This window comes from Betta splendens, chromosome 17, assembly GCF_900634795.4.
Source record: "Betta splendens chromosome 17, fBetSpl5.4, whole genome shotgun sequence".
Taxonomy (NCBI): domain Eukaryota; kingdom Metazoa; phylum Chordata; class Actinopteri; order Anabantiformes; family Osphronemidae; genus Betta; species Betta splendens.
In genome coordinates this window covers 718,753-789,773 of record NC_040897.2, presented here as the reverse complement: position 1 = coordinate 789,773, position 71,021 = coordinate 718,753, and the positions used below count along the sequence as shown (strand labels likewise).

The following is a 71,021-nucleotide window of genomic DNA, read 5'->3' as shown; positions in this document are numbered from 1 at the left end:
ACACAAAATGTTGATACATCTAGTAAAAAAATACAAATCAATTTAATGAGTTCAGTCTTTTCTTACAATACAACTTACTATTATTTTACATTTCCTCTCAGTTCTGTTTGTGGCTTTGTTACACGTGAAGCAAATGAAGATTCACATGTTTGTACATTGTAACAAAAATGTCACGACAAATAATAAATAAAGGCTTTCTTCTTCTTCTACTCAAATTCAAAAATTCAAATTCATTTGAACTCATCTTGACAGCTCCTGAAGCAGATGAATGCATGGTGACAAGCCCAGGTTTTCCTCTCTCCAGGGCCATAGTTGTCTTGAGCCTTGTGTCCTTTCAGGCTATGTAACACAGGCTGTAGAGAAACCTCTACTGGACAGACGTAAAGCAACAAATAATATTATGCAATAAACCCAGAAGTTGATAGGAGACAACCAGACGAACCAGGAAATAGAAAAATATTACCTGTTCGACCTGCTCAAACACATTATATAACAGTAGATGCAAGTTGTTTCCTTGTTGGGTGTTGATGCTGTAGTTTTACATGTGGAATGCTGTGAAACTGTAAACTAATTCTTGCTGTCAATCAATGGTAAGTTCATCTCACATAGTTCCTATGAACTTATTATCCATCCATCCATTTTCATCCGCTTATCCGAGGCCGGGTCGCGGGGGCAGCAGTCTAAGCAGAGAGTTCCAGACTTCCCTCTCCCCGGACACTTCCTCTAGCTCTTCCGGTGGGACCCCAAGACGTTCCCAGGCCAGCCGAGAGACGTAGTCTCTCCAGCGAGTCCTAGGTCTTCCTCGGGGCCTCCTACCGGTGGGACATGCCCGGAACACCTCCCCAGGGAGGCGTCCAGGAGGCATCCGAACTAGATGCCCGAGCCACCTCAGCTGGCTCCTCTCGATGTGGAGGAGCAGCGACTCTACTCCGAGCTCCTCCCGGGTGACAGAGCTCCTCACCTTATCTCTAAGGGAGCGCCCAGCCACCCTGCGGAGGAAGCTCATTTCAGCCGCTTGTATCCGTGACCTTGCCCTTTCGGTCATGACCCAAAGCTCATGACCATAGGTGAGGGTAGGAACGTAGATTGACCGGTAAATTGAGAGCTTTGTCTTTCGGCTCAGCTCCCTCTTCACCACGACGGACCGATACACCGACCGCATTACTGCAGCTGCCGCACCGATCCGTCTGTCAAACTCACGCTCCTTCCTTCCCTCACTCGTGAACAAGACCCCAAGATACTTAAACTCCTCCACTTGAGGCAGGAACTCTCCTCCAACCTGGAGAGAGCAAACCACCTTTTTCCGATCGAGAACCATGGCCTCAGATTTGGAGGAACTGATTCTCATCCCAGCCGCTTCACACTCAGCTGCAAACTGCACCAGCGCACGCTGGAGGTCCTGGCCTGACGAAGCCAACAGGACAACATCATCTGCAAAAAGCAGAGATGCTATCCTGTGGTCCCCAAACCAGACCCCCTCCGGCCCCTGGCTGCACCTAGAAATTCTGTCCATAAAAATAATGAACAGAACCGGTGACAAAGGGCAGCCCTGCCGAAGTCCAACATGCACCGGGAACAGGTCTGACTTATTGCTGGCAATGCGAACCAAGCTCCTGCTCCGGTTGTACAGAGACCGAACAGCCCTTAGCAAAGGGCCCTGGACTCCATACTCCCGGAGCACCCCCCACAGGATGTCACGAGGGATGCGGTCGAATGCCTTCTCCAGATCCACAAAGCACATGTAGACTGGTTGGGCAAACTCCCACAAACCCTCAAGCACCCTGCTGAGGGTATAAAGCTGGTCCAGCGTTCCACGACCAGGCCGAAAACCACATTGTTCCTCCTGTATCCGAGGTTCGACTATCAGCCGAATTCTCCTCTCCAGTACCCTGGCATAGACTTTCCCAGGGAGGCTGAGAAGTGTGATCCCCCTATAGTTGGAACACACTCTCCTGTCCCCCTTTTTGTAAAGACGGACAACCACTCCGGTTGTCAAGTCCAGAGGAACTGTCCCCCTCCTCCACGCGATGTTGCAGAGGCGTGTCACCCAACACAGCCCCACAACATCCAGAGACTTGAGGTACTCAGGACGGATCTCATCCACCCCCGCTGCTCTGCCACCGAGCAGCTTACTAACTACCTCGGTGACCTCAGCCTGGGTGATGGGCGAGTCCGCCTCTGAGTCCCCTGCCTCTGCTTCCTCAGCAGAAGGCATGTCGGAGGGGTTGAGGAGATCCTCAAAGTACTCCTTCCACCGTCCGATAACATCCCCAGTTGAGGTCAACAGCTCCCCACCTCCACTGAAGACAGAGTTGGTAAAGAACTGCTTCCCCCTCCTGAGGCGCCGGACGGTTTGCCAGAATCTCTTTGAGGCCGAGCGATAGTCCTCCTCCATGGCCTCCCCGAACTCCTCCCAAGCCCGAGTTTTTGCCTCCGCAACAGCACGGGCTGCAGCACGCTTGGCCTGCCGGTACCCATCAGCTGCCTCAGGAGTCCCGCAGGTCAACCATACCTGGTAGGACTCCTTCTTCAGCTTGATGGCGTCCCTTACCTCCGGCGTCCACCACCGGGTTCGGGGATTACCACCACGACAGGCACCGGAGACCCTGCGTCCACAGCTCCGAACGGCTGCGTTGACAATGGAGACGGAGAACATGGTCCACTCGGACTCTATGTCTCCCACCTCCCTCGGAATCAGGTCGAAGCTCTCCCGGAGGTGTGAGTTAAAGGTCCGTCTGACAGAGGGTTCAGCCAGGCGTTCCCAACAGACCCTCACAATACGTTTGGGCCTGCCAAGTCGTTCCAGCCTCCTTCTCTGCCAGCGGATCCTACTCACCACCAGGTGGTGATCAGTTGAGCTCAGCCCCTCTCTTCACCCGAGTGTCCAAAACATATGGCCGAAGGTCAGGTGAAACGACTACAAAGTCTATCATCGACCTCCGGCCTAGGGTGTCCTGGTGCCATGTGCACCGATGGACACCCTTATGTTCGAACATGGTGTTTGTTATGGCCAAACTGTGCCTAGCACAGAAGTCCAATAACATAACACCGTTCGGGTTCAGATCAGGGAGGCCGTTCCTCCCAATCACGCCTCTCCAGGTATCACTGTCGTTACCTACGTGGGCATTGAAATCTCCCAGAAGAACGATGGGGTCCCCAGTTGGAGCGCTTTCCAACACTCCCTCCAGGGACCCCAAGAAGGCCGGGTACTCCACACTGCCATTCGGCCCGTAAGCACAAATGACGGTGAGTGACCTATCCCCCACCCGAAGGCGCAGGGAAGCGACCCTCTCGTCCACCGGGGAAAACTCCAACACATGGCGACTAAGCTGGGGAGCTATGAGCAAGCCCACACCAGCCCGCCGCCTCTCACCGCAGGCAACTCCAGAGTAGAAAAGGGTCCAGCCCCTCTCAAGGAGTTGGGTTCCAGAGCCCTGGCTGTGTGTGGAGGTGAGCCCGACTATTTCTAGCCGGTACCGCTCGACCTCCTGCACAAGCTCAGGCTCCTTTCCCCCCAGTGACGTGACATTCCATGTCCCAATAACCAGATTGGTTATCCAGGGATTGGGGCGCCCAGGCTCCCGCCTTCGACTGCCGCCCAATCCACTCTGCACCAGCCCCCTACGGTTCCTCCCGCGGATGGTGGCTCCACTTGAGGACGGCCCCACGTCGCTCTTTCGGGCTGTGCCCGGCCGGGCCCCGTGGGAATAGGCCCGGCCACCAGGCGCTCGCGTACGAGCCCCAACCCCGGGCCTGGCTCCAGGGTGGGGCCCCGGCTGCGCCATACCGGGCGACGTCTCTGGCCTTGGTGGTTTGTCTTTCATAGGGGGGTTGTGAACCGCTCTTAGTCTGGCCCGTCGCCCAGGACCTGTTTGCCTTGGGAGACCCTACCAGGGGCATTTAGCCCCCGACAACATAGCTCCCGGGGTCATTCGGGCACACAAACTCCTCCACCACGGTAAGGCGGCGGTTCAGGGAGGAACCTATTACCAAAAGCAGATTACAGATGCAAGTTGTCTCAGAGCTTAAAGGAAAACTTATTGAACTAGGCTGTGTTAAATAGGTTTTTATCCATTTTAGTTGAAGACCTCCAACCAATTATTTAAACTCAGCTGCTTTCAGGCCTCCATTTTTATAGTCTTTTATCATTTGAGATTTTTTTAACATAATGGGTTTTGTTTTTCCATACAACATATTTGAGGAAAAACATAAAGGGAGCAACATGGGTATATTAGTTTAGATAGTCCTTCTGCTTTAATGAAAAGTATTCTGCCCACGATAGACAGGTCTCTCATAAACCAGTGATTAAAATACTTTCTTATACTGTCTCTCTTTAACATTTACTAGTTCTATCTTACTTAGATCATTAGTTATTGTTACACCCAGGTATTTCACTTCAGATTTAACAGGAATATATTCTATAATCTAAAATCTAAAATTGTCACTACATGAAAACAGGGAAAAGTTCACACGTTGGCAATTTGCTGTGTCATCAGCAAATTGACTGATTTTATACTCAAAATCACAAATAGTTATCCCTTAACTATTGGGGTACCTTAATTGATTGGGGATGGTTGACAACTAAATGAGCTAACATTGAGGTACATAGTATAAACAGTTTGGGAAAGATTGGACAACCTTGTCTAATGCAACACAGAATATCCATTCTAGCTATATTAAGTGATATATGACTAAAAATGTTATAAAACATTTTAATGACCTCAATAAATTCTTCCCCAAAGCCAAACAAAATGTAAACATAAATTTGTGCAATATCAAAGGCTTCAAAAAAGATATGTTGAGTTTTTCAATATCCTCAATGAGTTCTAGTACCTTGAACTTGTCAGGCTTGGGCAGGTGTCGGACCCACATGCACGGCGCAGAAACACAGATGTGATTAAGTGCAGGTTTATTCGGTGAATCAGAGTCAGGCAGTCCAGGTCAAACACAGTACGTTCCAGTAGGCAATATACAAAGGAGCAGGCAATCTCAGAATCAAGGTCCAGGCAGGGTTCGGTACACGAGCAGACTTGGCGACAGTACAGACAAGGATCAGGCAAAAACTCACGGTCAGATTATCAGGCACAGGTCTTTCACAGGTTGCGGGATCAACAGGGTTCAGGCAAGAATCAAAGGTCGAGGCGGTCACGGTCAAAACACGAATGGCTACAATAGAATGCTGGAAAGAGTACATGAACTAACAATCTGGCGACTGGTGTGGGTGAGAGGTGGAGGTTAAGTACAGGTGCTGATTACTAATTAGCAACAGGTGTGGATGATGAGAACCGGAGCGTGACAGGAGGTTAACAAAATAAAACAGGATGTGACACGTAACATGAATCATGACAGTACCCCCCCCCCCCCTATGGCGTCTTCCACGGCGCCAACGAGCCCCTCCCCCCTCCGCCCAGGGCGGGTGGAGGGAGGAACCAGGAGGAGGGCTCGAATCTCCCCCCCTCGCCCGGGCGACGAAGCAGGGTGGGAGGAGGGAGGACATCAGGAGGAGGGTCCAGCGCCGGAATCCTCCTCGTCTGCAGAACCGTGGCTGTGGTGCCCCATCCCGTCCGGGGATGGGGCCTCAGGATGTGCTGCATGAAAGTCTCTGATAAGGGACTTGTCCAGTATGTCCCGGGCCGGCACCCAAGAGCGTTCGTCCGGCCCGTAGCCCTCCCAGTCGACCAGATACTGGAAGCCCCGCCCCCGACGTCTGCAGTCGCGGAGGTCCCGAACCGTGTAGACAGGCCCTCCGTCCACGATCCGAGGAGGAGGAGGCGGTTGATGTGGAGGGACCATGGGGCACGATCGATAGGGTTTGAGGCGGCTGATGTGGAATGTGGGGTGGATCTTCATTGTCCTGGGCAATGAGAGCCTCACTGAAACAGGATTAATAATTTGCGATATCGTATATGGACCAATGAATTTCGGAGTCAACTTACGGGTCTGGGCCTGCAACCTGAGGTCTCTGGTGGACAACCAGACCTGATCGCCCACCTTGTATTCTGGACCCGGTATCCGCTTACGATCGGCCGCCCGCTTGTACTGGTCCCGTGCCCGCAACATGGTGCGCCGTGCCTGCAACCATGTGCGACGGCAACGCTGGACCAGGGCGTGCGCCGACGGGACGCGGACCTCTTCCTCCGAAGCCGGAAATAATGGCGGCTGGAACCCATAGGCGCACTGAAACGGGGTCAGTCCGGTGGAGGCGCAGGGCAGCGTGTTGTGGGCGAACTCCACCCACACGAGTTTGCTGGCCCATGACCCCGGGTTTCTGGAGGCGAGGAGCCGCAATCCTACCTCCAACTGCTGATTGGCCCGTTCGGCCTGTCCATTGGACTCGGGGTGGTACCCTGACGATAAGCTAACTTCCGCCCCTAGGAGAGAACAGAACTCTCGCCAAAATCGCGAGACGAACTGGGGCCCTCGGTCCGACACAATGTCTGAGGGGAAGCCGTGGAGTTTAAAAACATGCTCGAGCATGGCTTGGGCCGTAGCCTTGGCTGACGGCAACTTGGGTAGGGATATAAAGTGGGCTAACCTGGAGAAGCGGTCTACCACCGTCATGACGACTGTCTTCCCCTGGGAGGGTGGTAGGCCGGTGACGAAATCCAGGGCTAGGTGTGACCAGGGACGGTGCGGTACCGGCAGAGGACGCAGCAGACCGGCCGGTCGCTGATGCGACGCCTTGCCCATGGCACACGTGGGGCATGCGGCGACGTATTCCCGGACGTCCTTCTTCACCGTCGGCCACCAGAACCTCTCCCCCAGCCTAAACAGAGTGCCAGCCACCCCGGGGTGTCCACTTACTAGTGAGGCGTGAGCCCACTGGATGACCTCTCCCCTGAGGTCGGGTGGCACGAACAGCCGGTTGGGCGGGCCGCCGCGTGGGACTGGACGGTCGCGGTTGGCCTCCCGTACCCGACGCTCCACCGACCAGGTGACTGCCCCCACCAGACATCCCGGCGGAAGGATGGACTCAGGTTCTGCTGGTTCCTGCTGCGCGTCATGCAGACGAGACAGAACGTCAGGTTTCACATTCTTGGATCCAGGACGGTACGACAAGTGAAAATTGAAGCGACTGAAGAACAGTGCCCATCGGGCCTGGCGTGAGTTCAGCCGCTTCGCCGTTCTCAGGTACTCAAGGTTCTTATGATCTGTATATACTAGGAAAGGCTGGTCTGCCCCCTCCAGCCAGTGTCTCCACTCCTCTAGGGATACCTTTACCGCGAGCAGTTCTCGGTCCCCGATGTCGTAATTCCGCTCCGCGGGAGATAGCTTGCGGGACATGAAGGCACATGGGTGGATCCTACCGTCCGTGGGATCCCTCTGGGACAGCACGGCCCCGACTCCGGAGTTGGACGCGTCGACCTCCACCACGAACTGCCGCTGTGGGTCGGGCATCCGCAGCACGGGTGCCGTGACGAAACTGCGTTTCAAACGTTGAAACGCCTCCTCTGCCTCGCCTGTCCACTGAAAAGCAGTCTTACATGAGGTTAGCGCGTGCAATGGAGCGGCAATGCTGCTGAACCTCCTGATGAACTTTCTGTAAAAGTTGGCAAATCCTAGGAAGCGCTGCACCTCCTTCCTGCTCTGTGGGACCGGCCACTCCTGAACTGCCTGGGTCTTGGCTGGGTCCATTTCGATCTTGTCCCTGCTGACGATAAATCCTAAAAACGAGACCTGGTCTGCATGGAACTCACACTTTTCTGCCTTAACATATAATCGGTGTTCCAGTAATTTCCTGAGGACCTGGCGGACATGAGCAATGTGCTCCTCCTCGGAGCGGGAAAAGACCAGGATATCATCAAGGTATACAAAGACAAAGTCATTTATCATGGGGCCGAGTACCTCATTTACAAACGCCTGGAAGACCGCTGGCGCGTTGGTCAGACCAAAGGGCATGACGAGGTACTCATAGTGTCCATTCGGGGTATTGAAGGCCGTCTTCCATTCGTCCCCCTCTTGGATCCGAACCAGGTGGTAGGCGTTACGGAGGTCCAACTTGGTAAAGTGAGTAGCTCCTGCTAGCAACTCGAACGCGGAGGATAATAAGGGAAGAGGGTAGGAGTCTCTTACAGTGATGTCATTGAGGCCCCGGTAATCAATGCAGGGCCGCAGGGAACCGTCCTTCTTCCCCACAAAGAAGAAACCTGCGCCTGCAGGAGAGGATGAGGGACGAATGATACCCGAGACCAGCGCGGAGTCCAGATATTCCTTCATGGCCCGGGTTTCCTTGGGAGAAAGCTGATACAACCTCCCCTTGGGAGGCGTGGTCCCTGGGCGCAGGTTGATCGCGCAGTCATGCTTTCGGTGGGGCGGAAGGGAGGTCGCACGGACCTTGCTAAACACAGCGCGAAGGTCGTGGTAGCAATCGGGGACTCCCGTCAGATCGGCCTGCTCGATCTCCTCACCGATTGTCGCCGTCGCCCCTGCAGGTGCCTGTTGGGAGACTGCGGGCTGAAAGCAAGTGTTCATACAGTCTGAATCCCATCGGCTCACCTCCCCCTTGCGCCAATCCAGTGTGGGGTTGTGTAGCCTCAACCACGTGTGGCCCAGTACCACCGGGTGGTAGCACGACTCCACGACCAAAAACGTGATTTTCTCGGTGTGCGTGTCAGAAAAAGTCATTATTACCGGTTCAGTTCGATGCGTGACTCTCCAGAGCCGTCGTCCGTCCAGCGCGGCCGTTTCCACGGGAGACGCCAAGGGAATGGCCGCGATGCCCAGTCGCTCCACCAGTCCGGCGTCCATCAGACTGGCATCAGCTCCGGAGTCAATGAGGACCGCCTGCTGGACGGATCGGGTACTGGAGACTAGTGTTACCGTAGGCAATGACCGAGCGGAGGCGCTACCTAAAATTGTTCGGCTCACCGCTACCCTCCGTGCTAGCGATGAGCCATGTCTTTTAGTGGACAGCGCAGGGCAAGATGCCCGGCCTGACCGCAATAAAAACACAGTCCATGGGAGCGTCGGCGTCGCTTCTCCTCTTCTGACAGCCGTGCGCGGCCGATCTGCATCGGTTCCTCTGGGTGCGGTCCCACTTCCGGGTTCCGAGGAACGGACTGACCGCCAGGCTCACGCTGCCCCCTCCTGGGGCTCGTGGTGCGAAGTCGACGGTTCTCCCGCAGGCTTTCCTCTCGGTGGTGCTCCCGTTCGTTGCTCCCCAGCCTGCGGTCAATTTGTATCGCCAGGGCGATCAGAGCGTCCAAACTGCTGGGCAAATCCCTCGCTGCCAAGCAGTCCTTGACCCGCCGAGAGAGTCCGCGGATAAATACATCACCCAGTGCGGTGGCGTCCCAGCCTGCTTCTGCGGCTAGCGTGCGGAACTCGATTGCGTACTTCGCCGTCGGTCTGCCGCCCTGTCGAATATTAACCAGCCGCTGAGCCGCTTCGCGTCCCGGGGTGACTTCCTGGAAGATCTGTTTCAATGCGGTGGCGAAGGCGGCGAAGGTGCACACGCAGGAAGAGCCGTTTTGCCACTCCGCTGTCGCCCATGCTTCCGCGTCCCCCGTCAGGTGCGAAATAGCGTATGCCACCCGAGCGCGCTCCGAGGGAAACGCGGGTGAATGCAGTTCAAAATGAATCTCACACTGTGTGAGAAATGCTCGACAGTCTCCTGACTCACCAGAGAACCGTAGCGGGGCGCCTAGCCTGGCGTCTGGAGCGACGGCCATGGGAACCGCTGCTGCCAGGGGCGCTGCCGCGGCAGTGGCGCTCGGGGTCGGTCTCGTCTCTCCCGTCGAGCTCTGGGTCAGGCGATTCATTGCCTCAGTTAATCCTGCCATCGCCGTCTCCTGTCGCAACACACACTCGGCCAATCTCTGGAGAGCGGCGTTGGTTTTCTCCTCCTGCTCTGCTGCGCGCTGCTCCTGAGCCATGAGCTGAGCACGGAGGTTCTCTGCACCGGCGGAGTCCATTTCTGGCCAGATTGTTCTGTCAGGCTTGGGCAGGTGTCGGACCCACATGCACGGCGCAGAAACACAGATGTGATTAAGTGCAGGTTTATTCGGTGAATCAGAGTCAGGCAGTCCAGGTCAAACACAGTACGTTCCAGTAGGCAATATACAAAGGAGCAGGCAATCTCAGAATCAAGGTCCAGGCAGGGTTCGGTACACGAGCAGACTTGGCGACAGTACAGACAAGGATCAGGCAAAAACTCACGGTCAGATTATCAGGCACAGGTCTTTCACAGGTTGCGGGATCAACAGGGTTCAGGCAAGAATCAAAGGTCGAGGCGGTCACGGTCAAAACACGAATGGCTACAATAGAATGCTGGAAAGAGTACATGAACTAACAATCTGGCGACTGGTGTGGGTGAGAGGTGGAGGTTAAGTACAGGTGCTGATTACTAATTAGCAACAGGTGTGGATGATGAGAACCGGAGCGTGACAGGAGGTTAACAAAATAAAACAGGATGTGACACGTAACATGAATCATGACAGAACTACTAGGTACTTCAACTACTACCTCTAGTAGTTGAAGAAAACTGTCATTTTTTAATAGATCATTGTTTCATATATTGTGAGAGATTTGATCATTCTTAATAACTGATAAGATCAGAGTGACTATAAAATGATCTGCCAGAGGTGCAGCTGAGATAGTAATGTAATGTAGCATTGTCCATTACCTGATGAGTTAAACCATGTATGCTTGGGTTTAAAGCCTTACGGTAATCAATTATATTCACTTTTTTGCAACATTTCAATAAGGTCTCATTATAGAGAGGATTGGAAACTCTTGGAGTCTTCTGTCTAGCCATAAGTCAGGTACTATGTTAAAGTCACCTCCTATTATCACCTCATTTATTTCACATCTGATTTTCCAATCATTCACCAAATCACCCAGTTTTCCCAACATTTCTCTGTTAGCTACTATGTTATTATAACCATAAATACAAAGTAATATACTGTATAACATTTGTCATGTACTTCTATTACTATGAATAGCCAGTGGCCTTCAGTGCTCATTTTATAAGCAGTTATAGACCCTTCAAATTTGTTTAATAATACCATCACACCTGTGGAATATGAAGATCCATGTGCAAAGAAGGCTAGATCACCCCATCGGTTTTTCCAGAATCTCTTATTATTCAAACCGGAATTAAAACAAAGTTAGCTTTTTGATCCTTGAAAAATAAAAAAAATAGCTTTACATTTTAAGTAGTTTTTTAACCCCCTAACATTCACACTTTACTAGTGTATGTGTGTCAATACATAGCAGTGGAGAGAGAAAATGCAATAGGTGATGAGAAGATAACTTAAACAATGAATTAGATGTTTAGTTATGACAGAATTCTTTTCATTAGTTACACAGACGTCAAATCCTAAGTTAAGTCTGATGATCTAACCATCAGTGCTGCTGAACAGCTGATGGATACATTTATAACAGATAAATTTAAAATGTGTTGGAATGGGGTGTGTTTAAGTATTTGCAGTATGAGTGAAAGGGATTAGGGTTAAGCAGTTAGGGTTAAAAATGACACCTCACTCAGCCACATTCCTTAGTTATTAGTCAAATTTGTTATGATAAATGTTGTTCATCTTCATTCAAGGCCCAAAGAAATTAAAAAATAAAGAACAGAAGGGGAAGCTGTGCAATAACCCTAGCAGCAGATTGGGAAAGTTAAGAAAGGAAAATTAATGAATTAATTAACTTAATATTTTCTGTCTGTGAAACAACATGGTTCTCTTCTATTGTGGAAATTAGGAAACACCCACATACCCCGGTATGTTGTTCCTACTACACTACAGCCAGTCCCTGCCTTCCCCAGACTCACGCCACCTGGGGTGGATTGGTCCACAATACCTTTAAGGGTTTCAGAGGCGCAGAGTACAAAGAAAAGCACAGACACTCTATAGCAGGGGTGCCCAACCTTTTTTGAACAAAGATCTACTTTTAAATTTGTCAGTGTGCCTAGATCCACTAGACCAAACATAAAGCCAATCACTACTCATAACATGAAAGAAAACAGAAAAGTAGTCTTTAATATTCCATATATATTAAAACATATCTATGTAGAATCAAAAGTCACTAAATAGTGCATCTGCAGCCTCAAAAAAGGCTTCTTTCCCAACTTCAGCATCCTTGAAAGACTACTTGCATTTTGCAACAATGCGACTGACGCGATAATACGCTCTAGTTGCAGCCTTGCCCTTGGTGTTTGGCCTGGTAAAAATAAGAAAACCTGCAGTACAGATGAGCGAGAATACAGGTACAGAACAGTATGTGTTGGCACAGTACAAAGCAGTACAGTACAGTACAGTACAAAGCAGTACAGTACAGTTGGAGTGAGTATGAGGTCATTGCAGGGTTACTGCACAGTAATGGGTATAAGACTTGTACCGGTAACAATATACATGATTGTTCACAGATTTACACAAATACTGTGCAGAGCAGGTTGCTATATAAACCACTGATGCAGTGGGTGAGTAACTGTAGTGGGACGTGGTCAACAGTTTTGATTATACAGTCTGACAGCAGCAGGTAGGAAGGATCTACGATATCTCTCCTTCACACAGCGAGGGTGGATCAGTCTGCTACTGAAGCTGCTCTGCAGAGCAGACAGTGAGTCCTCCAGTGGGTGAGAGTCCTGGTCCATGATGGATGTCAGTTTAGCCAGGACCCTTCTCTCACCCACCTCCTGCACCGTGTCCAGAGTGCAGTCCAGGACAGAGCTGGACCTCTTGATGATCCTGTCCAGTCTCTTCCTGTCCCTCACTGTGATGCTGCTGCCGCCCCAGCAGACCACACCGTACAGGATGGCTGATGCCACCACAGAGTCATAGAAGGTCTTCAGGAGTGGCCCCCTCACTCCAAAATACCGCAGTCTCCTCAGCAGGTAGTCTGTCTGATCCTTCCTGTACAGTGCACCCGTGTTGTCTTCACTCCAGTTTATTGTTCAGATGCACACCCAAAATGGACTGCTGTGCTGCTAACTGCCCCTTCAATTCCCAGACTTTTCGGGTGTGTAGGGCTGATTTACCCAGGAAATCTGTGCCAAAGCTTTTGTGCAGTCTTTAAATGCCGCTCCAAATTGCCCTTCTTCTGTAAGGCCACGCTGACATTGCAAATAAGACAGATGGACCTCGATTTTGAATGAACAAAAAAATAATCCTTTTCCCTTTCTGAATGAAAATTATATGTTTTTGTTTTTTTGGCTTGTGCCATAGTTGAGTTTTACTCTGCTGAAGTTGCAGCTGTCTCCACACTTAAACAGCAAGTCCCTGCTAATAACGTGAGGTGTATCTGTCAGTAAATACCGCAAATATTTAACAACCAATAAAAACCTTTAAAAGTTAAATCTCAATACTCCCTTAGACTGTCAATCGCGATCGACTGGTTGGGCACCCCTGCTCTACAGTATCACCCACTCTCCAGTTCCTCTTTTCACTGCAGTCAAGTCAAGTCAAGTGCTGAACGTTTGCCAGTTTTATTTCCTACAGTTTGCCAACAGCTTCTTGTACAACTTGTTTTGCCAAAACTGCCATCACCTGATTCTGCAGTTTTGTTCCAGTCTTGTCTGGTTCTGTGGCATTATCACAGCCTTGTCCTGCTTCTGTAGTGATGCCATCAGGTCCTGCTTTCTCTGCCTCTGCTCTAGCACCATGTCCAGTTTCATAGCCTGTTCCACATCCAATTAGCATGCAGCATGGGCTCAATGTATAGCCCCTTCTGCAATGTCTCAGCCATGCGTGCATGTCGTCACATTTCTCCTTGCTGGCCTTTGCAATGCCACATCTTGTCCAACCACATACTGCTGCTGACTTACAGCCATATCCAGACTCTGCTATGACATATCTGTCTGATCTGTGGCTTCACAGTTATTACCCGTCCTAGTGGTATCATTAGGGTCATCAGGTGTTGTCATAGTTTTGGTGTCTGCTCTTCCCCTCAAAACGGCTCTAAAGTCTGCTTCTGAGTTTCATGCTCCAGTACCAGGGTCAATATGTGCTGTGCCTGCATCTGGTCCCACCCACATCTGTCTCCAAGGGAGACTGCCTCTGGCCACCCCAAGGATAGCGCTTCAGACAGCGACCACCCATTCTCCGCCTTCATCAATGGCTACCTCAATGGCTGGCCATGGGTCTCTGCTTCAGACAACTGCTGCCATGATTGTCATGCCTTTTTACAGTGAGAGCCCAAAACATAGCAAAAGCATTTGAGTCAAAAAGGGCACATCACATACAAAGTGTACATCACAACCAGATGAAGCAGGGAACAATGGAAGATTATCCGTTTAACCTGCTCAACCAGATTATGGTGTAAGTTATTTTCTTTGTTGTGTGTTGATTGATTTACATGTAAAATGCAGTGAAACTGGAAAATCATCCTTGCTGTCAATCAATTGATAAATTAATCTCACACAGTTCTCTCCAATTTCTTGTATTTCCAAAACCAGATCACAGATGCAAATTTCCTCATTTCTTAATGTATAGAGAACCTCATTCTCAAAGTAGTGATTTGGGCCTGAAGTGGTCAGCATCATTAATACTCATGGTTAACTCACTTTGAACTGTGCTAAGGGCTCATGTAGCAGTGGGTGGTGGACTGATGGCCCATAGTACCAGGACACCATGGTGCTGCAGTGGAATGATACACAAATATGTACAGTTAATTAACACTTTTTATTTATGTAGTGCGTTGATCAAAGTGACCTGTTATCACTAACACACCTTCAGAGTCACAGTATTACAGTAAAGACCCACACAAGAGCCCAAAGACTTTTTTTATTCAGAAACTAGATTGCAAATTCAGAAAAGATCATTACAAAGAATGAAAACCAGCAAATCTACGTTTGTGACTACCTGTACTTTCAAAGTACTGTTAGAATGGTCGAACTGGTCGGTTGCAGAAGGCCTGGTGCTGCTGGTACAGCATTTGTTGCTGTGCAGACACCTGTTCCTGTTGCTGGGCCACCAGTTGCTGCTGTACGGCCAACAGCTGCTGCTGCTCGACCAGGAGTTGTTGCTGTATAAACAACTCTTGCTGTTGCTGGAACAGGCCATTTTGTTGTTCGTAGCACTGCAGCTGTTGCTGGAACGGCAGGTCACGCTGTGCAAATAACTGTTGTTGTAGTTGCTCAACCAGGAGTTGTAGCTGTCCAAACAACTGTTGCTCTAGTTGGATCAGCACTTGTTCCTGTTGGGAGAGCAACTGCTGCTGTCGGGTCAGCAGTTGTTGCTCTGCAAACAACTGCTCCTGTTGCTGGACAAGCAAACGATTTTTTGGGTTGAAGCATGGAGTCCGTTTATAAAAAGCAGCTGGATTGCCAACATTTGTTGGTGTTGTTTGAGGAGGATTAACTGGTGGCTGAGTGGTAGTAGAAAAGGTGGTCAAGGTTGAAGCAACGGTTGTGGTTGTTCCTGTGGTTCCATCAGCAGTTGTGGTTGTGTTTGGAGCAGCGGTTGCAGTTGTTTGAGCTGCTGCTGGAGTTGGAGTGGTCGTTCTTGTGGTTTGAGCTGCTGCTGGAGTTGGAGTGGTCGTTCTTGTGGTTTGAGCTGCTGCTGGAGTTGCAGTGGTCGTTCTTGTGGTTTGAGCTGCTGCTGGAGTTGCAGTGGTCGTTCTTGTGGTTTGAGCAGTGGTTACGGTTTGAGTTGCTGCTGGACCTGTTGGTCATTGTTGGTAACGTACGTGTGTCATTAGCAGTCAGGATACTCAATAAATGATGATGATACAATTCTCAAACGCTGTTTAAGATGTTTAATTAAAACTGTATTCTTTAGTAGCTACAAAGATTTTAAATCTTAAGTACAATCATAACTTTCTGTGGTTCCAGAGACCAGTTTGGGTCTCAGCTTGGGTCCATTTTTTGCTGTTCTAGCATACGGATCTAGGATCCACCTTTCATCCAAAAAGAATGGATGTTACCTGTACTGCAGAGAGCCCAGACCAGAGTCACAAAGAGGATCTGCTTCTTCATGGTGCTCAGCTGGTGATTGGAGACCAGTCCTCCTGGAAGCTGATGCTGGCTGATGATCTGATGATCAGTGCTGCTGCTGAAATCACCACAGACACATTTATAGACGTCTGTGGGAAATGGTGTGTTTTACTTTTGACAGCATGAGCATTTCTCAAAAGCAAAATGACACCTCACTCAGCAACATTCCTTAGGTATTAGTCAAACTGTGCTGATGAGGGTTGTTTATGCTTTAAAAGCCATTCCTGTCCATTGTTGTTTTGAGCAAATTTATAGACATCTGTGGGAATGGGTGTGTTTCATATTTTCAGTAGGAGCATTTCTCAAAAGCAAAATGACACCTCACTCTGGAACATTCCTTAGTTATTAGTGAAGGCTGTATATCTTTTTAATGTCAAGGCTCAAAGACCTGGATTACAGAAGGTCACTGTTATAGGAAAAATTGTTTCTTCCTTATTCTATGCAGTTATTATATGATTTATGACTTATGTTCTGCAATTAATAGCTTATGTTTTGTCTTACTGTATGTATGTGACATTTCACCTAGATTGTTCAATGGTTGTCTCTGCCTGATAGACTCTCAACTCTAGCTCCCAAACCCAAGGTCGGGGAGTTGTGTCTCTGTCTGTTGAGACTCGGTGCTCCTTTCTCACAGATAGTTGGACGTCAGCGATGCAGGTGTGAGAATGTAAACATCTTCACACACACTGTGACAGGCAAGACAGGGTGCATGTAATTTGATTGGGTTAGAAAGACATTCCACCCTAGTCGGACAGAGAAGCTAAAAGGCAGAAGCAACTTGAGGATCGTGGGCTCTTTGCATCACACCTTTGTGGTGTGTGCACTGATCTCCCCAGTGGGTTTTTGGTTTGTTGATGTGCACGATCAACATCCATGTTTTTGATTTGCTTTCCCCATTATTTTTATTTTCCTTTATTTTTATAATAAATTGCACAAAAGGACAACTCTCTCATCTGCCTCTTTATGGGAAATTTCCACCACAGTCACATGTCAGCATGAACCATTCAACTTTTTAAAGCCATTTCTATCAAACGTTTTAAAGAAATATTTACTCATCCTGTATTCAGTCACATGAGTCATGAAGTTAAAAAGTTTATTCTTGTTGTACATATCCTGTGATTTGGCTCAGGTTGTGGTTTGGTTACGCGTGAAACAATAACAGACACAGAGTCACGTGTTTTGTTCCACGTGTGTCAATTATCAAACTTTTTTTCCTTTTAATCCAAGTGACTGCTTTGCCATAAACTTGTTTTCCACAGTCTCTGCAGGTGATGCTGGAATAAAAGGAAATGATATCTGCATTGCTACAACTAAAATCTGTGATTTGAACTCGACTTAAATGTATAAGTTGTGGTTCGCAGGGTGTGGTTCTCATTGTTTTGTTGGTGGCCACAGTTTCTGCTGTTTCTCGAAGGAGTAAGAATGTGGTTCTCTTCTATATCAGTTTGTCTATAGTAATGTTTATAGGTTCAGTGAATGTTCAGGGGTTTTACTGTTCATGCACATGTGAAGGTTTTACTTTAAATGTTCCAAAAATGTTCCCGTATGAGAGTAGCTGTAATGTCGTTACTGTCACGGTGGCGTTGGTGTCTGAAGATGATGGACCCACATGCACAGCTCAGGAGGCAAACAGGTAAGTAAACAGGGTCCTCCTACAGGAGGAGCAGGCAATAACAGGGTCTCAAAAGCAGGCGGTCAGGCAACAGAACAAGCAGGTAAGGCTACAGTACAGGCACAGGATATCCAACTTGCTCTGGGTTAACAGGTAATCAAAAACAAGGTAACACTAGAACGAGGTACAAAAGCACACGATCTGGCACAGGACTAGTGTGAACACTGGTGGTTAAATACAGAGAGAATAGATTACTGATTGACAACAGCTGGGACTAATGAGCGGAAATAATTTGAACACAGAGCCTGGTGCAGGGTAAAACTGAAAACTACCAAAGTAAAACAGGAAATACATGAAAACAAAACCCTGGATTGTGACAGTTACTGTGCGTGAGAGTGAGTCCAACATCTCTCAGTAGCTGCAACATATATCAATCATCACTTAAACTATAGCAACAGTTGCTGGTTATTGTTCAGTCATCCAGACTGTTGCTGATGTTATTTGAAAGCTGATTCATGACTACTGGACTTCTAGATAAAGTTGAGTGAAAGGTCCAACTCTAGAAGAAAGAAGCCACGTTGCCATGATCGGCTGTCTGTTTATTGTAGTGACAGCTGGTTTGGCCACAGAGCGATGAAAGGGGTCTCAAATCACCAAATTCATACATACGTGTAGGCAAAAATTAGGCAAGCAAAACTGTGAAGTCCTGATATTCAATCCAAGAGTCAAAAACAGCTCAACCGGTTCATGCATTTTTACATAGGAAGAAGCAACACCAATCTTCTGTAATACTCTGATTTACAACGCTGCTTCCCGTGACTGTGCAAAAGAATGAATTTCGTGACCACACAAAGTTTTCACGTGCTGAAGAAATACTTTTGGATGCACCAGAAATAAAGAAAAAATATTCCCTTTAGGAGTGCCGTAGTATCTTTCCCTGGTTGTTGTTTAACTGCATTTTAACTGCATGTAAAAAAAAACTAAAACTTTATGACATTACTGTTTGGCAGCAGTGACACTTTTGCTTCTGTTACTGATTCTACATCAAAGATCATAGATGACTACAGCACAGAGGTAACAGACTAACCTTGCTTAACAGCAATGCTCGGCATCTGCAAGAAGCATTACCAAATTTGTCCATGCTTCAAAAGTCAGAGCAAGAAATCGAGAGAACAGACTGATCCAAGTTGGGGAATCAGTTCAAAGTTTCGTCCACTAGATGGAGTCGAATGCTAACATTCTGGAAATGTTTTTTCCTTTTTTTTTTGTTTTGTCCATCAGTTTAACAAGCAGCATATATTACGCTGACTCATCACTCCTGTGTTTTTAACCACCACCAGTTACCATAGCCAGTCGCCAGATCATTGTGTATCTATGTCTTCACATTCCAGCAGTTTCTCGTCCAGCTTATCCCGTCTCCGACCCAGTTCTGTCCTGACTATCGATTCTCGGCTGATCCCGACTGGTATTGTAAACTCCTTGTTTCTGTTGCTGAACTCTACCTGTGACAGGTGTCGTGCCAAAAAGTGACTGTCCGCCAGAAAATGATTTCCGCACGCGGGAGCGCGCACCGCCTCGTTAAGGCGTTTAGCTCGGTTTGTGTAGGACTACAGCTGCTTATTTCGGCTTTAAACGGCCATAACTTGTAAATATGATCCGCTACACGTTTTCTAGCGAACGCAGTGACGCCAGGTCTTTTAAATTTTGTGTAAACGACGGAAATAATCATCGTAATAACGTAATTCTCTTTACAGTGATCGTCGATTGTGACTGTTTAACTCTATGACATGACGCTAGGACTCAGATATACGACCCAATGTTGCTGCAACATGTTTGTTCTTCACATTTTGTGTCTGATTAAAATTGCACGAGTGACCACAGAGTTGTTTCACCACTTTTAACTTCCTGTATGGGACCAGTTAAACCAGTAAGATGCTTTCATGTTGCCAAAACGTGATTATTAGAGCCAAAGCTTTTGGTCAGAAGCTTAATTATGTCTTTTTTTAAATACACTGAGCTCTGCTTTGTTATATTTACAGATGTAATACACCAAGACCAGTAGAACCAGTAGCATGCTGCTTTTATGTTGCCACAAAGTGATTAAAGCCAGTATCTGTTAACTGAAAGCTTCTTTCTCCCTTATTTTAAGTTCATGGAGCTCTGCTGGATTATAATAATAGATTTAATGAGCATCCAGTACATCTTATCACTTTCCACACCTGTCTCAGACCAGTTAAACCAGTAACCACGTTGCCAAATAGTGATTAAAGCCAATATCTTTTGAAAAGAAGCTTATTTCTTCCTTATTTTAACTTCATTAAGTAAATTGACAGGTTTAATGAATATCCAGCTTACTTTACCACTGTCTATACTTGTCAGAGACCTGGGGCCCGTTTCAAGAAGGAGGTTTAACAAACTGAGTTTAAACTAAACTGAGTTGATTTACTCTGAGTTTGCAAACCTGGAGTTTTCGGTTTCAGAACTGCTGAAAAGAGTTGGTTTAAGCAACTCTGAGTTGACTGACTCAGAGTTAAGTGCGTGTGCCGTGACTATAAAAAGCCCTGATCAATGGAGTGAAGATATTACGAGTCACCATGGCAACAGGACAACAAAAGACATCCGGAAATGGATACGATACGTCAAGCAAATAACGACTACGAGCCTATAATCCATAGAAAAAGCAACACGGCTCCAGCGGCGAAAGAGAAAGAATTAGCTTGGAAGAAAATAGCTCCTCGAGTCAATGCGTAAGTTTACATTTTAATCATACAGTGTTCAGCGTAACTAAGTTACTTCAGTAATTGCATAAAATACCGAGGTTTGTATGAATTAAAAGTGCAGTGTTAAGTCTATGCATTTTTAAAATTCCTGTTGTGGTTAATGTGGGATTTGTAAAGTAATGATAATTCAATAATCCAATCCGTTTTATGGAGAGCAATTATTACATTAATCTAATTAGGTTTTTAAAAGTTACCCAAAACACATGTAATAATATAAGAATTTAATTTCAGTTTTTGGCTAACCGAAGGGCGAACAATCCTGATAATGATCGTCATCATGAATGGTAATGATGATAATGAAGGGTCAATACATAAGCAAAGCACAGAAGGGCATTGGTAAGGATACCAGAGGAGCCAAACACCAACTCCTGGTTGACAACCGCCCAAGAGTGCAGAATGCAACACACCAACCTGTGCACAGCCTGGATCGACTACAAGAAAGCCTATGACTCAATGCCACACACATGGATAACTGAATGCTTGGAGCTGTACAACAACAATAGAACTCTAAGGGCCTTAATTGCAAACTCGATGAGGTTGTGGAGAACCACCCTTGAGGCCAACGGGAAGCCACTTGCCCAAGTATCCATCAAATGTGGCATATACCAAGGAGATGCACTGTCCCCACTGCTGTTCTGCAAAGGTCTGAACCCTCTCAGCCAAATAATAAACAAGACTGGCTATGGATACCGACTCCGGAACGGGGCCACCATAAGTCACCTCCTCTACATGGATGACATCAAGCTGTACGCCAAGAGTGAGCGAGACATCGACTCGCTGATCCACACCACCAGGATCTACAGCTCAGACATTGGGATGTCATTCGGGCTTGAGAAATGTGGGAGGATGGTGACAAAGAGAGGCAAGGTAATCCACACAGAAGGGGTCTCAATCCCAGAAGGAACAATAGCAGACATTGAGGACAGTTACAAGTACCTTGGAATACCACAGGCAAACGGCAACCTTGAACAGGCAACAAGGAATACGGCAACAGCCAAATACCTCCAACGAGTAAGGCAAGTCCTAAGAAGCCAGCTCAATGGCAAGAAAAAATCCTGGGCAATAAACAGCTACGCTCTGCCAGTGATCAGATACCCTGCGGGAATAATAAGGTGGCCAAAGGAAGAGATACAGACCACAGATGTTAAGACACAAAGCTCCTCACCATGCATGGAGGGTTCCACCCCAAATCCAGCATCTTGAGACTTTACGCTAGCCGCAAGGAAGGAGGCCGAGGACTAGTGAGCGTGAGAGCCACTATCCGGGATGAAACATCCAAGATCCATAAGTACATCAAGGATAAGGCCCCGACAGATGATGTGCTGAGTGAATGTCTCAGGCAGTGGAGAACAGAGGATGAGATGCTGGAAGAGTGACCATCATGGGAGGACAAGCCCTTACATGGGATGTACCACCGGAACATAACTGAAGTGGCTGATCTCAACAAATCCTACCAATGGCTTGAAATGGCTGGGTGAAGGACAGCACAGAGGCACTCATCCTGGCTGCACAGGAGCAGGCCCTGAGCACCAGAGCCATAGAGGCCCAGATCTACCACACCAGACAAGACCCAAGGTGTAGACTGTGCAAAGAGGCCCCAGAGACGGTCCAGCACATAACTGCAGGGTGTAAGATGCTGGCAGGAAAAGCATACATGGAACGCCATAACCAAGTGGCTAGCATAGCATACAGGAACATCTGCGCGGAGTATGGACTGGAAACCCCAAGGTCAAAGTGGGAAACACCTCCCAAGGTGGTAGAGAACGAGCGAGTCAAGATCCTGTGGGACTTCCAGATACAGACAGACAGAATGGTAATGTTGAACCAACCAGACATTGTGGTTGTGGACAAAGAGCAGAGGAAAGCCGTAGTGGTGGATAAGATAAGAAAACCTTAGTCCCACAGTGGGGAAATTACTTCTCACAACAGCAGTACAGATAATCAAGAATACAGCTACTGTGTTGGCACAGTACAAAGCAGTACAGTACGGTTGGAGTGAGTATGAGGTCATTGAAGGGTTATTGCACAGTAATGGGTATAAGATTTGTACCGGTAACAATATACATGATTGTTCACAAATTTACACAAATATTGTGCAGACCAGGTTGCTATATAAACCACTGATGCAGTGGGTGAGTGACTGTAGTGGGACGTGGTCAACAGTTCTGATTGTACAGTCTGACAGCAGCAGGTATGAAGGATCTACGATGTCTCTCCTTTACACAGCGAGGGTGGATCAGTCTGCTACTGAAGCTGCTCTCCAGAGCAGACAGTGAGTCCTCCAGTGGGTGAGAGTCCTGGTCCACGATGGATGTCAGTTTAGCCAGGACCCTTCTCTCACCCACCTCCTGCACCATGTCCAGAGTGCAGCCCAGGACAGAGCTGGACTTGTTGGTGACCCTGTCCAGTCTCTTCCTGTCCCTCACTGTGATTCTGCTGCCCCAGCAGACCACACCGTACAGGATGGCTGATTCCACCACAGAGTCATAGAAGGTCTTCAGGAGTGGCCCCCTCACTCCAAAAGACCGAAGTCTCCTCAGCAGGTACAGTCTGCTCTGACCCTTCCTGTACAGTGCATCCGTGTTATGAGTCCAGGATTTGGCAATACCAAGCAATGGCAACATCAGGAAAAAGGAACATGAGAAACTAGAGAAATACCAAGGGCTCAGAGAAGAACTGGAGAAGGCTTGGAAGGTGAGGGCCACAGTGGTGCCTGTGGTGATGGGAGCACTGGGGGCTGTGACCCCCAAACTGGAGGAGTGGCTACAACAGATCCCTGGAAATACATCTCAGTCCAGAAAAGTGCAATCCTGGGAACAGCAAGGATACTGCGCAGAACCCTCAAGCTCCCTGGCCTCTGGTAGAGAACCCGATCTTGGAAAACGGATGAGACCACCCGTGGAGGGTGAGAAGGGAGTGTGTGTGTATATATAAACTAAAATATAAACTCATCCAGTTTTCCAAGCCTGTGTCCTTTACCAGAGGGGGCCTCTTTGGGCCTCTGGTGTGATAGATCTGGGCCTCTATGACTCTGGTGCCCCTGGTAGGACAAGCCCTTACCTACAGTATATATATGAAATATTTTTATTCATCCTAGTATGCATACTGTTATTTTACTATTAGCGTGAAAAGAGTGGTTCATATTACAAGAGGTTTCAATAATACATATATTTCTGCAGCTAATTAAGATTTCTAAGTAATGGCTAATTGTGGTGGAAATTTTCCATAAAGAAGCAGATGAGAGAGTTGTCCTTTTGTGCGATTTATTAAAATAATAAAGAAAATAGAAATAATGAGGAAAGCAAATAAAAAGCATGGATGTTGATCGTGCACATCAACAAACCAAAAACCAGCTGGGGAGATCAGTGCACACACCACGAAGGTGTGATGCAAAGAGCCCACCATCCTCAAGTTGCTTCTGCCTTTTAGCTTCTCTGTCCGACTAGGGTGGAATGTCTTTCTAACCCAATCAAATTACATGCACCATCTCCTCCCTGTCGCAGTGTGTGTGAAGATATTTACATTCTCACACCTGCATCGCTGACGGCCAACTATCTCTGAGAAAGGAGCACCAAGTCTCAACAGACAGAGACACAACTCCCTGACCTTGGGTTTGGGAGCTAGAGTTGAGAGTCTATCAGGCAGAGACAACCATTGAACAATCTACAGTAGGTGAAATGTCAAATGCATACAGTAAGACAAAACATAAGATATTAATTGCAGAACATAAGTCATAAGTCGTATAATAACTGCATAGAAGTAAGGAATTTTTCCCATAACACTAATAAGTCTGCAAAGATGATTTCATTTAAGTGTGTGATGAGGCCCATATGTAGTATATAAAGGCTCAAATCTGATACCACATCTCCTCTTCAAGATAGCATGCCCATTTTTGAATGACGTACTAGATGAGGAAGTGTTAATACTGAGAAGAGCATTCAGGCGTAAGAAAGTATTTAGGGACAGGTCTGATCCACTGGCCTTTGTGGATAACTTTGTGAATGAGGGGTATAGGTTCTCTGGTGATGGCATTCACTATTTGTATGGGGTGCCAAATGTAAAAGTAGCACCTATAACTAGCTTTCTCACATTTAGTTAAATGACACCACACGTTTTCTCACATTTAGTAAAATGTTCAAAAGTCTAAATGTAAATGTTAAATGTAAATGTAAATGTTAAATCTTAAATCTAAATGTTAAATGTAAATCTAAATGTTAAATGTAAATCTAAATAATATATCTAAATGTAAATGTTAAATGTAAATGTTAAATGTCCGCCAAGTGTAAAACTGAATATTCATGATATATGCAAATACCCTCCACTCCTACCCTCAAACGTCGCTCGTGGTGCTCATCTCAGATCAGTGACGCGGACTCACACACCTCAAGCCGTGCGCACAGCCCCGCCCACATCTGACTCTGGATCGGCGGACAATACTTGAGGGAAAGCTGAAGTCTAATGAAGCCATCATGGCCGTCAGCTCCGGCTCTCTCCCGTTATCAGAAATGGAACGGGCTGTAACGGCAGGTGTGCGGGCTGCACTTCAAGGTGCTGTTCCGCAGGCGTTGAATACACCATTAACGGTGAGTTAAGTAGGTTTGAATGGAATATTTCTATTGCACCTATCGGGAATTACAGTTAGCTAACTTTACTAGCTAGCCGTCTTACGTAAGGTAGTTGCAAGCTACAGTATAAACAAAGGTTTTGGGACCGATCCTTTTTCTCTAAGCTGTTCAACTTTATTAAACGACTCCTTATTCTATTCTGCTACTTTTTGCTTTTAACTTTTTCTAAATGAAAACATTGTATGTAAGACTATGTATGACTATGTATTGATTGACTATTAAAGGGCCCATATCATGCAAAATCCACTTTTTAGACATTTTGGAGCGTCCCTATGACTCTATGGGTCACATATACACACACTGAGCACGGTAGAAATGCATTTCCTGCTTTTTTCACATTTTGAAAACGTAAATTTTCTCATCCAATGAAAACAGCCACGACCTACTCTGAGGCCGTTCCCCGGGTTTCGTCATACTGGTTGAAAGTTCTCCTTGCAAATCCTGAACCACCACCCCCACAATGATCCCGAACCAAAACTGGACTTCCGCCATTTCCCCCCTCTCACTCACCGTGAACAGACCAGCACGACAGCGCCCAAGTCCTCCCATAGAAATAGTTCGGTTCTTGGGTGTTCTAACCAACACCAAAGTCTATTCACTTTAACAAGGGATCAACAAGTGAGGATTTGTGGGTCACTTTTATTTTTAACGGACCGGTGCCAGAAACACTGCCTCAGCATTTATACGTATGTGCATTTCAAACGAGGGTGCGTACAATGCTGGATTTGTTTAACGGCTCCTGTTGGAAAAAAAGGATCTATTCCTAAAGTCCGTCATCCACTCACTGAAGTAAGTACATGCTTGATATTTATAATGTTTTAAAATGTTAGTTTGTCCGTTTAAATGTAGTAACCTATGTGTGGGGCAAGTTACTAGCTAGCTATGCTAACGGCTACAGCCATTCGACCGAGCCTTTGTCCCCTTCAAATGTGCTCATGTGGGCTCCTGCAGCCACACACCTGTGTGGAGAAAAGCTAATGACTATCGGCATCGAGCGGCTACAGGCAGGGAGCGGTGGGTCTAGCGTCTGTCCTTTTTCTGTAATCACATACACCTGTGGGGAACAGCTGATCGTTATCGCCCTTCCAGCGGCGACAGACAGGAAGCGGTGGATCTAGCTCGCTGTAGTAAGTTTGTGCTTGATACTTGTGATATCTAAATATGTTAGTTGGGTCTGTTTAAAATGCAGTAACCCACATGTGAGACAAGCTAATCGCTAGCGTCGCTAACGGCCACAGTGAGTCAACTGAGCCTTTGTCCCTTTCAAATGTGCTACTCTGAGTTGGTGCAACCACACACCTGTGTGGGGAACAGCTAATAGCGATGGGCCTTCGATCGGCGACAGGCAGGAAGCGGTGGATCGAGCTTTTGTCCTGTTGACGTGCTGCCGCTCCTGTTTGTGTGTTGCATTAGCCGTTAGCATGCCTTTAGGCCTTTGCACTTTAGAGCTACAGCTGGTCGATCGCTACAAAAAGAACCTGCAGAAGAACGCGGTTGTGTTTGTTATTAACCCGTCCTGTGTCAGAGCCTAAATCAACTTGTGATTTGGGGTTATGTCATTGTTCTATCAAATTCTAACATGATTAGTTGGAATGATTACTGTGTTGTGTTTCAAGCTTAGTTGCTAATTAGTCACATCTCTACAATACCTGCTGCTTATCTGGTCAGTTACCGATAGCTTGTACCATAGCCATTATATTTGTAGGACCAATACAATTTACAGTAAATGTAACAGTCTTTTCTATACTGTAGGAGGGCAAATCCCAGTTGCCCACATGCAAGGAGGCTGTCAAACAGAGAAATCACTGCAGACTGTTGGTACACAGACATCTGCTGCCCAGCTCAGGAGTAAAGGTATGTAAGTTTGTATGTACCAACAGTAAGATAGGTAATAGAAGATTTTAATTGGTATATACTGTTTAGATTTTATATTTGAATTGTAACAACTGTTTATCTGTTGTTTTAGCACAGACAGGCCTGTCCTCTTGTTTGGTTTAATTTTTTGTCTGGAATTGTGTGTTCTTACATTAGAGAAGGTTTTGACCTACATAATAATTAACATTTCACTAATCTACAATTCTGATTGCACTACCTTTTGTTTTGATGAGGTGATGGTGAGGACAGCCAAAGCTTCCATCTGGTAGAGGACTGCTTCCGCTCAGTCTTCCAAATAGTGATGAGAACAAGGATCACCACATCTCCCTGTTTACCCTACTTTCATGCATTTCGTCTGCAAGGCCCTGCAAAAGCTTCTCCTTCGTCCTCAAACCCCCAGACTTCTTAATTAACTCAGTAACCTATACATTGTATTTTTTTGGTTTACAATAAAGTTGGCTTTAACTATTATGTATTTCACTGAACTCTGTTTCTGAAGGGAAAACACTTTTATTTGGGAAATCATAGTATTGAAATTACATGTTTTTCTCTTTCTAATATGGTAAGCTATAAAGTTGAAGCGGCCATAAATAAAACGCATATAAATTATATATAAATAAAGTTAAAAAAAATTCTTAATGAGTGTTGCACTCACAAAAAACACATTTTTACTCAAATGGTAAAGGAGTTATTCTACAGGTGGTCTACATGAATCATACTATGAGTGTTTCAGTGTTTTATCCATCAGGAAACTGCCTTCATCTACAACCCAAGCATGAAGAGATGGCAACTCAGATTCTTCACCCCAGGAATCCTCAGCACCAGCTCACTAGCCTCTGTAGACTAGATACCTGTAACAACTTTAGATACAGAGACATATTACTGTCAAATTTATCATGAATGACAAAAAACATAATTAAAAGCAGTAAAAATACGTTAGGTCAATATATAATTTGAACCAATGCTTTTTGTTCCCAGGTAGGTCATGCAGTGATTGCTCTAAATATTAATGCACATTTTTTAAATAAAATTGTCAGAGCAGCAGCACAAGTAAGACAAAACAGTGAAATGTGTAAATGTAAAATGTATTTATATTATTTCAGCTATGCTCTCAAATTTATTTATTTGTATAATGTAATCTAAAGTAGTGTTTTCTATTAACGAGAGTTTTCCAGGTAAGTCGTGTTGTGAATATTGAAGCTGCACACGCCATTTAGCATACGCATTAGCAACCGCTAGTCGCTTTGCATAAATCAATTAAATTGAAGTAAATGCGACATTACCAATGAGACACATCTTGCATCAGCCGAAATGTGGTGACTTCAACAGCCTCCTCTTCAGCTTCAGGGTCAGATTCGGGATCGTAGACGTATGGTTCTACTACGCTACGAATCAGCTGACTAATGTCGTGCAGTCCTGTAGTGGGTCTTCTTCTGTGGAGGATGGCGGTGGATTGTATTCTCAATGTCGCACTACTGCCACCTATTGTATCCTAACCGTGCGGTGGCTCGTATCCATGGAGCCAATTTAAAAAAAAAAACAACAACAAAAAAGGTATGCGCTTCCGCACAGAGGTGTGGTGAGCAGCTTCGCTTGCGACACGCCCAGAAAACACAGCGTTTGCTGATGGAGAGTGAAAACCACACATTGACAGGGGCAGTGTGGACGATCTAAAGGGTTTTATGGGTTGAAAATTTACAGAGACCTTACTGAGACATTAAAGTCTAATATTTTTTTAGAATGAAAAGCATGATATGACTCCTTTAAAGTCAATCAAAACCGTCAATATTAAAATACAAGCTCTTATTTCCGGTCTCCACACTACCAGGTGACACACACAGGCACCCAGGCACAGCCACTGCCAGCCTAGCTACTGCTGTCACATCACTGAGATCAGTAAGTGATGCTGTGGTTACATTAATGCACAGGGCGACAAAAAGACTCAAAAAAGGCCATGCATTCAAACAGTGCCCATGTCAGAATGTGATGGAACCGTGGATTCTGCTTTTTCAGAGACGAGTGTTATAGCTCTGCTTTGTCCATATCACGCATGATATTGTGCTTTGATTAATTTACAATATATTAACTTTTTTCCATGTCATTTTAACTTCACCAGTGTACATGAAGCAAGTTTTGCTTCATGTACACATGTAATAGGAAACATTAAAAGGATATAATGTTTTGCATTGAAAAATTACTGAGTATCCTTATTTCTTTCTCCCTTTATAGCATGAGCAAACTTCCATCTCCAGAGAGGACATTGAGAGTTTGCTGGCGCTTGGCACAACACCTACTGAAGTGGCAAAAGTCCTGCAGATCTCCCGGCCTACGTTGTACAAGCTCATGCGGGAATACAACATAAGGCACACAAGATTTTGCAACATTTCTGACGAAGAATTAGATGCAACCATCAATGAAATCAAATCCGAACATCCCAATATAGGAGAAATTATGCTGATTGGACATTTACATTCGAAAAAACATTGTGGTGCAGAGATGTCATATCAGACAGTCTGTACAAAGGATTGATGCTGCTGGTATTGAGTCCAGGAGAACTGCAATACCCCAAATAGGGTATTTGCATATATCATGAATATTCAGTTTTACACTTGGCGGACATTTAACATTTACATTTAACATTTAACATTTAACATTTACATTTAACATTTACATTTAACATTTACATTTACATTTGACATTTAGATTTAACATTTAACATTTACATTTATATTTAACATTTACATTTAGACTTTTGAACATTTAACTAAATGTGAGAAAACATGTGGTGTAATTTAACTAAATGTGAGAAAACTAGTTATAGGTGCTACTTTTACATTTGGCACCCCATATATTTGTGCAGGCTGCTGGGTCCAAACATACAGCACAGGACAAAACTGAGACACGTTCTCACTGTGCCACAGATGGTGTGTGTAGCTCTGTGATTCTTTGCAAGTGGCATGTTTCTCTATTCAGTTGGAGACGCCGAGAACCTCAATAAAGGCACAATTTGCCACACAATAAGAACCATTTGTCTAGCACTGAAATCACTTGCTCACATCTTCGTCACCTTCCCTGGCCACAGAAGATTTGTTCACATCAAGAAGGAGTTATATTACATTAAAGTGACACAGTTGGACACTCATGTCACCCATGTCCATATAACACGGCCCTCAGGGGCACATGAGGGAGAGTACATCAACAGGAAACCCTTCCATAGTATCAATGTTCAGGTAAGCACAAATTCTGGTTAGTATCAGTGCTACATAAATTAAATCTGTGCATTTAATGACATTAATAACTGCCTACATGTTTCGCTGATCTGTAATGCGACCTGCCTTAACAAAGTGGTCTGGCTTAGACCATGAGTCTTGTATAAAAAGATTTCCCAGATAGTTTTATGAATGATTTTATATTCACAGGTGATTTCTCTGGTGTGCTGCTAGGTGACAAAGGCTATGCCTGTGACACATTCCTGCGGACACCCCTGGCAGATCCCCAAACTCCAACACAACAGGCCTATAACCATGCCCAGACAGGGCTGTGGACTGTTCTGTGCTGCATAATACTGCCAGCCTGAGAAAAGAGAGAGCCCCGAGAGTTGTTAATTATATTGACTGGGACAATGTAGTCATTTTTCCAGATGACAGAAATGGTAAACTGGTCAGAGAACAGTACATACTGAATTATTTCAGTTAATTGTTTTGTTTTTGTTTTGATTTATAAAGGATAATGTGTCACTAATTCATGTGTACTCTCCATTTTCTGAGAACTATTAGCACAGACTGTCCTCAAACTTTAGTTTCACTTTATTGAATAAATAAGTATATACACTAGTGTACAAGACATCCATAATAAAAGAAAGAGCACAGTTTCAGGTTTTATTCATTTATTGCGTTGTGGTCACTTGTCAGCTTGGAACTTTGGAGAGAAAACAATAACAATGAGTAAATGCATTGCGTTACAGTCATGGTTAGTGTGAACTGAAATCACTTACGTCTCTTTCTAATATCCAGATTTCAAATTTCAGTTTCCTCAGTGTCTTATCTGTTGTGACTCGGCTACCACGCCACCAGGGGCAGCCTGGTTTCACCCTTTTGGTTTTGTGTCCTTGTTTCCTGTCTTGTGTTTCCTGTATTAGTTTGATTGGGTTCACCTGTCTTGTCTTGTATTTAAGGTCTCAGTTTGTGCACAAACTTGTGTCTTTGTTGGTGCATTACTTGTTACTTATTACTCGTCACATTATGTGTTGTTACCGTGCCATCGTGCTCTGTCCAGGTTTGTATGTTTGTTCGCTGATTACGTTTGATACTGTTGTTTGCATGTTTTGTGTTTTAGGATAGTAATTTAGTTTCCTGCTCTGCAGCGATCTTTAGTTTACCTGTGAGTTTTATGTGTTAGTTTGCATGTTTTGTTTTCTGGTTTATCCTGCATACTCAGCGTCCTTAGTTTGTATTGTCCTTTCTGTATGTTTTATTATTAAACCATTTGTCGTCAGTCCTGTCTGTGGGTCGTTGCATTTGGGTCTTCTCTCCCAGTTCAGTTTGGTGGCCATTGTAGCCTGTTTCCCACTCGTGGTGAGTGTGTGTTAGAATATTGTTCAGTCCAGTTTGACCCTTGTCCGTAACAGAATGCACCAACCATCCAGATCCCAGCTAGCCAGCTAAGTGTTAGTCCGTGTTAGCTTGTCTGTGTTTTGTGTGCATGCTTTTGTTTTTGCTCCGTGTTTTGTTTCGTTTTTGCACCTTAGTGTCCACATGGCTTCGGCTGCTTCAGAGCAGATCAACGCTCGCTTCCGGGAGTTCCGGAATTGGTCACGTGGTTCCCCGCGCTACGGGAGGAGTTGGCTGCCCAATCCTTTTGTCTAGTGACACGGTTTCCTTGTCTGCAGAAGTACGTTCCACTGTAGCAGATGTGCTTGCCTCCTGACATATTCAGTAGAACTTGTATTGACAGCTTTGATAAAACATGCATATCTTGTGATCTTGATGAAGTGTACTCACAAGGAGAACATGGTCTGGTGGCTCCAGGAGTAAAACTGTGTTACCAGATGCTGCAAGGCAAAGTCAGAGAGTCCACATGAAGCGTATTTGGTCTTATTTTTCATGTGCAGTATTATGGAAAAAATGTACCTTGTATGAAGAGACCAGTTTCTCTTTCTGGGCAAGAATCAGTAGATGTCCCTTCCTGGATACCTTCCATCACCGGCTTCCTTGTTCAGCTCCAGCGCCACCTCTTTTGCTGTGGTGAAGTCCTGGGATGCCTGCCAGGTTCGTTTTTGGCCACACGTTTGTTCTTAGGCAAAAATAAAATTAAAGAGTTCAACTGTTAATTTCTGTAAATGACAAGCAACATACTGATTTTTAATTATGACAGTAGTATTAGTAATTTGGAATCCTTACGCATTTAATCGGTCCGCTATAGTTTGCCATGCTTTTTCCTCGTTGTTTTATTATGGCATGTATTTCCCTTTTTATAAATGATCCCACTGACTTCATCGTAGGCTTCCATTAGCAGCTGTTGCTCAGTTTGCAAGAAGTATGTCGCACAGCTTTTCTCCATTGCACATCCATAATTCTGAACGATCTCGTGGTCTGTCTAAGAATGCCGTGACCATGCAGTTATCCCAACTATCTACACTTGGCTTGATCTAGCTGCTGTTTCTCATCCTGGCTGCGCTTCCTCTCAACCTGGTAGCTCAGTTGGTAGAGCGTCGGCCTCAGAAGGCAAAAGGTCTGCAGTTCAGTCCCCCACCTCGGCATCAGGTGTGTCCTTGAGCAAAACAATTTGCGCTAGCCCAAGGGGCATGGGTCAAAATGCAGAGAACAAATTTCCCCACTGTGGGACTAATAAGGGGCTTTCCTTCATTTCCTTTCCTTATTCCGACTTTATTCAACAGATGCAAGTTCCTTATCTTTGTGGAACGCTGTGAAACTGGATACTCATCCTTGCTGTCAAACAAATGATTTTAGTTAGTTAATTTTACACGCTTCTCACCAACCTATTTCCAAAACCAGATTACAGATGCAAATTTCCTCAGAGCTGTGAATAGAACCTCTGTCTGAGAGGAACCTCAGTAGTGATTTTGTCCTGAACTGGTAATGGTTAATAGTTTGAACTGTGCTGAGAGCTCGTGTAGCACTGGGTGGTGGACTGACTGGAGACTGTCGTGCTGCAGTAGAATCCATTCCATTCATTTTCCAAGCCGCTTATTCTCATATGCGGGGTCGCGGGGTGCTGGAGCCTAACCCAGCTGGCTATGGGTGAGAGGCAGGGTACACCCTGGACGGGTCGCCAGTCCATTGCAGGGCAACACAGACACAGACAACCATTCACACACACACACACACACACTCACACCTACGAGCAATGGAGAGAGGCCAATCAACCTAATGCGCAAAGAGAACCCACGCAAACACAGGGAGAACGTGCAAACTCCACACAGAAAGGCACCAGGGCCGCCTCCGGAAATCGGAACGTGAGGCGACGCTGCTACCCACCGCACCACCATGACACCGCTGCTTCAGTAGAATGATGTGCAAATATGTAGAGTACAGTTCATTAACATTTTATTCATGTAGTGACTTGACGTCTCATCACTAACACACCTTCAGAGTCACAGTATTACAATAAAGACCCACGCACTAACCCAAACCCAAAGACTTTGTTCAGGATAGAACGACTTATTCAAATACTATAACTGATTGCAAAATCAGAAAAGATCATGACAGAGAATAAAAATCAGAAGAAAAAAATCTGTGAATACCCGAACTTTCAAAGTACTGTTAGAATGGTCGAACTGGGCTGTGGAAAAAGGCTTGGTGCTGCTGGAACAGCTCTTGTTGCTGTGCAAACAACTGTTCCTGTTGCTGGGCCACCAGTTGCTGCTGTGCACTCAACAGCTCCTGTTGATCGATCAACAGTTGTTGCTGTGAAAACAACTGTTGCTGTTGTTGTAACAGGCCATCTTGTTGTTGGTAGCACTGTCGCTGTTGCTCGAACGGCAGGTCACGCTGTGCATATAACTGTTGTTGTAGTTGCTCAACCAGGAGTTGTAGCTGTCCAAACAACTGTTGCTGTTGTTGTGTCAGCACTTGTTCCTGCTGGTAGAGCAACTGCTGCTGTTGGATCAGCAGTTGTTGCTCTGCAAACAACTGTTCCTGTTGCTGGACCAGCAAACGGTTTTCTGGGTTGAAGCATGGAGTCCGTTGATGAATAGTAGCTGCCGCTGTTGTTGGTGTAGTGTTTGTTTGAGGAGGAGTCGTTGGAAATGTATTTGTTGTTGATGCAGTTCTGATTGTGGTTGGAGTTGGAGTGGTGGTTCTTGTGGTTGGACCAGCAGTTGTTGTCGTGGTTGGAGTGGTGGTTCTTGTGGTCGGACCAGCAGTTGTGGTCGTGGTTGGAGTAGCAGTTGTGGTCGTGGTTGGAGTAGCAGTTGTGGTCGTGGTTGGAGTTGGAGTGGTGATTCTTGTGGTTGGACCAGAAGTTGTGGTTGTGGTTGGAGTTGGAGTGGTGGTTCTTGTGGTCGGACCAGCAGTTGTGGTCGTGATTGGAGTAGCAGTTGTGATTCTTATGGTCGGACCAGAAGTTGTGGTCGTGGTTGGAGTTGGAGTGGTGGTTCTTGTGGTCGGACCAGCAGTTGTGGTCGTGGTTGGAGTGGTGGCTCTTGTGGTCGGACCAGCAGTTGTGGTCGTGGTTGGAGTGGTGGCTCTTGTGGTCGGACCAGCAGTTGTGGTCGTGGTTGGAGTTGGAGTGGTGGTTCTTGTGGTTGGACCAGCAGTTGTGGTCGTGGTTGGAGTTGGAGTGGTGGTTCTTGTGGTCGGACCAGAAGTTGTGGTCGTGATGGGAGTAGCAGTTGTGATTCTTGTGGTCGGACCAGAAGTTGTGGTCGTGGTTGGAGTTGGAGTGGTGGTTCTTGTGGTCGGACCAGCAGTTGTGGTCGTGGTTGGAGTTGGAGTGGTGGTTCTTGTGGTCGGACCAGCAGTTGTGGTCGTGGTTGGAGTGGTGGTTCTTGTGGTCGGACCAGCAGTTGTGGTCGTGGTTGGAGTTGGAGTGGTGGTTCTTGTGGTTGGACCAGCAGTTGTGGTCGTTGTTGGTGTTGGAGTGGTGGTTCTTGTGGTCGGACCAGCAGTTGTGGTCGTGGTTGGAGTTGGAGTGGTGATTCTTGTGGTCGGACCAGCAGTTGTTGTCGTGGTTGGAGTTGGAGTGGTGATTCTTGTGGTCGGACCAGCAGTTGTTGTCGTGGTTGGAGTGGTGGTTCTTGTGGTCGGACCAGCTGTTGTGGTCGTGGTTGGAGTAGCAGTTGTGGTTGTGGTTGGAGTTGGAGTGGTGGTTCTTGTGGTTGGACCAGCAGTTGTGGTCGTGGTTGGAGTTGGAGTGGTGGTTCTTGTGGTCGGACCAGCAGTTGTGGTCGTGGTTGGAGTAGCAGTTGTGGTCGTGGTTGGAGTTGGAGTGGTGATTCTTGTGGTTGGACCAGAAGTTGTGGTTGTGGTTGGATTTGGAGTGGTGGCTCTTGTGGTCGGACCAGCAGTTGTGGTCGTGGTTGGAGTTGGAGTGGTGGTTCTTGTGGTTGGACCAGCAGTTGTGGTCGTGGTTGGAGTAGCAGTTGTGGTCGTGGTTGGAGTTGGAGTGGTGATTCTTGTTGTTGGACCAGAAGTTGTGGTTGTGGTTGGATTTGGAGTGGTGGCTCTTGTGGTCGGACCAGCAGTTGAGGTCGTGGTTGGAGTTGGAGTGGTGGTTCTTGTGGTTGGACCAGCAGTTGTGGTCGTGGTTGGAGTTGAAGTGGTCATTCTTGTGGTCAGACCAGAAGTTGTGGTCGTGGTTGGAGTAGCAGTTGTGGTCATGGTGGAAGTTGGAGTAGTTATTCTTGTGGTTGGACCCGAAGTTGTGGTCGTGGTTGGAGTTGGAGTGGTGGTTCTTGTGGTCGTGGTTGGAGTTGGAGTGGTGGTTCTTGTGGTCGGACCCACAGTTGTGGTCGTGGTTGGAGTGGTGGTTCTTGTGGTTGGACCAGTAGTCGTGGTTGGAGTGGGAGTGGTGGTTATTGTGGTTGGACCAACAGTTGTGGTCGTGGTTGGAATGATGGATCTTGTCGTTGTTTGAGCTGCTGCTGGAGTTGGACCTGGTCATTGTTGTTAGCATATGTGCGTCATTAGCAGCAAGGAGAGAAATACTCAATGAATTATGATATAATTCTTATACACCTTTAAAGATGTTTAGTTAAAACTGAAATCTTCATTAGCTAAAGGCTATAAATGTTAAGTACAGTCATAACTTTCTGTGGTTCCATGAAACACGTCTCATCCACTACCAGAACCTCTCAGCCTGGGCCCATTGTTAGCTGTTCTATCATCCAAATCTAGGATCCACCTCTGATCTAGACAGAATAATACCAGTTACCTGTACTGCAGACAGCCCAGACCAGAGTCACATAGAGGATCTGCTTCTTCATGGTGCTCAGCTGAGGATTGGAGACCAGTCTTGCTGGCTGATGATCAGTGCTGCTGCTGAAACCACCACAGACACATTTATAGATGTCTGTGGGAATGGGTGTGTTTTACTTTTTACAGCATGAGCATTTCTCAAAAGCAAAATGTCCCTTCACTCTGCAACATTCCTTAGTTATTAGTCAAACTGTGCTGATGATGGATGTTTATCTTGAAAGTTGCCTCCTGAGAGGAGGTGAGCAGGTAAGAGATTAAGCAGGAAACAAGGAAAATACAAACCTTAATATAAAATATAAACTAAAAAATATAATGTTGATCTCCTATCAGTTGATTTTAGAGATTACACACTCAGAACAGAAGATCAGAACAGTTTCCACACTTGCCACCCGCCAGGGTGAATAATTTAACACTTAAAAAGAGCCTTTTCTATCAAACGTTGTTTTGAGTAAACATTTACTTATTAATTATTGTTTTAAACATTTGATAAACAGGTAAATGAGCTTCTTTCTCAGAGTGTTAGTGCCTTCATAGTAAACAAGTGTGTTGTATTTTTTAACAATTATTCCTTGTCTGAAAGCCATAAAGTGAACATGTTACAAATCAGGAAACAGAGCTGTTAAACTCTGCTTAAGGCAGAATCTACAAATGGCAGAACAACCCAAGTTTCTGTCTGTGGGTCTCTCAGGGTTCCTGTTACCACTTGGCTTCCAAGCAGCTCTGGTTTAGTTTTATTTAAGTGTGCTTTTGGTTTGTTGCCTTACAGTAACATTTCCTGTAATGAGTTTGATTTGGTTTACCTGTTAAGTTTTGTTTTTAAAGTCTTAATTTGGGTATATTCTTTGTCAATTCATCACAGATGTTACACTTTGTCTTGGTCTAGTTATCTCACTTGCGTTCCTGTCCTATGTCAAGGTTTGTTTGGTCTATGCGTGTTTTTGTCCTTTGTGTTTGCTCTATGTTTTTTGATTTATTAAGCAAGCCTCACAAAGTCAATTCCAACATTTACCCATTTTGTGAGCTGTCCCATCTGGGGAGAGAGGCCACTGAACCTAATGTATGCTAATGTCAATGATGCCTAGTGTTTCACTGCCTTCCCCACTGGGAAAGTTGCAACAATACGCACCTCTGGTTCAAAAGCAGCCTGCCATTATTAAACAATTCAAAGTTTGATAGATGAGGACCGTGTTGCCCTGCAATAACGATCAGGACCGGCTAATTTGTAGGTTTTTTTATTTACCGGCATGCCACCGAACACGGCCAAGATGTTTACACTGTGCAGATCCGTCTGAACGCTCTTTTTTTATGTAAACACCCATATGTGATTGACTTTGTGATTGATGGAAAGAGTCAACGAGTGGATTCTCTCTGCATTGAATTGAAAGACATTTTACTGATTCTGAGTAAGTGTGGGGTTAAGTAAGTGTGAACTGATGGCGACCCAGAGTTCCATTTATTACAAATAACCACTAATAAAAAACAATCATCAGACTCTTCTTAGTTTTTGCAGATCCTGCAGATTTAGATTTGCTGGTCACACACGTTAACCTGAACTCTATGAACTCTAATTCATCTAAGTCTTAGAGCTTATTCAAGGAACAAGGATCAAGGATGTTTAAAAATAAAGAACGACAGGGAAGCTGTGCCAGAAACCCAGAAGCAGCATACTGGCAGAGATGAAAGCAAGCAGGAAACAGGAATATGTCTACTGTTTAACCTGCTAAACCAGAACTTTTTTAAGCTAATTGTTGCATAATTTAATGCTTCTCTGCTGTGTGTATTGTAGTAAACCCTTAATTAATCCTATAACGTCCTCAACCTAAATTCATATTAAACCAAGGTTATTTTTTAAACATCAAACAGACATTACTCAATCACATACAGTAATTAGATGGTCTATTGCCAGCTTCAGCATCTACTGTGAATAATGACTGACTTTACGAATTTTTGAAATTTTATGAGCTTTTACTTTTTTGTTGCAACAAATCTTTTTTCAAAAAACTTCAAAAAACAACATGTATTAGGTTAAATGTCATAATAAATAAATATACACCTTTGGTAACCTAGATAAATAACTGCAGTAATATTGTTAATATTAATACTAATACAAATGCTAAGGTGTATGCATATACTACATAAATACATTTACATACCTACAACTATGCATATATATTATTACACATAATCACACAATAATAAATAATAGTTGGGATATACAATATCACAACTATAATAATCAATTATTATAATTATAATAATAAATGACAGCAGGAAGACTATGATAAAGAAGCCTGGTTCTGGTGTTGTGTGTTCCAGTACAAGGTTAGTAAAGCTGTAAAATAACATTGCTCACCAAAAGGGTGAGACAGACGGGTGATGAACAATGCCACTTGTGAACACGCAGTCCAGCGAGTTGTAAGTGGTAGGCAGGGAGCTTACATACTGTGCCTTCAGGTTATGTAGGTTATGTGTTATGTATTAAGGTTAGCATTAGGTTAACCACTAGCCACTTTGGGTTTGGGAAAATTGTAAGCAGTGGAAAACCTTCTTTTAACCAAACATAATCTCTCAGTCACATATTTGCTAACTTAGGTAACAGTTTCGAGAGGACAGGCAACGTGACCCAAGCCGCTCATACAGAATCTTCCGTATAGAATTCAGCTGGGAAAAAATCCAGCCCTGGGGCTTTTCTGTAGTTCAGCTAAGGACAGCGATGATTCCACAGTTGTTCTTGATTTTCTTTTAACTTTGGCAGTTCTAGTTTATTTAGAAATGTTTCTATGGCTAAGATGGATGGATGTAACACCAACACCATTGGTTGGAGAGGTAGCGTATTTAATTTCTAGAGATTTGTTAATTTTTTTTAAAATTCTGATTCATTTAACTTTTTTTTCTTTGTATAATGAGCATGAAATAATTCTACCATGTATTACTGCTTATCTAGTCTCTCAGAGAATACAAGGTGAGGTTCCTGGTTTATTGTTGATTTCCATAAAGGTTGCCCACTCTCTCTTCACATAACTAAAGAAGTTTTGGTCTATAGGTAATGATGTATTAAATCTATAATTCCTGCTTGAAGGTGTAACTGTCTTAGACAAGGTGCATAATCACTGATTGTGATAGTGTCAATATTGGTGTCATCAGTTATTTACTTTTACCTGTATATATGTAATATATAGGAGAGCGGGAGTGGTGAACTGGCGAGAAGGTGTATTTGGTGGGATGAAAAGAATGCCAGGCATCACAAGGTTCATAATCATCCATGCACTGTTTTAAGGTCTCGACTGATGCCAGGTCCTGTGGCTCACAGCTTTACTTAGCGTGTCAAACTCTGGATTACATACTAAATTAAATTCCCCTCCTAATATAAGTTTAGAACTTAGAGTAGGCACACAGGGATGTGAAAAAAGTGTAAAGAAAGAAGGGCCATCAACATTAATTAACATTAACATTAATTAAGACATGTAATAACAACTCTTGTACAGTGAAGAATACAATGACATTAAAGACACCTTCTTAGTTTGACAGCATTCTACAGAAAACAATAGAGCCACTTCTTCCTGTTACATCAAAGAACAGCAGCTCACATTGTAAAGTGCCATGAGATGACATACAGTACAATAAAAAACCTGAACTGACTTGACCATTACACTACTGGTTTCTTTGTTCCTATTGTTGTTTCTGGAATGTGGTCACACTAGAAAGCTGTACTTAATGTCATTGACATTGTTCACTTTTCAAGTGGTGTTATTATTCATCTGAATTAAGGGTAATAATGAAACTGAAATTCCACCTGCACTAAGCCTTAAAGCTTGGAGAACAATGGCCCCAGAACCACCCTTTACCTCTTTAAAGCCATTCTTTTAAACACTGCTGTGAGCAAACACTTACTTATTATTTATTGTTTTGAAACATAAGAATTAGTAGGATAATGTGATGTGTCAGGATTTAGACGGACGTTTTGTTGTGTTGGTATGAAGTATCAGAAAAAAATTTTTAAATGTTGGACCAGCTTTATTCAGGCTAAACATTACTGTACATTGTCAGGATTCCAGGAATGAACAGACTGGTAATGACATCATTTAGTTAAGCTGTGACCGTGTATCTGTCAATATCTAAATGATCCAGGATACAATGATTATTATTTCATGTAGTAAATATATACAAATCTCTTTAATCAGTTAAGTTTATTATTGTTGTACATTTCCTCTCATTCAGCTCAGGTTGTGTTTTTGTTACATGTGAAAGTAGAGCAGATTTAAACTATCAAATAAATAACAATAAGCATCTGTCTTTTCACACTTCAAGAAGATCAAACCTTATGCTGTTTTGTTCCACATGAGACAACCTGTCCTTTAATAATTTTTTTTTTATTTAAGTGACTGATGACCTGTCCAGTGTGTACCCTGCCTTGTGCACTGAGTTACCTGGGATAGGCTCTATTGCCTCAAGCGGTTGAAACTGGCTAGCTGGCTGCCTGGCCAAGTGACTGAATGACATAATCTTACAGTATGCATAATCTCTGAAGGTGATAATGGTTATTACTAGTTTCTCTTTTCTTTATACCAGTATACATTTCCCTGGTTCTTGTTAACCTTCAGATTCACTTCTGTGAAAAAGAAACTCAACACTCAATAATAATTAAAATTTACTGACACTACGTTGGGGAAACATTAGCCACAGTACAGTGCAAGCTAGTGTGAAGTCTAATGCTTAAGGAGACACCTGGTGCCAAAAATAGGGCTTGAACCTCTGAAACCCTATGACTCAGAGGCCAATGCTCTACCTGTTGAGCTACCAGGTAAGAAAGCAGCAGGACCAGATGGCGTCAACTGTTTGGAGTTATGACCACACCAGACACCACAGGCTAGGGACCTCAGCAGCTTCAGATCAGTGGCTCTCACGTTCCATCTGATGAAGACACTGTAGAGACTGGTCCTGGGTCACCTCCGCTCTGCAGTAGGAACCTACCTAGATCTGCCAGTGAAACCACCTCCTGATCAATGCAAGGAAAACGAGAAGATGGTGGTGGATTTTTTCCCAACGGCAGTCTGGACTCATAACAGTGAGGCACTGTACAGTAAGGTCAGAGCAGACTCTACTGTACCTCCTGAGGAGACTGAGGGGGCCACTCCTGAAGACCTATGACTCTGTGGTGGCATCAGCCATCCGGTACGGTGTGGTCTGCTGGAGAAGCAGCATCATAGTGAGGGGCAGGCTGGACAGGGTTATCAAAAGATATAGATATAGATTTCTAGACTAAATTTGGCATAAGTTCAAATCCAGAAAACTGTGTAAGTGGAAATGTACGAATCTCTACTAAGTACAAACTACTTGTGTTTTCTTCATACATCCACCATCCAATGTGGAATTGAGCTTGGGTGATTGAGTAGCAGACTTCTCTCGTGAATATGTTGTCCTAATTCATTTAAGTTTGGTCTGCGCCTAAGTCGGACCGTGTGTGTGCAGGTGTTAATGCTGCAGGATCCGCACATTAGCAGAAACTTTCGATCAACTTTGTTTTTGACAGCTCTAGGTCAAAGGTCACTTGATCTTTTCACCGTTGAACTTGCCATGTTAGAGTGCACTTGATCTTCAACCTCGAATGTTAAAGTGCACTTGAACTTTAACACCGAAAGTCAAAGTGTACCTGTTCTTTAACCCCGAGATTCATAGGTCTGTTGAACTTTAATCCACCGTGTTAAAGGACGATGTGATCATCGAACGCCAGTATGTATGCAGATATATTATATATATGAGCCACCGGTGCTTTCTGTGTATCCTTCTTTAGGCTGTGCTCTCTGTATCATTGGGGTGTCGCATTCCTCTGCGTGTGTATCTGAGTTCACAGGCCTGCGGTGGCCTGGTATCCTTCTACAGTCCTCCTTCCCTTCCTTTATGCGTCAAGTCGGCCCTGCGTTGTTTTAGAAAGAACAGGTTTTGAAACAAATGCATATGCAGTATTAGAGTGCGCTGCTGATGTACAACAGCAACATCTGCAACTTGCAAAGCATATACCCTTACATCGATGATAGTCCTCTGTGCTGTTGGTCAGAGGAGTCCTCTCGGTCTGCAGTCATACGCACACACGCACGTGCGCACGCACCCACGCACGCACGCACACACACTCTGTAATAGAGGGGAAGAGATCATTCAACTCAACTCAACAAACAACCTCTCACCCCCCTTAAGATTCTGTCGCCCCTTAATGTTGTGTTTGACTGACCAATTATTTATGGTCCGCATCTGCTTTTTACCCTATCTGATCCCACAACCCCTGAAGTCATAAAGCTAATGCATCACGTCTTTGAAACTCGATGCCCCATCCCTTCTGACAGCATGGCCCCCTCGCATGTAGGAGTGAGAATGTAAACATCTTCACCCCCGGTGCAATAAGGCGATTCCACCAGGCGCCGGAAGAACGGTTAAAAAACACAGCGTTATAATACCAATCGAAACATGATTATACAAAAATACCGCTTTAACCCGTTACACCGCAGGAGTGTTCGGGGGAGCCCTCCTTGGAAATATTATGTTGTAACACTATGTTGATTTGTTATGCGAAACAAGAGGTGTGAGGGTGTCCCCAGGGGCTGTTGTAAAACCATTTGATCAGTTTCTGAGGGTGACTTTTATGGAGAAACCTGGTATAAATATAGGCGGAGTTGAAGCGTCAGAATCAACCCGAACCCAGGCCTTCACGCTAGATCCTCGTCGGACGTTGAAGCAGCGGTATGATTCGAGGTAAAGCTCCGACGACTCTCATTTCTTTGATTCTCCTGAAAATATGCGCTAACAAATTTCGTCCGCGTCAGCTCCTGCATCTCAAGCCGCCCGCGGGGCTCGTCTGTCAGAGAGCGCTACACTCCGTAAGTATGACTTCTTTTGCAAAATCAACCATTATTAGACTGTAGCATGCCTTGAAACAGTTTTCTTTTTACGGCAGATCGCCTTGCGCTACAGCGTCGCCAGAGCCAACAATTCCAACTGCAGTATAGGCACCAGGCGGCTCAACAAGCATTCAACGCCTTCCCAACCGGAGAGGCCCTTAGATTCGTCGGTCAGTTATTACATAATATAAGCCGATCAACATTTGAGCGTGCTGACCATAACGGCTGTTTTATTTTTTCTGAAAAAAAGACGCTGAGATCCATCAGCCGCCATGGACCGATCACAGTCTCGACGGTGAGTACGGATATTGTGAAGCATGATTATATCGTTTTTATTCTGCCGGTTCTGTTGAAATAAACTCTCCTTTTTTTTCACGCAGTATCAGACGACGCTCTTCTGGAGGTGTCACCGGACCCCGGAGAGATATTTACTGCCGGCGAGTGCGTCGTCAATGCGCCGCCATCCACCCCGGAGCCGCCGCAGCAGCCACAAGAACAACAACAACAACAACAACAACAAGAACCGCGGAGCCCTGAAGAGGAGTGTCTAATCGGCGAGCTGGAACACGTGCTGTCCAGACAGCCGAGCGTGGAGCCTTCAACTTCCTAGAGCGGGGCCCCTGTGCTTCTAGCTGAGCAGCGCGTCCCGGAACAGGCGAGGCGAACCCCCGTGCGTCGTCCGGGGACTCCTCTTCCAAGGGGTCGTTCCGGTAAGTTTCTTTTTTTTTTTTTAAAGAGGGTTGTTTCTATGGCCTGTGACTAACTCAAGACTGTTTTCAATCAGATTCCGCTCGTCCGGGACTACGAGGGAGGAGGCGGTTACGAAGATCGAGGCTGCTTTTCAATAGGGCCGTTGAGCACAGATTTGAGAGCGTCGTCTGGAATGTTATTGAGAGGAGTCTGATGATGAATGATTTGCTCCGCACGCTGATGTGAAAACTGTGCTGGAATGTGACTCATTTGATTATTAAACAACAAGATGGCTGATGAAAACTCTGATCTCAATGATTTACAAGCCGAATTAGAGGATGTGTTAACTTTGATATCCAATGGCCAAAGAGGGTTTCGGGGTGTAAACATAACAACCGAGCATTTTGATCGGTTGGATAATTTGGTCAATGATTTGGTGGCAAGAGTCGGAAGTGTGTCTCCGGTCTACTCCCCGAATTGCGATTATGACTTTCCTAGCGGGGGTGATGAGTGTGTTTCTGATTTTGATCAATTAGAACAGTCTGTAAACCTCTTCATTGAAAGACTGCAAAATCCCAGCCAGAGAAATAATGAACTCCCGTCAGAGGAGGGGGCACCCGAGTGCGGAGACAATGACGATGCTATGGAAGGAGCTCCTCCGAGCAGAGACGGCAACCCGGAAGCACCCCCCGAACGGACCCCCGACGCACGACGCGGCGCAGAGGGGAAGCGGGGCCTCCGATGAAACCAGGATTGTAACCAGAAACAGTTTCAATAACTTTGAAATAAGACGACTGCTTAATATTGGGCAGACGGACGAGGTTGATTACGGACACTTTTACGGGACTGTTATGGGGAATGTTGCCGAGATGGTGCAGCAGGCTTTAAATCAGACTCAGCAAGGCGACGTTATCCAGCTCGAGCTCAGGGGGGACATGCTGCGATCACAAGCGGCAGCTGTTGTGTCAGTCGCGGACGGCGTGGATTTTTCCCAATTTCAGGACCTGCTGGACGGCGCTGTTCAGTCCAAAATGGAAGTGTTGACAGACGGCAGCTTGGAGCTGATGATTCAGGTGGCGCGCAACCCCCGAGGGGGTGGTAAAAGGCTGTTGGCAAAGACCCTAGACTGCGAAATTGTTCAAAAGAAGCAGAGGTTCATGTACATTGTCAACAATCGGAATAATGAGCTCTGTTTTGCCATCAACCTGGCGCATCTGCTCTATCCAGGAATCACAGACGCCGAGGCTGAAAGGAGGGGGAGCGATCTTCAGCAACGGGCCGGTTTAACCGCGCAGACGCCGGTGTGTTTCACGGACGTGGAGAAGTTTGAAGAGCTTGTTCAGCGTCGGATTGTAATCTTTTACAGAACAGATTTGAAGCGCCTCAACACGTTTCACACTGCAAAGCAGCGGCCTGGTAAACCTTTATACATGTTTCTTTTCGAGAATCATTATTACGGTCTAAAGAACGCCTGCGCTTTCATAGGAACGAAATATTTGTGCGGTCATTGCGACACCGGTTATGATGGGTTGCTGAATCATAAATGCGAGGGGCGTTGTAACGTGTGTCTTGATGCTGCGTGCGCGGCCACGCGTCCCGCAGCCGGTGGGGGCGTAGTGTGTGAATATTGCAACCGCTGGTGTGCCTCGGCCTTTTGTCTTGCAAAACACAGGGAGAAGGTGTGGCACCCCGTGGCTCAGAAGCACGCGAGCATTTGTGACATGCACAAGAAATGTAACCGCTGCGGCCTCTTGTATTACGTCTCACTGATTAAAATACCAAAGCCGCACGAATGCCCGGACGTTAAATGCTGCATCTGTGGCGTTGTCAAATATGCAGGGGCAACCGAGCCTCACCGGTGCTACATAGAAAGTCTACCGACTCCTGAAACCACCACAGACGTTATTCCAGATAAGAAGTTGTTGTTCTATGACTTTGAGACGTATCCTGATGAGAATGGCACACACGTGCCCTTTTACGTCTGCGTGATGAGGGGCAATAATAGCCGCCCGTGGGGTTGTTACGGGCCCGACTGCGCCGTAAAGCTTCTCAGGCGCTACAGGGCTAAAAAGTACAAAGATTTCGTGTTTTTGGCTCACAATTCGAAAGGTTTTGACGGGCATATTCTTTTGAGCGCCATGGTGTCGCTGGGGATTAGCCCTCACGTTGTAATGCAGAGGTCTAAACTGGTATTGTTCACAGAGCCTCATTATAATCTCAAATTTATAGATTCCATGAGCTTTCTACCTTTCCCTTTGGCCTCCCTGCCAAAAGCTCTGGGCTTTGAGGATGCTGAAAAGGGTCACTTCCCTCACAAGTTCAGCTCTAAGGAGAATCTGAATTATGTCGGCCCGTACCCAGCTCCTGAATATAACGGTTGTCAGCAAATGACTCCAAAGAAACGCGAGGATTTCATTGCGTGGTACACCCTAGTCTAGTAGGCACCCTAGTAGGCAAAGCGCTACTGCCAAAATGACACAGAGATTCTCATGAAGGCGTGCTTTGCATTTAGAGAATGTTTTGTGAACGAGACGGCTCTAGACCCCTTCAAGCGAGCAACCATCGCCTCCGCGTGTATGTTTGTTTTCAGAACATGTTTTCTTAAAGAAAACACTCTCGCCATTCCCTGTCCGTACGACTACAAGTATAGTTGCAAGCGCTTCTCAAACGCCTCTGTGCAATGGTTAGAATGGGTGATGTTCAGAGACGGAGTGTTTATCCAGCACGCTCTAAACGGAGGTGAACGGAGCTTTGGACGCTTGCGGGTGGACGGCTATTGTGAGTCAGGCGGGGTGAAGGTCGCGTATGAATTTCTGGGCTGCTTCTAACAGGGCTGCTTGGAGTGTTTCACAGGTAGCCACGTTCACGCCTTAACGGGGAAAACTTTTGAAAGAATGCACGTTGAGACGCAGGAGAGATTGACAGAGTTGAGTTCAGAGTATGGGCTTTGTGTGATTACCATGAAAGAGCACAACTGGGATCTGCTGAAAATGTCGCACCAGGGTGTGAAAGCGTTCCTGAAAGCCTACAAGGCCCCTGAGCCTCTAGCCCCACGCGATGCTCTGTACGGGGGATGCACATGCCCCGTGATGTTGAAATACTCTGCAGGAGAAGATGGGGTTGTGAGATACGTTGATTTTACATCCCTGTATCCTTACGTCAACTACACGTGTCCTTATTCTCTGGGATACCCGGAGATCATATTCAGAGATTTCCAGTATCTGGAATCTTATTTCGGGCTCATTAAGGCGACCTTGTATCCTCCCCGCGGTCTGTTTTTCCCTGTGCTCCCTTACAGATCCGGCAAAGGGCCCTAGAGTTTACTCTATGCAGAAGTCGTGCTGAGCTGAACCGTCAGGACGGCCCCTGTGACCACAGCAACGCGGAGCGGGCTTTGACAGGAGTCTGGCCTTCCCCCGAGATTCTGAAAGCGCTGGAGAAGGGTTACAGAGTAACGGAGGTCATAGAAGTGTGGCATTTCAAAGAGCAGAGTACCTCTCTCTTTAAAGAATACATCTCAACCTTTCTCAAAGGGAAGCAGGAAGCCAGCGGCTATCCTGCGGATGCCTCGGATGCGGAGAGCAGGCAAAAATACGTCAATGACTATGCCAAAAATCAGGGGATCGTCCTGGATCCGGCGAATATTGTGTTAAACCCGGCTAAAAGACAAGTAGCAAAATTATGCCTAAACAGTTTCTAGGGAAAGTTGAGTCAGAGGTGTAATTTAGTTCAGACTGAAATAGTGGAAAGGCCCGAATATTTTTTCAGGCTGCTGTTTTCAGGAGACAGGGAGGTAAAATATTTTACTTTTCTAAACGACAGGGTGGCGTTGATTCAACACTGCAGCAGCGAGCGGGTCGTAGCTCGTCGCAATCGGTCAGACAACGTATTTGTCGCCGCTTTGACCACTTGTTACGCCCGGCTGAAATTGTACAGCTGCCTGGAGCAGCTTGAGAGGCGCGTTCTGTATTATGACACCAATAGCGTAATCTACTGTTCAAAACCCGGCGAAACCGAGCTCCCGCTGGGTAATTACCTGCGTGATTTGACGGATGAGCTAAAGTCTGACTCTATTAAAGAATTTGTCTCTGCAGGACCTAAAAGCTACGAGTATCAGACGCGTGGAGGCAGAGTGACGGTTAAAGTCAAGGGCATCACACAGACGACGACGAGTGTTGTAAGAGCATCAATTTTCACTGTTAAAAACCTGGTGGAGAACTATATTGAAACAGGCGAGAGTGGGATCCTGACAACTCCTCAATACAACACGCCCTAGTGGCGCGGGTAAAACGTTTTTTGTGAAAAGTTTATTGGAGAATTGTAAACATGTAACCGATAATGTGCCTGATAACATTGTGTTGATATATACGTCTTTTCAACCCATGTACGAGGAATTGCGGAGGATGAATAAAGGAATAAAATTTGTGGAAGGACTGCCTGATTCTTTCAACGACGAGACGCTGTTTCCGCGAGGGAAGAGTCATTTAATCATTTTGGACAATGTGTTGTTTCAAGCTCTGGAGCACCCCTAAGTGGTTAAAATCTTTACCCAATACAGACATCATCGAAACATGTCCGTAATGTTTTTAACTCAAAATGTTTTTCAAAAGGGTAAACATGGGCAAACGCTGAGTCTAAACAGCACGCACATTATTTTATTTAAAAATCCCTGCGATAAACTGCAAACGGCGACGCTGGCTCAGTAGATATTTCCGGGGCAGAAGCCGTATTTTATGGAAAGTTTTGAAGACGCCACCAGGCAGCCGCACGGATATTTACTGGTTGACCTGACGGCCGGCTGCCCAGATGAGTTCAGGCTGAGGACGGGTGTGCTGCCCCACGAGTGCGCCTGCGTCTATCTACCCTCAAGAAAACATCATGTCTGAACGCATCAGGCGAAATTTACCACTCCTGAAAGTACTGGTTTCCAGCCCCCCGAGGCAGCGCCGCGCGCTATTGGCCGCCTGCTCGCCCGATCTGGTTAAAACCATCTGTGAGCTAGCGTTTAACCTCCTCAAAGGCAACATCGCGCTGTCCAGCAATCAGTACAACAAGCTGAAATGACAGCGACGCAGCCTCCGAATCCTGGCCGATAAACGCACCGCTTTAGCAAAAAAGAGAGCGCTTATTCAAAAAGGTGGGTTTCTGTTTCCGCTGCTCACGGCCGCGCTACTGAGGTCACTACCTGGGTCAGTTGGTGAGCGGCCTGATACCAACCCCTCGCTAAGCCGCCGCTAGATGGCTTTCAGAAAAATGTATCTGGTCTCCCAGCAACAGCTGAACCGGCTTCACGACGCCGGAGGGGGCGGCGGTGACATCAGAGACAGGGCAGAGGGCGACTTGGACGAGCAAATGAGAGTCGTTTTAGAGCAGAAAAATTTAGCCCCCGACGAAAAGATTAAAAAATACACTCTCCTGTTACATCGCTACCTTAATTTGGAAAAGCAAAAGAGGGCCGCCTCTCGCGAGAAATCCCCTGATAAAATTGTGCGGGATGTTGTGACGGGCGTTAACCCTCGTTTTCAAAAGAAGGCGGGTTACATTTTGGAAAAGATGGCGGCTTCCGGGGGTCCGGGGAGCTGGAACGACTCGGGAGAGTTTGTCTTCAACGACAAGCCTGTGAAGGGCTCGCACATTATGGATCTGATTAGACATTTAAGCTCCACGCACAAAGGTTCTGACAAACCGGCGGGGTGGGACTCTTTTCTGCAGACTCTGTCCAGAATAAACATACCGCTATCCAGCGTTCCTAACAAACACGCCAGGGAGCTCCTGCACGAGTATAAGCGCGGGGGCGTCCTGCCCTCTAGCGTAAAGAGCGGCTCACCGCCCGACATTCCTCTGGGGGGCCGACAGAAGAAAAAGAAGACGAAGACGACCCTGTTATTGCCTAAATGGCTCAATTTGTCGTAATAAAAAAAAAGAAGCAACGCTGTTTAAGTTTAAATAAAGGATTTTTATTGAACCGCATTTTTTCATCTCAGAGTATTATTTACTTTTATTATATGAAAAAAGAAAAAAACACATGGCAAGAGAAAAACAACTATAGACTAAGGTTATAACATTTCGAAAACATTTTTAAAGAGCAGGCTCGCATGCAATCGGGTGAGGCCACGCAGGATTTTACACACTTTTGGTAGGCTTTCACAAAATCAGTGACCATAGAGTCATTCTCGGACGCGTTATCCCCGTACAAACTCAATACATTTTGATAGGATAAGCCTCTGGCTCTGTGGAACAGAAAGTACGCACAGTGCTCCCCACAGACGACGGATAACGGGTGCTGCAGCTGTCTATTGTGATAATAAACGGCTTTAGAGTCCTTCTCCAGAAATTGTAAAATAGTTTGAGGGTAGTAGGGGCAGTCCGGCGCGAGCCAGTGCTCTCCGGGAAGGTGCCACACTCCTTGGAACGCGTCGTCCAGTAGGGGCCGCATAATGATTTCCAGTTGAACGCTGTTCATCCCCTCTTATAATAATCGACTAAAACGTTCCTTTTTGAATCAATCTCGAGAATGGAATCGTAGCAGGTGTAGACCACTAGCGTAGTCGTCTGCGCTAGAGCCGTTCTAAAGCGCATCTCCAGGCGCAAGGTGCCTGTCTTGACCGGTGGCAGAGCTCCGCCCTCCTCCTCCGGGGCCAGGTTGAACGCGTAAAGCATATAACCTTGCTCATAATCTCTTCTATTAAAACACAGAGGCTGGTCTTTCAGGTGCCGCCCGGTAGCGGTGATTAAGCTGTAATACTCTCTGATAGAGGAGCCGTGCTCAAAATCAGGCTGCAGCGCTTTTCCCGGAATCTGTCTGCCGTCTCTGCATAAGGCTAAAAACTCCAGGTTGGCGTGAATAAACCTGAAAGGGTAGTAGTACTCCGCCCCGTAAAAGCCTCGTGGTTAACCAGCCCTATAACCACATATTTCGGTAGAGTGCCCAGAAAAAGATTTTCCTGGGTGCATATTCTGGAAATGACCGGGATGGAGAATGTTTTAACATTGACGCGCGAGAGCGGGTACAAAGCGCTGTCCTTGGTCAGTGCGGATGAGTGTCCTATGCGCACGGCGGGGGACACGGTCACTTTCTTTACAAACAGAGAGGCGCCCAGCACATGCATCTTAAAATCGGCGTTTGCAGCGTGCATCAGGCAAAAGGCGTTGCTGGCTCTTGTGAGTTTAACTCTCAAATCGACAGAATTTAAGAGCAGCCTCTCGCAGAAAAAGATATCCGCGTATAGGGGGCCCAGGAGATGGAATTTGCGCGACTGAGCACTGAACCTGGCCCTCGCAACAAAGCCGCTGTTTGGCCCGTTATTCACCACGTGAGAGTCCAAGGCACCTGCCGTGTCCTGATAAAACAGGCCGGCGCTGAACTGACTTTTCAGAGATTCTGGAGAGTAATTCAGCAAAGCCTCAATCAGGGATCTGTACGCGTGAGTGGCGCTTGACTGGGAGATCAGCCGATCCCCCAGAGTCACGTCGCATTGGCTAAATATTGTATTCAGAGGGTAGTTGATGATGCCTACATGAGCGTCCACTGCTAAATCGGTTCCGTCCGCGTTTGTAATTTTCAGCCTTAAAAACAGCAGCGTGTTGTTCAGATCCAGGTAACGCTCCCCCTCCGCCGCTACATAAAAATCAATAGGACCGCCGTCGGTGATGGAGGAGATTGGAGAAATCTCCACATATTGCTTGTCCTCTATGCTCAGTTGTGAAAACGGACAAGAAAACAAATCCAGCTCTGACATGACGCATTCCGACGACTTCTCGTGTAACAGAGCCATGCTGATTAGAAAATATCCCCGCTCTTTACAGCAGACCTCCGCTTTTTACGACCGCCCGGGTTGACTGAATTTTTATTATGAGCGGGTCTTCTTTTGGAGACTCCCGGTAGAACGCTGCCCCGGGGGGCGTTTCCTGGCTCTACGGGCTAAAACCATAATACCGGAGCCCTCCTGCGGCTCTTCAGACCGGCCGCCGGTGAACCTCCTTACAGCCTTCCGCACGACGTCGGAGGCTATGTTTTTAGCGGCCGTTGCTAGATGGGGCTTGGCCACTCTAAATCCACTTTTTACCAGAGGCATTACAAAACGAAACAGTTTGGAAAACATTGAGCCTAGACCTCTACCGTACTGCGCGGGGGCTCCGGCAAAGCCTGAAAGGCCGGACCCCACCTGATCGTCATAATAGCTGACAAATCTATACGGGTCCGCGTTATAACTCCGGCGCATCATGTTTTTACAGGCCTAAAGTGCAGCGTGAGTATCGTCTTGCCGTACGCAAATTTGACAGGGTTGTTTTGATCGTTTTTAATTTCCACGTAGACGTTCTCTATATGATGCTTGGATAGCGGCAGGTAGTGCGGAGGGTTGAACGTCTTTGTGATGACGTCTCCGAATTGACCCTCGACCGTCACGCAGCGCAGGAGAGGAGCGAACGAGTCACCAACCACCTGGTGCCTCACTATATCCGAATAACAGTATAAATGGTAAAATCCGCACTTTAAATCAGCGGGATGCGGCGACAGCTGGACTCTGGGCCCCGTAGAAATCCACGCGTCCTTCTCCACACCCAGCGCGTAGCACAAAGGCTCAGGAAACTGGAGTTTATAGCGCCCACTGCCGTTCCATGCAAAGTAATGCGTGTGTGTTTCATACCCTAGATCGACGTCCATTTTAAGCCTTTTAAACCTGTTGTTTAGCTTCCTCATAAGACTCTCTCTAACGTAGGACCCGTATCCAAAAAACTCTCGATTCACCTCGTGGTCTGCCTCGGCATCGGTGGCGGGGTGCTCGGGGTTCTCTGAGGGTTCAAGCGGGGCCGTATCCATCCAGTTAAAATAGGCGCGACCGTGGGGTATTGTCGACCATGTATGCATGTATGACAGGTCTGTCAGAGCAACTTCCCAAGCTCCTTTTAAATCTATATGCTGCGCCAGATCGGCGCGAAATACAGAGGGCGTGTTGTCCGGGAACAGCTCAACACCTGCGTTGGACGGCAGGGTGATGTAAAAACCATCCTCGTCCATATTTTATATGTTTACAATCTCCGACGTCTTTATATAACTGTTCAACTTTTCGGGCCAGTTCAACCATTTAACCAGAACGTGCTCCACCCCTCCAATTTTGCGTTTGCCCAGAATTTTCTCCACCTTGAACGCCTTGTCGCCGGACACCGTCGCTTTTTGCAATTCTGCCTCGTAAAAGGATCCTTCGACGGGCTCGCCGTCGTAATCGCATAGTTTGTAGACCGGCGGTATCCTAGGAACGCATTCTGCTATCTTAAAAAGCTCGTCGGTGAACCCCTGGGTATATTTCTTGTCAAAAACGCCTCTCAGCTTCGATATGCGCACAATATCACCGACTTTAAAATTCATCTTTAAGGCCTTCTCGTGTCTCAAAGGAAAGGAGCCCTACAGATTCTGAAATACCTCTAAAGCATTTTCAGACGTCACCTCAACGGCCTTCATTTTAATACTCGAGTGATACGCGTTATTGTAGCTTTTGACAATCTGCTGCAAAACGTAGCGGTACAGTTTATATTTTAAGGTTTTATTGTAGCGCTCCACGACCGACGCTTTGACCTCGCTGGATGTGCTGAAATGCGTGATTTCATGTTTTTTCATCAGAGCCTTAAATAGCTTGTTGTAAAACTCTTTTCCCTGATCCGTCTGAACACGTTTAGGGATTCCACTCTCGGCGAGAACAGACTCAAAAGCGGTCGCCACCTTTTTTGCACCCTTATTCTTAACAAGCCTAACGTACGCTTTTTTAGAAAATACGTCAATAACGGTCAGCAGAAATTTATAACCGTCGTTGTGCGACGCTAGGGCCTGCATGTCGCAGAGATCGGCTTGAAATTGGTTCAGAGGTCTGGACACAAACACCCTATTTCTAGGGAAATGGATCCTTACAGGCTTATGCAGCGTGTACGCGTTTGTTTGGCTAAAAACTCTTTGATGCGATCCATACTAATTTTCTTGCCAGAATCCCGTTCTACGGCTCTGTGTAAAGGAGCCACAAATCTAATATAATAATAATAATAATATATCCGAGCCCAGTTCCATTGAGGGCCGGTCGCTGAGCCGCGTTGATGTGGAAGCGGTGTCACTGTCGTCATCCCCGTTGTAGCAGGCGCTATCCATCGACTGGGTCGGAGAAGGTGGAGGCATGAGTTGCAGAGAAGCCATGCTTGCCGGGTTGCTTGCTTGGTTGATTGCTTGCCGAGGACTGGAGCAGAGGGTCTCTATTTATCCCCGGAGATGAGAGGGGGAGGGGTGGGTGTGTCTAGGGGAAGAGGGCTTTTCTAACTACAATCAACTCCTTATCATCCTGGCTCATCCGAAACAACTGCGCAATCGAGACTCCATTCATCAAATATTTTCAGCCACTCTCTGCAGGATACATTCATAATTTGCTGGAAAACACCACACTCGGTGCTGAAGCGGGCCACGAGCAGCCGACAGTCGGGGCCTCCGGGCGCGTGTATGCTCACTCTGTAGTACCAACGGTCGCTGACGGAGCCGCTGGTTTCCCAGACAAACTTTAGTATTTTCAGGTCGGGGTCCTCCATGTCGAACACTCCCATAGCGTCGCTCAAACTCTCCCCCTCACTGTCCGGCACCGCTCGCATCCTCTTTTCAACGGGCTCATCTTCCTCGTCAGATTCATCCTCGTCCATTCTTTCAAAAAGCTCACTCAGATACTCCGCTACTATGCCGCGCAAAACACTCCAGTCATTTGCAGTGACGGGCATAGTTACAGTGTCGGGGGAGAAAACATCTCCGACTTTGAGCTGGTAAAGACGCAACTCCCCCGTGGGGTAGCAAAACACATAGCAGATAGAGCCCGACGCTAGCTTAAGCTCGCCCTTGAGAGACGCGGGAAGCGCTCTCTGCACTCTGCACAACCGCAACTTTGTTTTCTTAGGAGTTCCGCGCTGAAATCGATTCTCCACCGCAACCCCAACGTTCACGCTGCTGATGATGTTGTCGAAATCCTCTGCCGCCGGAGAATCTGACATTTTTCTGTTTTTCTCCCACACACGACAGTCTCTGGTCACTACAAAAACCCCCATTGCTACGTCTTTATAAAGCCGCACGCTCGAGGAGGCGGCTTATAGAGGCCGTGCCACACAACAGTTACATTCTGATGATCACAACGCCCCTTTAACGCGGCGGATTAAATTTCGGCTGACCTTTGACTATGGGGTTAAAGATCAAGCGCACTCTGACACTCTGGGGTTAAAGATCAAGTGCACTCTGACCCCTAGGGTTAAAGATCAAGTGACCTTTGACACTCGGGGGTAAAGATCAACGGTGAAAAGATCAAGTGACCTTTGACCTAGAGCTGTCAAAAACAAAGTTGATCGAAAGTGGGGTATATAATCTCTCTGTGGTCTGACTTAAAGTTGGGCGTGAAACCACCATAGTGTCAGGAAGGAGAAGACAATCTAACCCCCTGACACTGTGCTCAGCAACTACTGTAATAGGCTACATTAAACCACTGACTAGTATTTTAAAAGGATTTGGGGGTGCACAGGTTCTATGCACAACAAGAATTAATATTAAGGAAGTTAAATTATTTATTGACCAAGAAACCACCGATCAGGTACCAGATTCAAATCTGTTCCCAACACGCTGTTATTTTAAATGAATGGATCATCGTTAAACCAGGTACTGTACCTCGCCACTACAAGACTGTAGCTGTATTTGTGCTTCAATGTTGTCCTGATCAACCATTTGATGATTGCGTCCCACACAGCTGGCATAAACCCATAATATAATATATAATAATTCCATTCCTGTTACTTTAAGAAGCCCCATGGTCAAAAAGAAACTTAAGGAATTCTTTTGTGGCGTAGCATAAGGATTATATGAGATTATATATTTATATATATATATATATATATATATATATATATATATATATATATATATATATATATATATATATATATATATATATATATATATATATAAAGCCATTCTCACACACACACACACACACACACACACACACACACACACACACACACACACACACACACACACACACACACGGGCAACTCAGAGTGACCAGTCAACCTAATGGATGTTTTTGGACCGGCGAGAACCCATGCGAACACAGGGAGAACATGCAAACTCCACACAGAAAGGCACCTGGTCCGCCCCGGGGATCAAAACCACTTGCTGTGAGGCGACAGTGCTACTCACTGCGCCACCAGGCCGCCCATGAAAAATACAAAACACTATAAATACAAAACATTATTTCAATATGCAGTTATCTGTGCCAAGGTCAATTAAAGTACTTATAGGGTGAATACTACATTTCTGCATTAAATTACTTTAATTCTATATCCTTAATAATACATTATTTCTTTTAATAAGGGTTGCTTATGTTTTAAGTCAGTGGTTGCAAATGTCTTCCTGGATGTGCCAATATGAAGTAGAGTCAGTGATTCTGAATGGACCTACTTACATGAACAAGGATAGGTACTGTAAATGTTGTTTTTTTTAATGAAAAGGTATTAATGCTATTATAGTTAATTTACAGTATTCTTTTCCGGCTTTGTCTTCAGAGCTACAGGCCACGATGCAAGCTGTGCTGTAAGCAAGCATCTTTGTCATCAGTCATCATTTTCTGTACATTAAGGTAGTCTACACATAAACAATATTATTATCCAAAATAATAGCTAAGATAATAACAAGTCCAACAAATTTTTATTTACAGGAGGAGAACTTTGCTGTGCTGTTATCCTACACTATCCTACTGTACATCTCCTAATCACATATTACAGGTGCACCATAGAAAGCGTCCAGAACCATTAGCGGTTCCACAGCATTGTCAGTACTGCCAGCAAGATTGTTGGTTCCCCTCTCCCATTCTTAGAAGTGATTGATCATATCATTATAAATGCTGCAAGGAGCGCGATGCTGTGAGAGAATGCAAGACTCTGCTAGAACAGCACGAGAAATTCAACAAGACAGCGCAACAACGACAATACACAACAGCACGATAAACTATCCGCCAATAAATATATATAAATAACTACCTCATCCTACGAACAACAATCAACCATCTTACCATTCTGGATAGCACCAAAGAAAGTTTTAAGTACATCGGCGAGTGCTTTGAGCGTTTGGTAATGGGGAAAAAAGACATGGCTCCAAACAAAAGATCCCATCTAACTCACCTGAGTCACCTGAAGCTAGCTCAGCGGATAAAAACATCACGGACATCCTGGAGTACATAGAGAAAAAAATAACAAGTTTCGACGCACGTCTGGTGCTAGTGGAACGAGAACGAGGCCCTGAAAGGAACGGTGCAGTCCCTGACGGAGGATGTGGCTCAGCTAGCGGCCGAAAATAAAAAAAAAATAAATGAAGGCATCATCAATCTGCAGGCCCGCAGCATGAGGGACAACCTGGTGTTCTCTGGCGAAGGACAACGCAGAAACCACCGTTAAAAACTTTTTGACCCAACAGATGAAGCTTCGAGCGGATGTTGTGGACAACATGGCGTTTCATCGCGCCCACCGACTCGGAGGAAGACGACCAGATGGCCAGCACCCTCGACCCATTGTTGCCAAGTTTCATGACTAAGCAGATGGAACTGGTTAAGAGCCGGGGCAGACAGATGAAGGGAACGACTACAGCGTCAACGATCAGTTTCGCAAGGAGACATATTACTGTCAGATTTATCAAGAATGACAAAAAACATAATTAAAAGCAATAAAAATACGTTAGGTTAATATATAATTTGAACCAATGCTTTTTGTTCCCATGTAGGTCATGGAGTGATTGCTCTAAATATTAATGCACATTTTCCAGCACAAGTAAGACAAAAACAGTGAAATGTAAAATGTATTTATATTATTTCAGCTATGCTCTCAAACTTTTATTTATTTGTATAATGTAAGCTAAAGTAGTGTTTTCTATTAACGAGAGTTTTCCAGGTAAGTTGTGTCTTGAATATGCACACGCCATTTAGCATTCGCATTAGCATCCGCTTGTTGCTTTGCAAATTACATAAATCAATTAAATTAAAGTAAATGTGACATTACCAATGAGACACATCTTGCATCAGCCGAAATGTGGCGACTTTAACAGCCTCCTCTTCAGCTTCAGGGTCAGATTCGGGATCGTAGACGTATGGTTGTACTACGCTATAGAGATGTCCAACTCGAGACCTCCCACTCGATCTCTTGAAGCGGAAGTGTTGTCAAGCAGAATCTCGAGCGCGTTCCGAATCACGTGACCAATGAGAGCGAGAGGCGTCGATGCGTCACGTGACTGCCGAGCGCCTTATCTGCAATTCCAATAAAAATATCTTTATTAGTCAGACATCAGTGCTATGCAAACGGTTCTTCTCCAAAGCTGGAGAGGTGGCGAGAATGTGATTAAAGTATTGTTACGAGCCTCGGTGTGAACAGCACTTCTTTTATTTTCTTATAACAACAGCGGGGTCACAACAGGTCTCACCACAGTCTTTAAGCTCCCCCGGAACTACACAGAACAAAAACTCCCGCCTCTTTCTCCCGGGTCCCTTTTTTTCCCGGAAGCACACCTGACGTCACGCAACAATCTGCGCTTCAAAATAAAAGAGCCACATAACAATACAAACTAGAACAGTCAACTAAACTATGTACACCCCCCCCCCCCCCCCCCCCGGATCGCTACACAGCCCCCCGCCAAGAGGTTTAAGTGTCCCCACTAACCTCAGACCCGGTGACAAAGTCCCTTAAATGATCAGGCCGGCGCCGTTGTCGCACCGGCCTCCCCCAATCCCCACCCCCAGTGTCCAAAATTGTCGTAAGTCCATTAGTGTCTCTGTCACTGTCCCTAGAAATGACAGGTGGAGGGTCGTCCTCACCCTCGTCATCATCTCCCGCCGGGGCAAGCGGGTGGTAGGGTGCCAGCCGATCCCGGTGCAACACCACCCTCCGCCCAGGCATCTGGACCCGAAAAACCACCTCTGAGAGCCGCTCCAACACTTCCCCCGGCCCTTGCAAGTGGTTGCAGAGCTTTGGTGAGATCCCCCTCTTCCTCACCGGGCAATACACCCACACTTTGTCCCCAGGTGTAAATGTGTGCCCCTGACAGCGGGCGTCATATGCTCTTTTTTGTTTGACCCCAGCGTCCTTCTGTGCGCGTCGAGTCAAATAGTGCACCAGTCTGAGTCTCTCTCTCAGGCGCCTGTAATAGTCCATCTCCGGGCCGCCAGCTATCTCCGGTTCTGGCGGTGATCCAAAGACCAAGTCGACTGGGGTGCGGAGCTCCCTGCCAAACATCAGTGCAGCAGGTGTGCACTGGCTGGACTCCTGTACAGCAGTTCTGTATGACCATAGGACCAGAGGCAGGTGCTGGTCCCAATCTTGCTGGTGATGGCTGGTCAAAATGGCAAGCTGGGTGGCCAGGGTTCGGTTGAAGCGCTCCACCAGCCCGTCGCTCTGTGGGTGCAGTGGAGTGGTCCGCGTTTTCCTCACTCCCATTCGCTGGCACACCTCACCAAACAGCCGGCTCTCAAAGTTACGCCCCTGGTCGCTGTGGAGCTCTGCGGGAACCCCAAACCTGGTGAACATCTCGTCCACTAGTTTCTGTGCTGATGTGATGGCACTCTGGTCCGGCACCGCATACGCCTCTGGCCACTTAGTGAAATAATCCATTGCAACAAGTACGTAGCGGTTACCGGACTCCGTGAGGGGAAATGGCCCTAAAATGTCCACCCCAAACCTTCTCCATCGGGGCCCCCACCAAGTACTGCTGCAGCGGACCCTTGGAGCGCTGACAGGGTCCTTTCTGAGCAGTGCAGTCTCAGCACTGGACGTGGAGCTCCACATCCTGACGACAGCCAGGCCAGTAGAACCTCTGCCTCAGACGGCGAATCGTTTTGGTGTTGCCGTAGTGACCAGCCCCTGCCGTTCCATGGACCAGTTGGAGGACTTCGGGCCGCAGGGCGCGAGGAACCAGAAGCTGTAGTTTGTCCGATCCTTGGCCTGGCGCTCGCCACCGTCGGTACAGCACTCCGCCGTGCAGCTCCAAGTTACCCCACTGAGAATAGAGGACCTTTACCTCAGGCTCCTCTGCAGACACTGCTGTCCAGTCTGGGCGCTGCCGAGCTTCCAGCCAGGCTTTCGCCATTACTAGTACAGGGTCGGCCCCTTGGTGATGGCGTAACTGTTCCTCGGTGAACAATTGCTCTGCCTCTGCGCTGTCGCCTCCAAGGCGGGCGGCGGCTGCCTCGGGTGCCCGCTCCCTCTCTTCCTGACGCTGGCAGTGGTGACACTCCTCCGCAGCGCAGGGTCGCCTGGAGAGGGCATCGGCGTTGCTGTGCTGTCGCCCCGGTCGATGTTGGATCTCGAAATCATACTCCTGCAACACCTCCAGCCACCTCGCCACCTGAACCTTCAGGTTGCCGGAAGTTGAGCAGCCAAGTGAGAGAGGCATGGTCAGTGCGCAGGGTGAACCGATTGCCAAGCAGGTAGGGTCTGTAGTGCCGCACAGCCAGGACCACTGCCAGCAACTCCCACCTGGTCACACAGTAGTTGCGCTCTGCTCGGTTCAGACTGCAACTGTAGAAAGCCACCGCTCTCTCACCTCCCTCCCCCCCTTGAGAGAGGACGGCCCCGACCCCCACATTGCTGGCATCGATGTCAAGGATGAAAGGCTGCTGGGGGTCAGGGAGGGCCAGGACCGGAGCATCAACCAAGGCCGCCTTCAGTTGCTGGAAGGCAGTGGCACAGGCGCTAGACCACTCGAACCGCTTGCCCTTCTCCGTCAGTCGATGTAGTGGGCTGGCGATAGTGGTGAAGCCCCGAACGAACCTCCGGTAATAGGAGGCTAGCCCCAGGAAACTCCTCAGTTCACTAGCGGTAGTGGGCGTTGGCCAGTCCCGGACAGCCGATATCTTGGCCTGGTCTGTGGACACCCCACGTGCGCTGACCACATGACCCAGGAACACCGTTTCTCTGGCCAGCAGATTGCACTTTGCTGGATTCAGCCGGAGCCCAGCCTGGCGGATGACGGTGAAGACCTCCCGCAGGTTTACAAGCGCACCCTCAAAGTCTCTGGCGTGCACTAACAAATCGTCCAGATACACCACACAGCGGCTCCGGGGAATGTCCTTCAGTACCCTCTCCATGAGGCGCTCAAAGGTGGCAGGGGCATTACACAGTCTAAATGGCATGACTCGGAACTGCCACAGTCCCTGGCCGATGGTAAAAGCCGTTTTGGCTCGATCCTCCGGGGCCAGCTCCACTTGCCAGTAACCGCTCCTCAGGTCTAGAGAACTGAACCAGCACGACCCCGCCACATGATCCAGAGCGTCATCGATGCAGGATAGTGGGTAAGAGTCTTTCAGGGTGACGGTGTTAAGGCGTCTGTAGTCCACACAGAGTCGCCAGCCACCCCCTTTCTTCCTCACCATCACCACCGGGGCAGCCCAGGGGCCGTCCGACGGCTCGATGATGCCGTTTTTGGCCATTCCGGTAATCAGCTCTGCTGCTGCTTGGCGTTTGGAGAGAGGCAGCCGGTGGGGTCGCAGGTGTATGGGCTGTGCCTCACCGGTGTTGATGTGGTTTTGCACCAGCCCTGTTCTGTTGCAATTTTCATCACGTGCAGCGAAAATATCCACAAACTCCGCTAACAACTGCTGTAGCTGTTTTCTCTGCTGCTCTCCCAGATGTGCGCCGCTACGCTGACCCAGCTCCCTCACAGCGTTGGCGGTCTCTGTTGTCGGGATGCTGGCTAATGGAGGCGACGATTTGAGTGCGTTGGCCTCAGTGCGCCGACGAGCCCGGCGTCCCCTAGGTTTGACGCTCCTTCCCCGGCCCGACTGAAGTGGCACGGTCTCCGTGCCAAAGCATAGGGCTAGCCCCGACACGTCAACACACGCACCCCAGCGGGTTAGCAGGTCTAGGCCGATGATGCACTCGTCGCGGATGTCAGCAAGCCAAAACTCATGGCTCACCTCTAGCTCCTTCACAGTGACCTGCAGCGCCCGTTTTCCTGGCATCACAGTCTTTTCCCCAGTAACAGTCACTAATTCTGTTGTAGTGGGGGTCCACCCCTCCGGGAGTGGACCGGTTGTCCCCGGGAGAAACCCCCGTTGCAGCAAGCAGATGGTAGACCCCGTATCCACCAGGGCCTGACATTGCTGACCCTCTATAACACAGTCCACATATAGTCCTTTAATAAATCCGCAGCGACCCACTGTGTGTAAGTTCCCGGAGAGGGGTGTGTGTGATTGGAGTGAGTGTCCCCTCACCACCTCACTCCGCTCCCGTTTCCCGATGGTGACCCGGCCTTAGCTTTCGGTGAGGGGGCGGGGCAGTCACGAGCAAAATGTCCCAGTTCACCACAACGGAAACAGCCGCTGTCCTCCCGGCGAGGTCGACGCGCCGGAACGGCAGCTGGTTGGGCTCGGCTGATGTTCTCCTCTGATGCCTCCGTCTCACCGCTGCACTCGGCCGCCCTCACTAGCGATGGCTGGTCCAGGAGCCTCCGCTGTGATGGTCTTGGGCTCAGTACCTCCTCAGCCCGCTCCGCTTCGCGAAGCGCCTCTTCCAGGGAGCTAGGCATGGAGAGGCGGACGTGCTGGCGGAGCCGCTCCGGCGTGAGTCCCCGCAGGAAAGCGTGCAAACTCAGCTCTTCCTGAGCGGCGGCAGGAAATGATGGGTAGCCGCGCCGCGAGTGGAGTTGTAGATCGGCGGCGAACGTCCCCAGACTCTCCCCCTCACTGCGACGACGAAGGGCTAACTGCTCGCGAGCCTGTTCTGTCGATGTCCGCTGTCCGAAGCGTCTCTCCAGCGCCGCGGTGATCACCGGTAACTCCTGCCGTTGCTCCGGTGCGACATCAATTAGCACCTGCAGAGCGGGACCCTCCAGAGCCAGGGCCAGCCTTTGCCGCTCCAACCACTGTGCAGCGCTGCGAGCTGGACCTGAGCGAGGTAGGGCTCCAGGGGAGTCAGCCCGTTGAACCTCGGGAGCTTCACCGGTGTTTTGGGTGTCGGGCTCGGTGCAGCGCTGTCCGGGACTGTCTCTGTTCGTGACGGTTGTTCATCACCGCGGGCTTTGCTCGTTTTATGCAGAGGAAACCTGGGGACGCTGGAGCCATCGGGTGCGTCTGGATCGCGGCCGCCCCGCGTTGGCCTCTCCCGCATCAGGTTATTCAGAAGCAAGCTGCTTTCCAGCACAGCTCGCTCCAGCTCCCGCAGTTCTCCTTCCATGGTTCCTCTTTCTAGTCTAACAAGACAGGTTAAAGATCCCACTTCTGACACCAATGTTACGAGCCTCGGTGTGAACAGCACTTCTTTTATTTTCTTATAACAATAGCGGGGTCACAACAGGTCTCACCACAGTCTTTAAGCTCCCCCGGAACTACACAGAACAAAAACTCCCGCCTCTTTCTCCCGGGTCCCTTTTTTTCCCGGAAGCACACCTGATGTCACGCAACAATCTGCGCTTCAAAATAAAAGAGCCACATAACACAATACGAACTGGAACAGTCAACCAAACTATGTACACCCCCACCTGGATCGCTACAGTATTGTTCTGTGGATAAATAAAATAAAAGTCTTTGATTTAACTAAATGACAAACATGTCTCCTCAATGTAGTAATAAACAGAGTTGCAGAAGCACCAAATGCAGCTCTAATAACATCGGACTATCAGAAGTATTCACCATATTAAGGCTACTGTTATATTATTATCCACAAAGAAAAAACAATTACACACCTTTGATTGAATAACTTTTATTTGACAATAAAACATGGACTGTGATCCTGAACAACCACGTCTCAGCGAGGGTTTGATGGTCAGTCTGCTCTGATGCAGTTCTCACACACAACCAGCAGATGTCGTTGTTCTGACTGTGTCAAATGGTGTCGAGCAATGTGTCGATTTCAGACCAACTGTGTCATAGTTGCTCAGTGATTCATGAGGCTTCGATTTCGCCATCTCTACTACGCTACGAACCAGCTGGCTATTGTCGTGCAGTCCTGTAGTGGGTCTTCTTCTGTGGAGGATTGCGGTGAATTGCATTCTCAAGTGCGACTACTGCCACCTATTGTATCCTAACCGTGCGGTGGCTCGTATCCATGGAGCCAATTAAAAAAAAAAACAACAACAAAAAAGGTATGCGCTTCCGCACAGAGGTGTGGTGAGCAGCTTCGCTTGCAACACGCCCAGAAAACACAGCGTTTGCTGATGGGGAGTCAAAACCACACATTGACAGGGGCAGTGTGGACAATCTACAGCAGGGGTGTCAAACTCAAATTCACAGAGGGCCAAAATTAAAAAAAGAACAATGTCGAGGGCCAGAGCAATTTTTTAAATTATTTTATTCATGTTTTTATTATCTTTAAGATACAGTAAACTACTGTATTAACCATCCTCATATATTACAATTGAATTTTTGCTTATATACTGAATCCAGAACAGGTTTAAGAAAATAATAAAAACAAAAACTGAAAAAAATATCAGGCTTCTATATCTTTAACTTTATTCATTTTAATTGTAATCTAAATCTTTTCATCACAGACCATCAAGGCCAACCCCTAAAAAAATATTTCTTTCAACTTTGAACAGACCATGCCATCAGTAAATAAAATAATACTTATCCATTTTAGTTTTTTCCACTGTTCGTTTACTCTGATGATGCACATGGGTCCAAGCCAGATACTATGTATATACCTAATGAGGGAAAACAGACAAATGTTTTATAATATTTCAGCTTTTATTGAGGTATTGCCAAATAAACAATAATTTAGGTATTTCACAGGTGGTCTAAGTCCAACATACAGAAGGTGCCTTGTCCCTCAGGAAACACTGCCCTGATCCAGACCAGGGAAGGTGGGATGACTTGGACTCTTCGCCCTAGAAGTTCCCAGCACCAGCTGACAAGACTTCTAGGCTAGATACCTGCAACAACTTGAGATACACACAGACATAGTACTGAAAAAAAACAATAATTTCTATTAGTTATATATTAGCACTTGATATATCATACACCTTATTAAAAGCAATTAAAAAATATTAGGTCAATATATATTTAGAAACAAAACTATGTTTGTAAACCAGAGTTCCCAGGTACATTATGATTAATCTGTAAATAGTAAAATGTTCTAAAGTTTTTTATGAATTTCTGAGATACTGATTTATTCAATGCATGTGTAATTGTCTGAAATACTGTATATTTAATGTGTTCTGTAATGAATACACATTCAATCATACTGGCTCCAGTCCTGGATCATCAACCATACATGACAGTAGGTTTGGCAACTAGTTCAGGCGTCTTGAGGTAAGATTTATCCAAATTTAATTTCATTAATAAAAGTAATAAACACATGCAATATCTTGAAAGCAATGGTTGCTGTCACACCATGCCTCTGTAGGCATTCACTGTTCCTACATTGGCACTTAATTACAGACAAATACGGCAAAATATAAGCTGCAGCTGATGATCACATTATAGAAAAAATATTTTTACACAGCAGCAGAAAGAGAAATAAAAAAACATGTAGAAATGAGTTTATATTAGTTTATCAAGCTATGCACCCAAACAAGCTGTAGTCGTGTTATGAATATTCTGTTGTATTAATTCAGGCTGCTAATTTGCAACCATTAGTATTAGCGTTAGCAGCTTATCAAGTTGCGTATTATATAAATCAAATTAAATTAAACGTGAATCTGCCAGTTAGACGTACCTTGCGCCAGTAAAAGTGTAACCACTTCAACAGCCTCCCATTCGACTTCAGAGTCAGATTTTGGATCAAACGTATGGTTGAACTCCACCACGAGGACGAGTTAGCCAGTGTCACTGTTACAATGGATTCAGTGACCGTGACGTTTGATTCCCGCGGCTCATCACGGCTATGCGCTTCCTCAAAGGGGTGCGGCGATTAGTTTAGCTTCCGACACACTCCGAAAATAGAGCGTTGTAGACGAGAGCTTAAACACACATTTTCAGACGGGCCGTGTGGGCGATCTACAGCGCTTTTTGGCATGAAAAGTTACACACACCTTACTGAGACATCAAGGGCCAATTCTTTAGCAATGTGGAACATGAAAAAAGCGTGTGCATGGATCTTTAAGCTCTGCCTTTTGTTCACCTCCCTGCTGATGTTTCGTGATGTGAAGGTTGTCTTTTATTAAGGTTTGTACCTGTGGTCTCATTCTGTGTTGAGTAGATTAGTTTGGCCTTTAACACAGAGCTTAGTTTGTAGTCGTTTTCCTGCATAGGAGTGGTTTTTAGTTCTGGCTTTTAGTTTGGAGCAGGGGTGTCAAATGTATGTCCTGCGAGTTTAATCCGGCCTGCAGAATTATTTTGTAATGTATAAAAATGAGCTGCAATTTTTCAATAAAAGAAACTGCTGTTCCAATTACATCCACTGGGTGTAGTATCCATTGTGTTAAGCAAGCAAACAGCTTATACCGGGACAGAGCAAGTAGGTCAAGCAGGCAATTGAACTGTGCTAAGAGCTCGTGTAGCAGTGGGTGGTGGACTGATGTTCCATAGTACAAGGACACTGTGATGCTGCAGTGGAATGATACACAAATGTGTAGACCAGAATTCAGATAGATTTTATTTATGTACTGTAGTGCTTTTATACACAGCAATGTAACACACCTTCAGAGTCATAGTATTACAGTGAAGATCGAAAAAAGAACCCAAAGGCTCTGTTACAGTTTATGACAAAATCAGAAAAGATCATGATAGAGAATGGAAACCAGTAAATCTTTCGTTGTGACTTCCTAAGCCTAATTTGTATTCTTAGTATTATTGAACTGGGCTGTTGCAACAGGCTTGTTGTTGCTGGAACAGCAGTTGTTGCAGTGAAGACAACTGTTGTTGTTGCTGAACCAACAGTTGCAGCTGTTGGTAGAACAGCTGCTGTTGCTCGACCACTAGTTGTTGCTGTGCATACAACTCCACTTGTTGCTGGACCAGCAGATTGTTGTCTGGGTTGTAGCAAGGAGTCGGTGAATAAACACGAGATGCTTCTGTTGTTGTTGGCGTAGTGCTGGGTTCAGGAGGTGGTGGCTCAGTGGTACCTGTTGTAGAAAATGTAGTTGTTGTTGATGGTGCAGTGGTTGTGGTCGTAGTTGGTGTATCGGTTGTGGTTTGAGTGGTGGTTCTTGTGGTTGGAGCAGCAGTTGTAGTTGTGGTTGGAGTGGTGGTCCTTGTGGTTGGAGCAGCAGTTGTGGTTGTGGTTGGAGCAGCAGTTGTGGTTGGAGTTGTGGTCCTTGTGGTTGGAGCAGCAGTTGTGGTTGTGGTTGGAGCAGCAGTTGTGGTTGGAGTTGTGGTCCTTGTGGTTGGAGCAGCAGTTGTGGTTGTGGTTGTGGTTGGAGCAGCAGTTGTGGTTGGAGTTGTGGTCCTTGTGGTTGGAGCAGCAGTTGTGGTTGTGGTTGTGGTTGGAGCAGCAGTTGTAGTTGTGGTTGGAGTGTTGGTCCTTGTGGTTGGAGCAGCAGTTGTGGTTGGAGTTGTGGTCCTTGTGGTTGGAGCAGCAGTTGTGGTTGTGGTTGAGGTTGGAGCAGCAGTTGTGGTTGGAGTTGTGGTCCTTGTGGTTGGAGCAGCAGTTGTAGTTGTGGTTGGAGTGTTGGTCCTTGTGGTTGGAGCAGCAGTTGTGGTTGGAGTTGTGGTCCTTGTGGTTGGAGCAGCAGTTGTGGTTGTGGTTGGAGTGATGGATCTCGTCGTTGTTTGAGCTGCTGCTGGAGTTGGGCCTGTTGGTTATTGTTGGTAACGTATGTGCGTCAATAGCAGTGAGGATACTCAATAAATGATAATGATATAATTCTCAAAAGCTGAATAAGTGTTGTGTTGTGTACCACCTCACAGGACCAGAGGGCGTCAGTGAGCTAGCTCACCGTAGACTCTATGCCTGCACTGAGCAGTTGTTCTAAATCACTAATCACCATATGAGCTTGTAAACGCCATCCTTCCACATACCCAGTTGCTATTATGTCATTTTTAGCCTGTTTGCGTGGAACCTACTTTAGCTTACTGTACATTCTGTCAGTTTTTCTTGTGAGTCAGCCTTGCAAGTCATTTGATAACGTTTGTTTGTTAGTAGTTACTCATCTTGTTTTCTCCCTCCCCCAGTGTAGCATTTTCACTTTAAGCCCTGTTATCCTGCTACAGTGAGCAGTGATTTGTCGTTTTTCCCTCGTGTTAGTGTTTGCCCTGCTTGCAGTGATCCTAAGTTGTGTCTTAGTTACATCAAATAAAGCCTGCACTACACACCTCCTGTTGTTCGCCTCTCTGCATTTGGTTCCAGTGCTAGTTAGGTTTAGTCCGACATATGATGTTTACTTAAAACTTAATTCTTCATTTGTTACAAGGACTGTAAATCTTAAGTACAGTCATAACTTCCTGTGGATCACAGACCAGGTCTCGTCCACCACCAGAACCTTTCTTTGCTGTTCTAGCATACAGATCTAGGATCCACCTCTGACCTAGACAGAATGGATGTTACCTGTACTGCAGAGAGCCCAGACCAGAGTCACAAAGAGGATCTGCTTCTTCATGGTGCTCAGCTGGTGATTGGAGACCTGTCTTCCTGGAAGCTGATGCTCGCTGATGATCTGATGATCAGTGCTGCTGCTGAAATCACCACAGACACATTTATAGACGTCTGTGGGAACGGGTGTGTTTCACTTTTACAGCACGAGCATTTCTCAAAAGCAAAATGACACCTCACTCTGCAGCATTCCTTAGTTATTAGTCAAACTTGTGCTGAGGAAGGATGTTTAACTTGAAAGTTTTAATTTTAATACCATGACTCAAAGATGTTGAGAACAGGAGGAGAGCTGGGTGGGAAATGAAGCAGATCAGTTTTTGCATTCTTAAAAACCATTTCTATCAAATGTTGTTTTGCACATTTATTATTTATCGTTTTAAACTTTTGATAACCATGAATTTCATGTAGTAAATAAATGCAAATCAGTTTAATAAGTTTGGTCTTTTCTTACATTTTTTTTATTCTTGTACATTTCCTTTGATTTAGCTCATATTTGGCCATAATTGGAGTAACATTTGTAACATTTAACACACGTGGATCATTTAACAGTTATATATTGTCCAAGTGACTACATCCGTTTCATAGTCTGTCCAGGGTGTACTCTGCCTCTCCAAGGTATATAGTAAGGAAAAAAAACAATAAGTCAATTTAAATAATTTGAGGTAATCGGTTTTCTCATAAGTTTTGACTTCTGTTAACTTGTTGGGTTTTACAGTGTGGTGGTGGGGGGGCTGCTGAATATGTCAACACCCACCGACCCTCCCAGAATAAGCTCCTCACTTTTGTGAGGATGAGCCATTAGACAGAGGCACCCATCCAAGCTGACTTCTTCCACCAGTAAGTGGACTCCACGCATTTATGGCTCTGTTTGCTGGACCCCCTTAATGGAACAAGTAAAGTCATGTGTGGTTCCGCTGCCTGGGTGGTCTCTTCTGTTGACTCCACCAATTGCCAACCTTGAGTTGCATGCCCAACATGGCTGCTGGGGTGGGCCTTGCTTTGCCCGCCTTGTTGCCGTGGCAATGTGGGGGCTGGTCCCTCACTGGGCAGGGGGACTTTTCCTGATGGGCTCCCTACAGACTGTGGGTGCTCAGGCTCCAACCCTTGGGACTTACTCTCCCGCTGGGGGCAATATTTTCCTCTGGTTCTCCTGTGGCCCGGTCTGGCCCCATGTGTTGTTTCTATAGCTGTTGCAGCTCTGCCTGTGAGGTTTTGTGCGGGCAACTCGGTCCACGGCCCCTCTACTGCTGAAACTGAAGTTATGTGTGGTCTCTATCTGCTGGGTTTCTTCTCACCACTCTCCTGATTGGGTGTAGGGGCCAGGCTTCTCTCTCCACCCTGGCTTTCATAATAGGCACGTTCATGCATCAATGACTTTCTCACCCTTTTGGTGAACAATGTTATTGTACAGTTCACTATAACAACATTACTCTAGTTGATTACTTAAAAATGAGTTAAATATTACTCAATGTGCCTTTAATTATTTATGTCTATTGATATTTTATGTTACTTCATTGACTTATTTATCCATCCATTCATTTTCCAAGTCGCCTATTCCCATAGCGTACGCGGGGTCACGGGGGTGCTGGAGCCTAATCCAGTCGGCTATGGGCGAGAGGCAGGGTCGCCAGTCCATCACAGGGCAACACAGAGACAGAGACATTCCCACCTACGGGCAATGGAGAGAGGCCAATCAACCTAATGCACGTCTTTGGACTGTGGGAGGAAGCCAGGTTATGCAAACACGGGGACTCCACACACAGGAAGGCACCAGGGGGAATTCACCTCCGGGAATCGAACCCAGAGCCTTTTGCTCTGAGGCGACGGTGCTACCCACCGCACCACCGTGACTTATTTATCTATAAAATAAATCTGCTAACACAACATTGTCCTAACATCAAAGGACAAAATTATTAGATGTGAAGTAAAGTGCCAGGGCGGCACGGTGGTGTGGTGGGTAGCACTGTCGCCTCACAGCAAGAAGGTTCTCGGTTCGATTCCCGGAGGCGGACCTGGTGCCTTTCTGTGTGGAGTTTGCACGTTCTCTCCGGGTTCTCCGGCTTCCTCCTCCCACGGTCCAAAGACGTGCATTAGGTTGATTGGCTTCTCTCCATTGCCCGTAGGTGTGAGTGTGTGTGTGAATGGTTGTGTGTCTATATGTTGCCCTGCGATGGACTGGCGACCTGTCCAGGGTGTACCCTGCCTCTCGCCCGTAGCCAGCTGGGATAGGCTCCAGCACCCCCGTGACCCCGCACTAGGGTTAAGAAAATGGATGGATGGATGGAAGTAAAGTGCCATGAGGTGACATTTAATAAATAAAACTAAAATGATTCTACAACCGGTTTCCCATGTTTGTTTGATGCTTACTGTTTTATCCGGAATGCTGTCACACTAGAAAGCTGCATTTAATGTCATTGTTATTGTTCACTGTTTAAGAGGTTTTATTATTGATCTGAATGAAGCGTAATAATGCAACATGTACCTGCACTAAGTCTTACAGCTTAGAGAACAATGACCCAGTCAGGAGCAGTGCCAACAGGCTCCAGATCAGTTTTGCATCTGTCACCTCTCTGCGTGAACCACTTAACACACATGGACCATTTAACAATTATCTTTTGTGTGACTGCATGACATAACACTATGTTTTATAATTTCTGCAGGTAATAAT

At 46.5% G+C, this 71,021-nt stretch overlaps 3 protein-coding genes and 1 long non-coding RNA gene across 7 annotated transcripts; 2 read left to right on the top strand and 2 right to left on the bottom strand.

The window, feature by feature from the left end:
• Nucleotides 1-14,709: 14,709 nt before the first annotated feature.
• LOC114844463 (uncharacterized protein DDB_G0290587-like) lies at nucleotides 14,710-16,032 on the bottom strand. Its single transcript, XM_029131851.3, has 2 exons — nucleotides 15,865-16,032; nucleotides 14,710-15,602 (listed from the first exon to the last, which is right to left on the bottom strand). The coding sequence occupies exons 1-2, from the start codon at nucleotides 15,914-15,916 to the stop codon at nucleotides 14,821-14,823; spliced, it is 834 nt and encodes a 277-aa protein (XP_028987684.1). The 5' UTR covers nucleotides 15,917-16,032; the 3' UTR covers nucleotides 14,710-14,820.
• Nucleotides 16,033-24,972: 8,940 nt separating this feature from the next.
• On the top strand, nucleotides 24,973-31,872 carry LOC129603270 (uncharacterized). Of its 2 annotated transcripts, none has more exons than XR_008693019.1 (4): nucleotides 24,973-25,740; nucleotides 26,704-28,722; nucleotides 29,056-30,056; nucleotides 30,270-31,872. It is a non-coding gene; the product is annotated as an uncharacterized LOC129603270 (long non-coding RNA). The 2 variants fall into 2 exon arrangements; XR_008693018.1 differs by having other exon boundaries at nucleotides 30,246-31,872.
• A 1,858-nt stretch (nucleotides 31,873-33,730) lies between these two features.
• On the bottom strand, nucleotides 33,731-35,949 carry LOC129603315 (probable cyclin-dependent serine/threonine-protein kinase DDB_G0292550). Its single transcript, XM_055503911.1, has one exon. It carries the CDS (start codon nucleotides 35,947-35,949, stop codon nucleotides 33,865-33,867), a length of 2,085 nt encoding a protein of 694 aa, XP_055359886.1. The 3' UTR covers nucleotides 33,731-33,864.
• Nucleotides 35,950-38,760: 2,811 nt separating this feature from the next.
• On the top strand, nucleotides 38,761-44,249 carry LOC114844469 (transcription factor SPT20 homolog). Of its 3 annotated transcripts, XR_005896918.2 has the most exons (6): nucleotides 38,761-43,007; nucleotides 43,079-43,132; nucleotides 43,210-43,323; nucleotides 43,404-43,448; nucleotides 43,534-43,863; nucleotides 43,938-44,249. XR_005896918.2 is itself a non-coding variant. In XM_041068240.2 (5 exons), the coding sequence occupies exons 1-5, from the start codon at nucleotides 42,998-43,000 to the stop codon at nucleotides 43,761-43,763; spliced, it is 453 nt and encodes a 150-aa protein (XP_040924174.1). In that variant the 5' UTR covers nucleotides 38,761-42,997; the 3' UTR covers nucleotides 43,764-44,249. The 3 variants fall into 3 exon arrangements, 2 of the variants coding, with proteins under 2 accessions (XP_040924174.1, XP_040924173.1); XM_041068240.2 differs by having other exon boundaries at nucleotides 43,534-44,249; XM_041068239.2 differs by having other exon boundaries at nucleotides 40,109-43,132; nucleotides 43,534-44,240.
• The last annotated feature ends 26,772 nt before the right edge of the window (nucleotides 44,250-71,021 follow it).

What these genes read in the sequence shown, in the direction of transcription:
- LOC114844463 (XM_029131851.3), bottom strand. Translation starts at nt 15,916, where the DNA reads ATGAAGAAGCAGATCCTCTTTGTGACTCTGGTCTGGGCTCTCTGCAGT. An exon ending in CTGGGCTCTCTGCAGTACAG is followed by an intron (nt 15,603 to 15,864) that starts GTAACATCCATT and finishes AATGACCAACAG; the next exon opens with GTCCAGCAGCAACTCAAACC.
- LOC129603315 (XM_055503911.1), bottom strand. Translation starts at nt 35,949, where the DNA reads ATGACCAGGTCCAACTCCAGCAGCAGCTCAAACAACGACAAGATCCAT.
- LOC114844469 (XM_041068239.2), top strand. Translation starts at nt 42,998, where the DNA reads ATGATTCGAGGTAAAGCTCCGACGACTCTCATTTCTTTGATTCTCCTG. An exon ending in GTCAGAGAGCGCTACACTCC is followed by an intron (nt 43,133 to 43,209) that starts GTAAGTATGACT and finishes TTTTTACGGCAG; the next exon opens with ATCGCCTTGCGCTACAGCGT. An exon ending in GACCGATCACAGTCTCGACG is followed by an intron (nt 43,449 to 43,533) that starts GTGAGTACGGAT and finishes TTTTTCACGCAG; the next exon opens with TATCAGACGACGCTCTTCTG.